This window comes from Zootoca vivipara, chromosome 8 (assembly GCF_965207765.1).
Source record: "Zootoca vivipara chromosome 8, rZooViv2.hap1.1, whole genome shotgun sequence".
NCBI lineage: Eukaryota > Metazoa > Chordata > Lepidosauria > Squamata > Lacertidae > Zootoca > Zootoca vivipara.
The window spans coordinates 29,389,658-29,461,746 of NC_142591.1; the positions used below are offsets into that span (position 1 = coordinate 29,389,658).

Below are 72,089 nucleotides of genomic sequence, written 5' to 3' on the forward strand. Positions count from 1 at the left end.
CGTGCTCCATAGATTCACCCAGCACCGTTATACTGGCAGTTTTATTTTCAATCCCTTTCCTAAAGATCCCTAACATGGAATTTCCACTTTTCACAGCTGCTGCACTGGGTTGACATTTTCAGCAACCTGGTTGAAGTGCGCCAGTTCCTGGGTTACCATAACTTGCCTGGGGTCGGTAGTATCCTTATGAAAAACCTTCAAGGTTGGAGTTGGTAAGTAAGAGAGCAAGAGTGGTATTCTGTACACCAGAGACAGGGAACAGGGTTCAACCAGTGTGGGTCAGATCTTCAGCTCCATCCACCCTCACCCCATGGGGCATTTCGGGAGGGGAGCGGGGCCACCCATCAGTCACCTGAAGTCACCATGACAACAGATGACCCTCCTCCAGAAGATCCTTTGCATTGCCAGCCTGAGTTTAATGCACTGCCCATTCTTGCTTTGCATCTTTTTGATGCAAAGGAAGAATTGGGAGTACAGGTGAGTGTATGTTCCCTGTTCTTCTTCATGTTACTTGTGGCCTGAAGTTTCCTGATGTCAGGGGCAAGAAATGTTGGTGTGGCTTGCCCCAAACAGCCTGAAGGTCCAGCCTCCTAGGCCTACTGGGCCTCATCAGGATTTGGGGCTGGAGGTTCCCCACTGCTGCCATGCAGGGATGGTGGTGGCAGAGTGGGAAAGCTATGCAGTCCTCAATGAGTTAAAAGGTTGGGGGGTGAATTTCAGGCAGACACATTTACGGCTCCAAACTACCAAAAAAAATACAGGTGGGATGTTAAATCCCAACCTTGGGTGCAGCTATGTTACACAGCATTAGAGGCCTTTTGTGGAAATGGAGAAGCATTACCTATTTAGGGAAGTTTTTTAATGTTTGATGTTTTATCATGTTTTTAATACTCTGTTGGGAGCCATTCAGAGTGGCTGGGGAAACCCAGCCAGATAGGTGGGGTATAAATTATTATTTGTTGTTGTTGCGGCTGTTGTTGTTGTTGCTGTTGTTGTTGTTGTTGCTGCTGCTGTTGTTCCCATACACTGCTGATCTGGGGCCTGAAATACAATCTGCAGTTAAATGTTCCTCTCGAGAGTTCCAGCCAGCCATACACTCTACCAGGATATAAAATCATATTGTCTCTTATAGTCTTGTTTTCCCACCAACTCAAGAAACATTCTTAAGGCTCTTTTCCTCCCCCCCTTTTTTTGCATTTCTGTAAGTCACGGGTTTCCCCTCCTTATTTCTCAGTGGTCTGGTTTCAGCTACAATCCTGCTGGCATTCACCACCTAAGCACATTATTAGAGGAAATTATTTAGGAGTTGACAAGCATGGCAATAGCTGATAGCCAGTGGAATGTGGCAGTGACTTACTTTGCATGCTAAGAAAGAACTTACAAATGTTACCTTTCTTATGGGCGTTTTATATTTAAGATTGGGCCAGTGCATGTAAAGCACATACCCTCCAATATTTCTCTGATGAAAATAGGGACATCCTAATCCATAATAAAAGGGACACGGGTGGCACTGTGGGTTAAACCACAGAGACTAGGGCTTGCTGATCAGAAGGTCGGCGGTTCAAATCGCTGCGATGGGGTGAGCTCCCATTGCTCAGTCCCAGCTCCTACCAACCTAGCAGTTCAAAAGCACGTCAAAGTGCAAGTAGATAAATAGCTACAGCGGGAAGGTAAACGGCGTTTCCGTGTGCTGCTCTGGTTTGCCAGAAGCGGCTTGGTCATGCTGGCCACATGACCTGGAAGCTGTACGCTGGCTCTCTCAAACAATAACACGAGATGAGCACCGCAACCCCAGACTAGTCGGTCACGACTGGACCTAATGGTCAGGGGTCCCTTTACCTTTACCTTTAATCCATAATAATAATAGCAGTAATGATGATGATGATGATTTTACTATTTATACCCAACCCACCTGATTTGGTTGCCCCAGCCGCTCTGGGCAGCTTCCAACATATGTAAAACATAATTAAACTTTTAAAACTTCCCTATACTGGGTGCCTTCAGATGGATCGAGGATCAAATAACTCCATACCTTCCAACATTTCTCCAATGAAAACAGGGACGTCCCAAGGAAAGGCGGGACGTCACGTCCCAGGATCAAATCAGAAACCAGGACAGCTTCTGTAAATCCAGAACTGTCCCTTGAAAATAGGGACACTTGAGGCTCTGAAAACATAGCATGGATAATAGCCTTCAGAAGTTGCTGCATCTTTTCTCTAGCACAAGTTATAGTACATAGATTTGTCCTTCCCAAGTCAAAGGCTGCACTAGGGTAAAAATAGACAATGTATTTAGCAACATACTGAATTAATTTGTTCAATTCAGCTTCATCAGCTCTGATGAATTTGAGGAAATATCAATGCCCTGTTTCCCCTTATTCTGCACTGTGGGTGGAGCAGAAGAAAGAGAGGGCAACACTTTCTTCTGCCTTGCGGGGAGAAAGAGGGACTTCTTGTTCTGAACTGCAGCCTATTCCACTGAGTCCCGAGTTCTCCAATCACCCATATCAAACACAAACCTAGAAATCACACGCATCTGGAAGCTCCCAAAAATGACAGCAAACCTCGAAGGTTATTTTGAGTATACAATAGAGCTGTTGTCCGTCACTCATTGAACTAACTGAATGTGAATCATATGCTAGCACTGACTGCCAAGCACAACACGCCATTGTGAAAAAGATGGTCTGAAAGTTTGAAAAGGCCTTTGAGAGGAAATAAAAGTAGCTTCAGAAGGCTGGGAAGGAAGCGCTAGCAGGACTATGTGTACTGTAAGGATCCTGAAACATCTTTTGCATGGATGTTAGGGAGACATTCAAGCCTGCTTGGATGGGACTCCCTTTTAGCTTGAATGCTTTCAATTGGACCAAGTGACATTGGCCTTAATTCTTTTATCAACGGCAGGAGTGGATTTCAAAGTAATTCCACTACTGCCAATTTGGCTACTGAACATGGGTGCCAAGCCAGTGCAAGAGAAGAATCACAGCTATTGTCTTCTGTACTTCAACTAATGAGTCATCTCCTGTTTGAATGATATAATGAAACAGCAAAAGGAAGGAAGAGATACATAAAAGAAACACCATAACGAAATAGCTAAGGGCTTCTGTGCATGGAATGTGTGAGCTGCTCAACGGCAGAACTGATCACCAACTATCATGCTATTCTTTCTGGGATAAGCTGCATTTCCTATCAACATGTCATAATATGGCAGAGGAGAGGATCAAGTGTGACAGTCCTATCGTTACAAGTATTACCCTGGAAACGACAGCCTGACATGTCTACAGACCCAAAGAAATGAGATGTAGGGGAGTATATATTCAGGTCTCCTAATGCTTCTATTTTTCATTAAAAGCAGGTACTGTGAGTAGGAGGAACAGCTCAGTCTGAAGAGCGTGAGACTCTTAAGTCTCAGGGTCATGAGTTTGAACCCCACACTGGGCAAAAGATTCCTGAATCACAGAGGGTTGGACTAGATGACCTTTGCGGTCCCTTCCAACTCTACCATTTTACGGTTCTAAGTTTCAGGGAGATCAGGGCAGAGGCACTGGGTGGAAGTGTTAATCTCTTTCCCCACACTGTTTCTCCAAATGAAATCCCCAGTGCCAGATTTACGTACAAGTTATAGCTTAGGGCCCCAACCAAAAAAATTTAAAGGAAAAACAAACAAACCTGGATGTACATTTCCAAAACATAAGATAAAAAACAAATAAAATAAAACCTACATACAGCAACAGTGTTTTGTATTGTGTAGGCTCCTATTTTGTTATGTGCAAATGGCTTTAGATACCTATTAGGTCCAGAAATTACCATATAGCATATATTCAACACAAAAAACAGTGACAATTCGTTGTTGACAAAGGACAGCTGGACATATAAAGGGCCCCATTGCCTTCAGTAGCTTAGGGCTTCATCAAAGCTAAATCTGGCCTTGGAAATCCCTCCATACAAACTTTCATTTGCCTCACTGGGGGGAAATAAGCAGTGCAGAAGAAATGCCACTTCCCGAATGCTGCTAACCTGAACCCATTCCAGACCCTCCTGCCCCACAGCTGCTTTTAACTAAACAGAGGAATATTGGAAGACTCTGTTATTAATGCTCTGCGTCTCTCTGCAGTTTTTGACCCTAAGGATTCATTCAGTTGATAAAAAGAGGTGGGTCCACTGTGCATCCAATCACTGCTCAGCACACATGTCTCATCTTATAGTCCTCCTCTGCCTGTCTTCCTTAGTCCACAACCCAAGGGGGAGTAACTGTCAACCATTTCACATGTGGATAAGTAAAACTCAAAGGATATACATGCACATGAGTCCATGGCAGAGGCAGCAGCTCTCTGTTATAGGTCACTTCCACACACCACAGTTAAAGCCCTCTTCTGCCCCTTTAACAGCCAGGGCTTCTCCCAAAGAATCCTGAGAACTATAGTTTAAGGATGCTGGGAGTTGCTAGGAGACCTCACACAGAACTTAAATTCCCAGCCCTCTTAACAAGCTACAGTGCCCAGAATTCTTCAGGGGAAGCCACGACTGTTAAAGTGGTATCAGAGTGTGGTATGGATGTGACCACAAAATAGGCGTTTCAGTAGAAACCTGAGGGAACGGGAGGAACTCAGTAGAACTGCAAGGCAAAATTTATTTCTCTCTCTGAGGTGAAATATTCCTGAGCAATGATTTGAGAGAAACAGAAACCCTGGGTTCGCCACAGCAAAATGAAGGAAAAGTGGAACTAAACCAGGGCATAGGGGAACTAGTAAATGTTTTTGATTATGCAGGAACTCTAAAGGAGCTTAGCATTTTTCACAGGGTTTTCTTATTTGCAGGAAGAAAAAGACTGATCCATTTCTGCAGTGAAGTATCAACTACACCACCGAGTGCTTTCTGCTTCACCGATTCTACAATTAGAACAGCACTCTCCCCTCCAGAGGTTTCTTTTCTTTTCTTTTCTTTTTTAATGCTTATTTCATGGAGGAAAAATGGATGTGTCACAATACACTGTTTCAAAGATGGTATTTCGCAATTAAACTTAAATTATTTATTCATGGAGAAAATTAGCTTTGTCACATTCAAAGATCCTTTCCCCTTTCTTTTATGGTCTTAGATGCAACAAATTATGCATACCAGAAACTTGACAGTACTGGGGAAATCCCCGCAATGAAATGTAAAACTGCATGTTAGTGGCACATTGAGCATACCATGTCAAATGATGGAAAGCGTATTTAAAAAAAAACAAAAAAAAAACCCCTGACATATGACAGACCAATGCAAATTAAGAGCGTACCAAAAATAAAATAAAATATATCACAATTCTGCTAGTGGTCAGGCTGTATGGATTTCTGCCCACCCTACTGGGGCACTTGCTATGTGAGCAACATTATGACATTTTTGCCTTTTTTTACTTCATTGCAGAATTGTTCTAGTTTTATAAGGAGCATCATTGCCATGATTATCACATATAGTTTAGTTTTCTTTACTGCAAGTCTATCCTCTGCTGGATCATGCAGTAGGGTACAAATTTAGGAAAGAATTTATCCGTGTACAAGAGCAAATCTATGTATCATGTGTGGATTGTAGGCCCACCAATTACAGACGCCTACCAAGAAGCTACCTTTAATGCTCATTTACTCTGGCGATTCCCACTGGATAGTATGCATGGCAGCCTTGATAAACTGTTGTGTTGCTCACAAGGAATATTGTGGAAAATTCAAAACAAGGGATTGGGAAGCATAAGACATCCAAGTCGGTAGACAAGACCAAAAAGTGTCTTTGAAACAGATTTCAACTGCTGTGACGCTTCAGGGGAGGAAATACCACCTTAGCCATCTTCACAAAAGTAAGTTCTCATACATATTTCACACCACCCTAGAACTGTTAGGTAGGATGGCCCCTAAGAATCATCTAGGGCAAAACTTAGAGGCTCTTTAACAGGCAAGAACTTGTAAATATTATGTGCCACAAATACAGATCAAGAGGTGCTTACATAGGAAAGAAGCCAGAGCTGCTCTCATGCAAACCTTAAAGTTCTGGCAGACTGATTCAACAGTATCTACGCTGCTGGGCAACATTACATGCTGCAAGACACACCAGGAAGCTCTCAAGCCAAGGACTCCGGCATCCAGCTAACACCACCTTTCCTCCTGCATTGCCAGCATCCTGGGCTTTCAAGCAGCTGTCAGCTGACTCCACAACCTGACATGTTCAGTTGACCACCCAAACTAACATAGAGGCACCAGACCTTATAAAACCCTCCCACTTCTGGGCTACTGCAGCTTGACCAACTTACTGCACTGGATAACAGTGCAGCCTGCCTTGCCCTACCAAACCAGTAGCTGAGGTCTCCAGCCCAACTATGGCTACATCTCCTGCCTTGGTCCTTCCTTGGTGCTGTCCAGAGCCTCCTCCCTCCATAAGCATAGCCAGGGGCCTGAAACTGGCTATCAATCTTATGAGTGCAGTCTGTGAGCCAATCAAGTGGAAGCAGAAGACACCCCACATCTAGGTAGTGTAAGAATTAACCCTAGTTGACGCCCAAAGAGATTCTGATTGAGACGTTATTTTATTCGAGAGCTGGCCAAACTACGCAAGAGGCAAAGCAGTCTCATGCAATTGTAAATTGTCCTGCTCTTGGTCTTATGCAGTTAGTAAGCAAGCTACATTGCACAGGTTATCTATCTATCTATCTATCTATCATCTATCTATCTATCTATCTATCTATCTATCTATCTATCTATCTATCTATCTATCTACAGTGGTACCTCTACTTACAAATTTAATGCGTTCCAAACACACATTTGTAAGTCAAAAATAACTGTAAGTCAAATCCCATAGGAATGCATTGGGAGAAAAAAATCGTAAGTCGAAGCAACCCTATCTAAAAATTTGTAAGTAGAAAAAATCCTATCTGAACCGCATCCAAGATGGCGGACAGAGAGCCATTCGTAAGTAGAAACATTCGTAAGTAGAGTTATTCGTAAGTAGAGGTACCACTGTATTATGTATCTATCTGAAAGGAAGAGGGCTGGCAGAAAGTGAGAAGGCTGGTTTGTCCTTCATTGGGATTGGAGAACTCAGCAGCAGTTATAATGAGGATTAATGGCAAGCTTCAGTTAATGGGCCTCTGCCAATACCTCAGGCCATTAACTCCTCCCTAGCTGTTATTAATCCTAAAGCAATACCTCGGACCTCTACCTTTATTGCTCACTCATAAAGCTGCCATCAAATCAACAAGTCCAAAGAATGTCGGCCTATTACTACCGTCTTTCCCCTTTTTTAAGACACCGTCTTATAACTTTTTTCCCTCAAAAAAACACAGGGTGGCTTACTTTCGGTGGGATGTCTTATTTTTTTTATTACCGGTACAGTTTTTACAGCTCAGGGCGCTGGCTCAGGGCGCTGCTTGGTTCTCTTGAGTGCTCGGCGCTGCAGCAGCCACTGGTTCCGGGTGGCGGGGCAGCAGGCATCCTAGGCCGGGCCAGGCAGAGGCCGCTGGCTCAGGCGCTCCGCCTGCCGCTGCAGGGCGCTCCAAGCTCCTTGGCCAGGCCAGGCAAGGAAGAAGCAGTGAGCCCAGCGGTGGCGACAAGCACAGAAGCGGCAGGGCGGCGATGGACGAGAAGGCGGAGCGCGGGGATGCAGCCAGCAAGGCGGGAGCGCGATCAGCTGTTAAGCGGAGCTCTTGGAGCGCCACTTCAGAGCTGATCGCGCTCCTGCAGTGCCAGCTGCATGGAGTGACTCTGTGAGTGGAGGTGCCTGTGGGGGTTGGTTTCCGCGGAGCGGAAGTATGGCTTATTTTGGGGGTATGTCTTATATTTCTCAAATGCTTAAAAACCCTGCCATGGCTTACTTTCTGACTACGTATTTAAAAAGGGGAAACAGGGTAGCCATCCTTCCTTCCTTTCTTCCTCCCTATTCTTTCTTATAAAACAGATTGTGCTGTAAAACCAGTTTAATTGCTATCTCTTGTATAAGAGTAGCAGTCCTCGCTTTTGGAATATGGCAAGCATTTTCCTCATTCGTTTTAGAGCACGTTGCTACCAATTATTATAGCCAGAAGAGCAAGTTTGACATGTAAATACTCTTCCTCGCTCTCACTCACAACCACCTTTAAAGGTAGGTAGTTCAATGCAGTTCCCAAGTGAACTGGAAACAGCACAGCAATTAATTAAATATTGCTTTTACAAAAAAAAAGAGGGTCAACCAGCCCCTGTCAATCCCTGAGCCTGTCTAACTTCAAAAACCTGTCTCCCTCTTTCTTTGGGACAAGGAAATGTGCTGAGTTGAACATGGGTGTGTAGACAAGGGTGGCAACAAGGCTAATTATCACACAAAATCCAGAATTTATTGAGCAGGGAGGGGAGGAAACAAGCCCATAATCCTTGGAAGAGAAAACACATTTGAATGAGGAGCATGCGAAGTTCAGCACCAGGAAGCCAAAAGGACAAATTGGAAGGAAATATCATGAGGAGGAACACAAGCCTGGGCCCACTCTTATACACATGTAGGATTGAAGCAATGAAGAACTCCATACCCAGACAGAGATTGCCTCAATTATACAGCCCCTTATACGCTAACGTTTGTCTAGCTCTGTGTTTTCTTCTTCTTCAATAAGGGGTAATTACAATTACAAATGGTTGCATTTATTTATAACATTACAAAGGGGAAAATCTGTAATCTGCGTGCTGTTCTTAACAATCGTTCTTGTATTTTTACCAACACCAATTTGTCTTGTCTTGCTTGCTCATGGGGAGAAGGAAGAAATCTAATCAAATTCTTCTGAGCATTTTTCTCTGCTGTAATTTAGCGGTAAAGCTGGCATGGTGCCTAACCATGTAAAAAAGAGAGAGGGAGAGAGGAGAGAGAAACATTTGAAATGCTGCAACTATAAAATAACAAGGAAGCTTTTAGCCACATTCAGGCAGAGGAGACTACGAAAATGTTTACTTGTAATGTGGTTAGCATATGAAAAGATTAATCCAGCAGGATAATACCTTTCAAAATTGTGAAATTGTCTGCCTTGATATATAAATATTTTATGTAAATAGAACATGATATGAGGTTCATAACATTTAGATTTTTTAAAAATCAAATCCAATGGCCCCATAGCTGACTACACATAATACTTCTTAGACTTGCTCTCTTCTTGCACTGGTAAGGAAACGACATGAATTCTGCTATTTGTTTACTCCGACAGTGGCGCCAGTGGTTCTGTCTGCGAAAGCCACTGAAACACCATCACCCTAAAATGGAAGACTGTGTCCACTGACAGCCAGCAGTTGTGTTTCTCGGTGGCTTCAGGCAGACCAGCCAAAATTGCTCCTAGCGATGTTCCTCCAGCCAAAGGTAGCAGGGTCATTGCTGCCTGCCAGTAGATGAGCCAGCTACTCCAAAGACAAGATTCCATTGACAGTTTGCTCCTTACTAAAACAGCTGGGAATTACTGCCTTATGCAACATCAAATCCCTTTTAAGTTCTTACTTGAATCTATGAAAGACCCAACTCCTTTCACATTTGTGGCTGATACAAAACCTAAGAACTCTGATCCATGCTAAGTACCCTTGAAAATCACAAGTGTTTTGTTTGTTTGTTTGTTTTAAAAAATTATTACGTTAATATCTCACCTTTCCTACTGTCTTGGAAGCCCAACACATGTGGTTTCCAGGTGATTTGTCATCTAGCACACTGGCTATACCCAGACCTACATAGCTTCAGCAAGGTGATAATAATAAAAACAACAGCAACAATTTATTATTTATTATTTATACCCTGCCCATCTGGCTGGGTTTCCCCAGCCACTCTGGACAGCTCCCCACAGGATATTAAAACCACAATAAAAGATCAAACATTAAAACCTTTCCTAAATAGGGCTGCCATCAGAGGTCTTCTAAAAGTCAGAGTTGTTTATTTCCTTGATATCTGATGGGAAGGCGTTCCACAGGGCGGGTGCCACTACCAAGAAGGCCCTCTGCCTGATTCCTGATAGCCCCACATTCCTTCAGACCATGCCCTGGGACCATTATGCGTCTACTCCTCATTCCTCCTGTTAAACTCTAATCCTCCATTTTTGCAATCTTTAAGGCTGCCTTTACAACAACACAGAAGTGAATTTGTGTTCCCACCTCTCCATGACTCTAGGACAGGCATGTCAAACCTGCGGCCCTCCAGATGTTTTGGACTACAATTCCCATCTTCCCCAACCACTGGTCCTGCTAGCTAGGGATCATGGGAGTTGTAGGCCAAAACATCTGGAGGGCCGCAGGTTTGACATGCCTGCTCTAGGAGATGTCAAGTTTCTCGGAAAAGAAACTATAAAGAAAGCAAGAAACAAGGCTTTTCCAAATGTCAGCATTAGAGACATGAACAACTGTGGGGCAGTGGTTTGAGTGTTGGACTATGACCTGAGAGACCAGCCTTCAATTTCCCCACTCGGCCAGGAAACTCACTGCAGGACCTGTTTAGTGCCTTAGCCTTGCATGCCTCTTCTTCCCCTCCCTCCAGCCCTCTAAATGTTCTGGAGTTTCCGTCAACCCTCTGAAACAGATTTAGGGAGGGTGCAGGTCAGGAAGTGGGGATGAGATAGAGGACGTCCCATTGCATTAGTGGACATGCCTGTGCTGAAGAAGTTGGATATAAATGTTTGATTCCCCCCCTTTGCAATGTACTCTTTTTGGGGGAGCAGTTGGGTTTTCCCCCTCAAACCTGCTGTTACCTCCTTGTTTGAGATTGTTGCTGTTTTGGCTGCTTACACAATGACACTCACAGCCTGAACATTGGCAATAGAATGATGTACAGCAGCTCACAATTTTTCTTTTTCAGCAAGTCCAAAAATATTTTTATTTTTCAAGTATACAGCACTTTTTTAAAAAAATCACTATTTTGAGATGTGGTGTAACAGCCCCCCAAAACTAATTTCTAAGATAAGAGTTCTAACATGTAAAAATATAATTCCATTGTCAGTATTCAGTTATTATCACCTCCACTGCAATGACAGTTCTAATTGGACAGATTACCTTCAAAAATTAAGGAAAAGGAGAAAATGATGCCATGTTCAGATGCATACCAAATTAAGAATCCTTTATTGTGCATTAAAACTTGATATAAACTGCAGCAAAATAGATTCTTTCAGATAACAAATGCTTTGCTGTAGCAACCATCTCTTTCTATGTTTTTATTATTTTTGGTAGCGAATCGGCACCATTGCTTCCAAAATGCAGCATTCTCAAAAACATAACCATTAGGGTAGTTGTTACATATTTAATTTCATGCTTCATTCAGCATAAAGCAGTCGTGGGATTGCTGGGCAGAGCAAATTAAGTAATCGGTTAGATAATTTCCTGCTTAATTGAAAGCAGGTAGTGGGGTTTTTTTTCCCCTTCCAAAAAGTAATAATTGATTTTGCTTCTAATGAAATGTGTGCCATTTTCTCCCTCATTCCTGTTACTCCCATTATCTTCACACAGCCAAGAAAAGGGAAATGAGAAAAGGGGGGAAAGCTCAGTAGTGTTGAAAAAACACTGCTGGTTAAAAGGACCCAGCCAGGGACACTGTATTAAACCAAGTGCTCAGGGGACGTGAAGAGCACCAGGCTAGTGGAAGATGTTGCTCCATTCCTCACTCTTGCCATTGCTTGCTTGGCTGAAGAGGACAGGCGAACTGGCAGTGGCAGCAGGCAGGAAGAGCAGGAGCAGGGCCAGGAGCCTCCAGAGAATGGTGCTTGGCCCCTTCCAGGGGTGCGGGCCTTGGCAGGTACCCTACAATGCCTATTCCCGGTGCAGCTCCTGTTCAGGATCCCATACTTCTGTGGTTCCTGCAACAATATGCTCTCTGTTCCACATACATTCACACAACCCCTCAGATAAGTGCATTGTGGATACTGCCACTAATGTAGGGTTGCCATACGTCCGGAAGCAGTGTCCGGGCAGGAATCTCAAAAATGTCAGGGGAAATCCAGACGTATAGTAACCCATGTAGGCAATGTCGTTTTGGGTGATTTTCCTTTAAAATAGCTCAAAAACATATTTTTTTAAAAAAAATGGGAATTTGCCTCTACCCCTAACTAGTACTAACATTCAATCAGCGTTTGGAACCAGAATTTGAAGCTGATCTACCTTCCCTGATTATTTTTAACCATAGTCTGTATTAGGGCAGATGATACACTATGCATTGCCAATGGTAACAAGGGAAGGGGATTTATACAGGATTCAGCCCACCACCACCAGATTTTGATTTCTGAACCATGGTGATATGTCTCATTTGAGCCTAATAACCAGCTCATTGCTACAATGACTCTCCCCCCCCCCAAAAAAAAACTTATTAGGTTCACTTAAAAAATGTATATAATAAAATAAAGGACTGAGAATCCTTCTAATATTATTTCTAAAAAAATATGGCTAAATCTGAAAGAAACCAAGTTGACTCACATCCATCTCTTTTTCACTCATTCAAAACCTGTCAAAGAAAAAATCAAATTTTACAAGTTTTATAATGTCCTTGTGCATGTATGACATTATCAACTCGGTCTTTTGATAACTCTGTGTGTGTGTGAACCTGACACTTATAAAAAGTTTTGTTTGAAAAGTTATTACCTGTAGCATGTTTCCCACAGATATGGGAATAGCTAAAGATTAAAAATGCAATTCTATATTTAGCTCTTGAAACCATTGACAGGACACAAGAATTGATATTCAAAACATGTTCATAATTACCAGGAAAAGGTTGGTGGATTAAAAAATGGCATTGATGAACAAAATGAGATGACACTTTGAATTAAAGACAATACCAGTTAGTTGAAATCTAGGGAAGGAAGGGAATTATAGATAAGTTGTGTGTGTTTTTTTTAAATCAGTCATCTTTCAGTAAAGATCCTGCAGCATTGTCTGGGAATTTGGGCTTCCAATTTCATGAGTAAATTGAAGTTCATATAGCTTCCCCTTATTTAGGGGTCTACAGCACAGCCTCTCAGAAGAGAAAACAGCTTTGCTATGGTGAATATAAAGAGCTATCCACAGAGAAGGGATCATGTCATGCTTGATTTTTAAAATCAAAGTTGTTTGAAGAGATCTTCCTAGACAGGAGGACACAAACAAGATCAGCAGAAAGAAACTAATTAAAAATCTTAGCAAATGGGGCGGAGAGACAATCAGATTATACACTGGAGGTGAATTCTAGAAAAACACTTGAGGACCCTTGACAGGGGCAGATTCTAATCAAAGATCTATGAATTCATGGATCGTGAAAAACAGGAGGACAGATTTCCCACTACTCATATAGGTTCATGTTTAAGGCGTAATGACAAGAGGATACTAAACTCATTCCTGTTAGTGATTGAAAGCAAATTATTTAGCTTCACTGAACTGTTCCTTATTTATCTGATTTGTAACCCACCCAACCCTCAGAGCTCAGAATGGATAACAGATGCCTACAAACTTGAGGTAATTTTAATCTGCTTTATCATTTTAACTTTGTATCTTTTAAAGTAGGGTTGTAAATTTTTCTTGATTTTACTGTTTTCTCTTTTGTAAACTGCTTTGAGGTTGTTTTTTTAAACCAAGCGTTATACAGTGGTACCTCGGTTTACGAATTTAATCCGTTCTGGAAGTCCGTTCTTAAACCGAAACCGTTCTTAAACCGAGGTGCACTTTCCCTAGTGAGGCCTCCCGCTGCCGGTGCCCTTCCACCGTTCAGCTTCTATTCTTAGACCGAGGTAAAGTTCGCAAACTGGGACACTACTTCCAGTTTGCGGAGTTCGTAAACCGAATAGTTCATAAACAGGGCTGTTCTCAAACCGAGGTACCACTGTATGTTAAAAAAAAATAAGCCCACAATTAAGTCATACTTATCTCACTCTCTCTTTGTCCACCAAGTTACAGGTAGGTAGCCGTGTTGGTCTGAGTCAAAACAAAATAAAAAAATTCCTTCAGTAGCACCTTAAAGACCAACTAAGTTTTTACAGTATTTTGGTATGAGCTTTCGTGTGCATGCACAAGCACGAAAGCTCATACCAAAATAAAAACTTAGTTGGTCTTTAAGGTGCTACTGAAGGATTTTTTTTTTATTTTGTCCACCAAGTTAACATGGTGAGAAAACCTTTGCATCCAGAAACACTTGGGTCTGATCCTTCAGAAGAAAAGTTATTACACATTTGAATATAACATTAGCTTTCGACCTCTGAAATATTCCCACCTAATGCTGGCTTTGATTATCCAGAAATAAAAGTAAATAGAAATTCCATATCCTCCTGAGCCACAGCATCAGAGGCATACATGTTGCTATCCCCAAACCTAGAGGTCTCACTTCTGCCTGTCAAGGCTATTAAAAACACAGGAGGTACAATGTTCCCTATGGCCATTCCCCAGTTGATGTGGCTTTTTGGACAACAAGAAGAAACTGAGCCTGTCATGTCATTGGCTCAATCCTGTGGAATACTCTGCCGATAGAGATTCGGCAGGCGCCTTCTGTGCCAACTTTTAAACATCTGCCAAAAAGCTTTTCTATTCTGCCAGGCCTATTCAGGCGATTAAGAGTACATCCTCCACAATGGGTTACTAATATTTGTTGTCAACTTTTTTGTTCTTAACTTGTTTTTAACATTAATGTTATATATAAATATTTTTTTACAAATAAACAAATTTTCCATGCCTTCAGAACTGGAAATCTGGAGTACTGTCACACTAACATGCACACATGGGGCAGTCTGAAAGCTTTTGCTCCTGGTACAGAAACTGCTGCAGAGCTTCTGAGGGTGGCAGGTCCTCACAAAAGCACTTCACATTTACAGCCAGCATCTGCACTGGCTCCATATATGGCAATGCTAGTTGTACTATTAGGCAGCAGCTGGCTTCTCTCCTGCAGCACATTTTGGGGTACTATTGTTTTGATAGTTATCTAACTCGCTGTTATATATTTACAACCACATGGGCGCTATTTGGATTTTATGTCTCACTCCCTAAAAAGCTCCTCTCTGCTTCTGAATGTGGGGACATGCCACCTTCAGAACATGTTATCTTTTATGCATGAAAGGCACACATGCGCCTGCTCTTTTCACAGGATGCACAAGAGCACTGGAGAATATGTGGAATCAATCCTCGAACTCATGCTCCCTACCTTGCACATCATGTACACTGATGTTGACATAGGATCATAGAATTGTAGAGTTGGAAGGGACCCTGAGGAATATGCAGCTGACCCATACGGGGATCGAACCTGCAACCTTGGCATTATCGCTAACCAGCTGAGCTATTCATGCACTAATGATGTTCTACATGTAGTTGAAGCTGGCACCTCACCACATCTAGAGCCTACGTATCCGATCACATTGTGAAAACTACCCCTAGAAAGTACACTTTTGCTCTGTTTCATGTATTCAGATATTGACATGGTGTCTATAGTTTTGATTGGGATATGGATTGGACCACCTTGGCCGCTGGAATCCAAGCACTGGGAACCTCAACAGTGGATTACTGCACTACACTCTGTGTGGGGCTGTTCTTGGGCCTCGGTTGAAAGCTCCAGCCAATGAGGAATGCAATGACCTGCTGATGGGGCAGGCAACCAACAGCATATGACACCTCTGCTAAAACATCTGTCCTGGCTGCTCATGTGTTACCTGCATAGGTCCTAGATTATCGTCATAGCTCCATCACAGAGGTCATTCAGGAGAATGTTGTTAGCTGTTCCCCATGGTTTTTACTATCTGTTGACCATCCTCACTTCTAAATTCCAGGTATCTCTTGAGGACTTTTATATACAGTACTGACAGGCCTATTCAGTTTACATTTTCTTAAAATGAGCCAATCATTTTAATGATTCCTTTGTACAGTTTCTATGGTACTTTTACCTTTTATGTGCATAAATTGTTGTACACCACCTTGATATTTCACACAAAAAAATACAATTTCAAAACTCAACATATTCTCCAGGAACTCACATCATCATCAATCGTTCTTTTGTTACACAAGCTTCTCCTGTCAAGGAAGAAACCTTGGGCTAGAAACACCTAAGAATGTTGGATGTTCCAGACTCCCCATCAGCCCCCAAAAGTGTTTTAAGGCACCATAAAGACAGGCAGATTTATTGGCTGCCTGGGACCAGAGTCCACTTGTAGACTTGTAGGTTGAGAGCCTATGCGGCATAGTGGTTAGTATGTAAGACTGGGAGGCTGGCTGGGGTTCAAACCCCCACTTGGCCATGAAGCTCACTGGGTGGCCTAAGGTACCTCACAGGGTTGTGGGCATTAAATGAAGAAACATGTAGGTCACCTTGAACTCGTTGGAGAAAAAGAGTGATATAAATGCAATAAAATAAAATAAAAATCAGATGAATGATGACCTCAGATGCGCAAGTGGCAGGGCTGGCAACCAAATCACTATCCTTTGCCGGTAAGATTTTTCAAAATATTCTTGCCACCCACAACCGATTACACTCTGCATTTACATTTGCAAACGAAAAAAATAAAAAATAAATAAAAAGGCGCTTCATGAAGCGCACCTTCCCTTTGGTTTAAATTATGCCTCTCTGACTTCGATGTCACCAAAACACAAGCTTGCCTTGAGAGGAACGCAGCTTCTACCGTCCCCATCCACAGCACAAGAGGGAATCCCTCGGCAACCCCTCCTTGCGCTCCCAAAGAAGCTGCTCTCGTTCCCTCTGCCCAGCCGGCGCACGCGCAGTCGGAGCCGCCCGCCTGCCCCTTGTTCTACAGCTGGAAATCGTTGCGTGAAGCTTGGCGTCCCCGTTGCCAAGGCGACCGCCCGGGCGGCGCCAGCTGGGCCGAAGTGTGAATGGGTGATGTCACGAGCCAGGCGCCGGCCCGTCTAGAGCAGCGAGAGCCAATGAATCAGCTGAGCCGGGGGCCGGAAGCCCGGCCGAATAGGCGCGCGCTGGGCGCGAGCCTGGCTAACCAGCAGGCGAGGAAGCGCGCGGTTTTCGCCGTTTTCTGCAGCCCCACGTTCGGTGAGGGAAGGAGGAGCAGGTTTCTGTTGCAGGAGGAGTCCTAGAAGAAATTTCTCTCCCCACCCAGCTGCAGAAACTCGCAAGATTATAAACATGATGGAATCTGTGTCACCACGCAGTACCAAATGGTCCTAGTATTATGCAAAGCATCAAAACTTCAGAATTATTATTTTAAAAATAAAATGGTAGGTTATTTTCCTTTGTCTGCCAGAGCTCCTCTGCCTGAAGTTCACATCTGCCTTGAGGTGAGATCCCACCTTTCCTGCACAGGTAGACCAAGGAATATGCAGTGGTGAAGCCAGGAAGGCTTGTAGCTCCCTCCGTTACCTACCATACTTGGGCTAATGTGGCTTTTTGGCTACTGTTGTGACAGGCAGTCTATGCAGAGGTGCTGCTGCTTTTAGGGTGAAAAAGCAGTGTTGAGGGAAACAGATGTTTGAATTTAAGCCTCTCATGCTGACGTTGGCTGAAGGGGCCCTTCTGGAGAACAACCATCATAGGAGCCAACTCCCAGGGGCCAAAGGGTCTTCCCCCACCCTAAAATATTTGGGGGGCACTCCACCCCACCCAAGTTGATGGGCATTGTCATTCAAATAGTGTGCAAGCGCCACATCATGTGGTCAATTATGTGGGGTGGGGCTTGCTCCTCCCCGCCCCCAATATTTTATTGAAGTTGATACCCCTGGCATCCATTGTGATTTCTTTGAACAAAGTTGTCAGGAGGCTAGACAACTCCTGTTGATTATGCAGTCATTCTGAATTGCTTGTGAGGAGGCAATCCAACTGTGTGTCAAGCAGTAGTTCTCCCACAGTTTCCTGTTCAGTTTCCTGTCACTTTCCTTATTGCAAAAAGTTGTGGGGGGGGGCAGAGTGGGGCTAGACTGTGTTTGTTGTGCAAGAGGGCCAAGCCATCTTTAACAGCAACTTTAATTTGATGGTGTGTGACTGAATTCCACTCAAATGTAGAGAAAGTCTGGCAGCTCCCTTTTGTGCATGCATTTAGCCTAATTGACACGGACAGCTGATTGTTGCTCTCTTCCTCAATGATATCTGAAAAAGCAATAGGGGAAGTGAAATTTAACAGGATCTATGGCCCTGGGTTGCCAGCGGTGAAACAACCATGCCTTCTCTACTCCCCACCTATAATATAGGATGACAAGCTCTCCCACTCCAAATGCAACTTGTACTGTACGAGACAGCAAACTAGCCCTGTGTTAGTTACTATAATAATGTCAAATTATGCCATGTTTTCATTCCAGATACAGTACAGCATATTCAGTAACTGAATAGTTCTGGTGTAGCTGCTGAAATGACTAGTTTGGGCCCAGAACTGTGCCTTGCCACAATAATGATTCAGGAGAGATTCTGTAATAAAACATTTTGGTGGAACCTAGACAGAACAGACTCGCTTTCGAAAATTTGTCTGTCTCTGATCACTCAGAATAAGCCCTGGTTGCATGCTTTGGTCATCTGCTGCTTGATTACTGCTGCCTTCTTCCTGTCATATGCCAGCTCTCCTACATCTATTGAAAACTCTGCTACCAAAATAAGTGGCCTCACATCGCTCAGACGATGCAACACCCATCCTCAAATCCCTTTACTGGACCCTCATCCTCTTCTGTACCAAGCAGAAATATTTTGCTCTTACTGTACTTTGTCCCACTTTATCTTTCAAACCTTGTTTCCTGTTTTACCTCTGACCTTTGGAGTCCTTCAACCAACACTTCCAGGTGTTCTTTAACACAACTCTGCCCATCACGAACCCCCATGGATGTGTAGGGCACATATCCCCAGTGCCAGACCAAGACATTTTGCTGCCTGAAACAAACTCCCTGCTCTAAGGCCAACACTTTGAGAAGTCTTGCTGCCACATTCACACACACACACACACACACCCCTGAAGCAGGTTGTTTGACCCTGCCACAAAGCCTCTTCTTTAACACATACATTGTACTACTGCCTCCCTCTTTCCTTAAAAAAAAACCACAGAAGTGTGGTGGCAAAAAGTACAGGGTCCCTTCGTGACAGTCTCAGCCACAGACTAAGATCATACAATAATCTTACAATTATATAATAATTAGGAATGCATTGCAATTATTAATGCAGATCTTCATGTGTTGCTTTTCAGCTAGCTCTATCTGTGCACATACATGGGCAGATGAATTGGAGTGCTCCAGCATTTTCTTCTACTGTGACTTAAGTTGTGTTTTCGATAAGTCCCATTGTACATCAAAGAACCTGCACACCATTCTCTTGAAACTGAAGCGCCTTGTACTTCCAGTGTTCCTGAATGCTTAGCTTTGGAGCATGTGGTGGCTGAAAAGCTTCCCTTTCATGCTGACTCTAGGGTGCTGGAGACAGGGACTCTGCAGCGCCTCGTCCCTCTGTGATACTGGACCACTGACAGGAACACACCTTTAGGTTAAGAAATCCCACCATCTTTGCACATTGATCATATTCTTGTACAATTTTGCTCGTGCAAAACAAACACCGCTCAGTAGTTAATAAAATTACCAGTCTGTGTAAATAAATGAATGAATGGATGCCTGTTTAAATTTTACCTGTAAGAATTATAATGGGTACAGTTTTGCTGGCCTGCAGCAACCATGGAAGACCTCACTTGCTACAAGTTACATGTACTGGACCCAGATCACTAGTACATTCCAACACACTATTCCAACAGCAGCATTTTGTCCCTTTGATAACATTATTCTTCCCACTATTTCCCCAGCCAATGCAGCGGTTGACACTGTGTACTATGTGCATGGAACAGTCCCCATGCCACAGCTTTCCTGCTGTTGATCAACGTACACACTAAGCTTGCTGTTAGGAAGGGAGGTCGTGCTGTAAAAATAATGAGATGCATGGCTGGGAGGTGTATGTGCTCAGTTTCTACAGCATTGCTGCAGAGGAAAGAGGTAGCCATGGTGCCTGTGGTATTTTGTGAATAATTTAAAGTTTAGGTTGATTTACTATTTATTATTTATACTTCTTTAGATGCTGTACCACTCAAGCAAAGAAACGTCCATAAAGCTCTCTAAACAATAAGGAAAAGGTGGTAGTAGTCACTGTGGCTATTGCTTTCCTCTGCTGCAATGCTGTAAGCAGCATTTCTCCAAACACACATCTCCAATTATTTTCAAGCGGTGACCTGCCTTCCGTAGTAAACTTATTCCATGCATTAAATGAACAGAATATAGTGTATAGATTGGGACTAGCAGTACCATTGTTTACAGTTATTAAAGTACTCAAACTGAATTACATTGGACTTAATCCAACCAATTTAGGCACTTTATTCCATTGATGGGAGAAATTTAAGCACGAGTTTAATTCTTCCACCGCAGTCAATGGGACTTAAAAGTGCTTAATTTGGCCAGATTGCACTTTTTTCTTTCTTTCATCATCTGGGAGGGCTTTTAAGCAATTTAACTGTTTGACTGTGGGGGATTATTAAGCCCAAAAGAGGGGTTGTATTAAATATATTCCTTTGCAATTTTTTGGAGTAAAATATAGACGTTTCAAGTTTAATTTCAGGGGCGGCGGACCACAGGGATTAATATTTTTTCACTGAATATTGACACTTTCAAGAGTTAAAACTTTTTATTCAAAATTTAGCTCCCAAACGATTGGGGTGGTAATGGTGGTTAAGAATCAAACTGCTGTGAGAAGAGGGGAAAGCAGGGTGATTAATTTTATTTTTTAGATTTCCTTTTCCTTAAATGTTAAGCATGGATTAGGTATTTAAAGATTCTGATTCAGACCTATCATAGAATCATCAAGGGAGAGAAATATAAATCATATATGTGTGTGTCTATGCATTGTTTTAAATAGATCTAAATTTAATTGCCAGCATCAAGGTACTATACTATTTAAATTAACTGCATTAAAACAGGGAATATCACTTCTGGGGCTGGAAACATTAATAGAACCTATTAGTAAATCAATCAATCAATCAATCAATCAGTTCTTTACTCAGATTTTAGCCCAAGCTGCACACAGTAAATAAAGGGTAGCGGAAGGGGGGTGGGTGTTGAATGCTGACAGCATTGTTGTAAATGTTCCTTGTTCCTTGAGTCTTGCAGTATGCTTAAGATGATCCTCCAAATTATTTATCACTGTGTCCTTTGTTCAGTAGGTAAGAGGACATGTTAAATGCCTTTAAATTGTGGCTTGATTTATCACGAAATGTATTTATTGGGACATTCCCAATATTAAGTGCTGCTATAAGAACTGTAAACACCAGACTGCTGCTCCTCCAGATTCCTGTTTACTGAGGATTGTACTGAATAAGATCTTGAAGCAACTCCCTGCACCATTCAATTTCTGTTCATGTTTTCTCAGCATTAAAGGACAACAAGTAAGCAATTTATGTAGGTTTTAGCATGCAGATTAATTTCTCAAGCAGGGTGAAACTGAAGTTTATGATGATTTGCGATTTCACAGAGTCCTTCTTTTGCTTCTCTTTAAAAAAATTTAAAAAAAGTTCTGTGACATTTTAACATCGTTTCTCCATAACCTGAATTAAGAAAAATTAGCAGCACTTACACCTCTCCCATGTATAGCTTTAATGTAGCTGGCAGAGATCTAATATGATGATACTCTGTTGCCGCAGAGTAGAAATGCCCTGAGAACCTTTCCTCTCTTTCTCTCTCTCTCCATTGATCATCACCTGCAGTGGACTTCTTACAATGGTTTAATCCTATTCCCCCCATCAAAGATTTCTAGTCCCAGCAAGCTCCTGACTGCTAGGGAACAAAGATTGGTATGTGGTTCTCGCAAAGGTCAATCATTAACCTGCCCCGACAACAGTTTTTAGTCAGATCAAGGCAATGAAGGAAAACTAAGGGGAAAGCACTTTCGCTTAGGAATGAATTGTTTCAAATGCCTCTTGTACATTCAGTGCCATTCCCCTTTCAGCTCAGCACTTTTGAGTTCCTGCGTGCATTCATTTCTCGTCAGGCATAATAGCATGATTTGCTCTCCCAGAGATCTGACCTTAAGTTTATTCCAGACACAACACTATAGACCGTTCCATTAATTATGAATGCACTTGTGTGTATATAAAGGCACCAATAGGCCAGTCTGGTAATTTTACCTTGTTCTGCTGGCTTACCTTAATAAATAAATTAGGGACAGATCTTTGTGAAATGCCTTTAGGAGGAGGAAAGGGGGAGAAGGAAAAAAAACCCGAGTCTTTAAAGCCTCAATATTCAAAGATAAGAGGATTTGTAACATCAAACACTTTTCTTCATTCTCTCTCTGGTTTGCATTATATATGACCTGGTATATTTTTATATATGTGTGCATGGGTGTGAGAAAGAGAGACAAAGCATTGGATATACAGTGGGCTATCAATAAGACATTTATTTCCATGAGTTATTGATAACCTCGTAGCTCATAAGTGACAAGGTAAAGTAGACCCACGAGCAAAGTATGAAAGGCCATCAATAACAATTGGAAATAAATGATGTCTCGAGAGCTTAACCATTGTGTGCTGTGTTTCTATAGCGTCAGGTTAAGTTTCAGTTGGTGCTGATGTTGTAGCAACCTGAGGCTTTAGCTGAAGCAAACGTCTTTTCTGTCAGTGCAAGGTGGGGTGGGGGTTGGGAATCTTAGGGACCATATTCGTTACCATGCTGGGAGACAGGTGAAACTGTAGATTATAAGGATGAAAGGAGAGATGACTTCTCTTTGTAAAACATTAAACATGAAAGGGAGTGCGGCCAATGCAGCTGGATGGCCATCCTTGTGAAAGAAGACACCTAGGTCATGATCCTTAAAAGATGCAGGTTGACATAGGGCCTGTTCCTTTGACATCATTCCTGCCAGGTAGACATATCTCATGGGCTTCCAGACCCTCCAAGTGTAGGGTTGCCATATTTCAAAAAGTTAAAAACTAGGAAACCCCAAAAGTTCTTGAAGTGTTTTTTTTTTTTAACAGGAACACAAATTTTCAATTGACTTCAAGGACAAAGCGGGAATTTCAGAGCGTCCCTGTTTTCCAGGGACAGTCCTGGATTTACAGAAGCCATCCCAGTTTCTGATTTGATCCCAGAAAGTCCCACTTTTCTTTAGGATGTCCCTCTTTTAATTGAAGAATTGTTGGAGGGTATGGAGTTATTGCGACCCCCTGAGCCAAGGAGGGAAGTAACTATATAACCTTTAGAAGACATCTGAAGGCAGCCCTGTATAGGGAAGCTGTTTAATGTTTTGTTCTGGTTGTTTTTATGTTGGAAGCTGCCCAGAATGGCTGAGGCAACCCAGTCAGATGGATGGGGTACAAGTAATAAAAAATATAATAACAATTATTAATACAGTAATTATTATAATAATAAGGAAAGCTTAGCAGCCATGTAAATCCTCTTATAGATAGGAAACAAGCACAAAAGCAGGAGACAGAAGAAAAGTTGACCATTCAAGTTAAAAGAGATATACAAGGGAGGGTGTTTTTTAAAAAACCTGCAAGGAATCAGACATGCTATTTAACTCCAGAATGGTGGAGATATTGCGTGACTGAATACCCCATCACATCAAAAGTTCCTTAGATAAAAGGAGAAAAATAGTATGTATTGATGCTAAAATCTTTGTCAAGTCCATGGGGATGAGGGGTTTTTTTATGTGCAGGAGCACGGCTGGTCAAATAAACTTTGCTGCTTAAGGCAAAACAGCAAATGACATCCTTTACCTCAAAACCAAGGTGCATAAAACCAAAGGGGGGACCAATGTATATAGATGTTGTTGTTTAGTCGTTTAGTCGTGTCCGACTCTTCGTGATACCTAAGAGAAAATCCTCACAAGGTCTTCCTTTTGGGTTAACAAATTGCTACCCTTCCATAACACACAAAATCAATCACCTGAAGCAGCAGTCTTGCTCTGTCTAATGATAGGGTCAGCCCTTCAGATATGATGGGAAGGGCAAAAACCTGATAGTAGAACATCTGAGGCATCTCCAAGCTGTGGGAGATTGCAGTCAAACATATCTGCACAACTGCTAGTTAGCGAATGAAGGGGTTAGAGACCATAGAGTTGTATTGCTAGGTAGACCGAGTTAGTTCTCACCCCTTTCTCTGGAGAGGAAGTTAAGCTTATTTCCTCTTCCTTTTCTTTCTCTCTTTCTGCTCCCAAACTTACATCTGTTTTTGGAACCGTATTATGTACTTTGTACCAAAGAGTATTTTGCCTGTGTTTCTCCTTGAAGCTGCTCTGAACAGCGCATGTTCCAGACCTTTCAATCTGTAAGTAAATCATATTAAACTTACTTAGCAGTGTGTGGTCTGTTCCATTGCAAGAAGAGTAGAAATAGCTCAGCTGCTGTGTGCAGCTGAATAGGATAGAAAGGTTTAGCAACCTATATTCCTAACGCTATACTGATGCTTAACTTTTGTGAGTTTAATCTCTGCTACTGAGACTCTCTCCCCGCAGGAGAGTGTGGAAAGCCCCACGTTTTGATTCCGGATACCCAGCCATTTTCTTTTGTTGTTCATCCACACACGGGGGTCCACAGGGATTCATATATTCAATTCCCCACACAAGCAAGGGTGAGGAAAGCAACTGTCTGAAACCATGGAGAACCACTGCCAGCCAGGATAGACTCAGTTTAAGGCAGCTTCCTATGTCCCTATCTCACATCTGCATTCTCAAGAGCTGTCATTCCCAGGAGGGCTATATCATAGGATTCTTCTAATATATGGCTTAGCTCTTAAGCATAAAGGAAAGGAAATGGATGTAAAGATTAAAAGTATGACCATGTATGCTGATTTCACATTTCAAGGTAGTTAAAAAACACTGAAGTGCTGCAGAGAAATCTTTCTATACTGGGTAGTTGCAGAAAAGCAATATATATTCAATGAACTAAATTGTCTGTAGTTACTCAGAAAGAGATCTTGGAGTCACAGCACAAAGGTCACTTAGCGTACTGCCATAGTTTAAAAGACAACGTGAAATATCAAGAATTAATATAAAATGAATTTAAAAGAAAATGTGTTTAAATGGCATTACAGCATAATGTATCTACAGTAAATTTAGATACACAGATTGTGTTGCAGGAACTGGGGTGGGGTGAATAGGCAAGCAATCCTCCCCAATCTACCTCTTATACCAGCATTACCCAGTCTGATTTTTCGGACTACAAATCCCATCAGTTTCAACCAACATGGCTATAGTCGGGATTGATGAGAGTTATAGTCCAAGAGTTATAGTCCACAGCACTACAGTGGAATACTATTTCCTTAAACATTCATGTATGGGAGATGTAACACCAGTTTCTCCCCCATATAACTGCCCCAACAACTTCATCCTCAATGTGAGCTTTATAGCTGTGTAAGAACATGAGCAATAGTCTCACATGTTGTTATCTACATCACAGTGGTTCTCCAAATATTGAACTTTTTTTGGGAGGGGATGTGCCATCAGTGGATTAAAATACAAAAAGGGCAATTAAAATGATGAGAGATAGGAGATGTTTAAATGGTCAGGGCATTTATAAACTCATTACCTAAAGGGGGGAAATAATTAAAGAAGAATTAGTTCCACTCTTTCAAAATCAAGGCGCAGGCTCTCAAAATACAAGGACCAGTGGTGAACAGCAAGTTTAATTAGGAAAAATAAAAAGGAAAGACTTCATTACAGAGCATTTTGAAAACTTACAAATGCCACGTTTTGAGAGGGGCTCTTGGTTAAGTACATTTTTTAAAGGATTAGATAACACTCATTATATATGTAAGATGTAGGCAGTGCTATTTTTCTAGAAATAGAGGTGCTGGAACTCACCTGAAGTATTCTGTTCAGTGCACCTGTGAACCCCGCAGTCATGTCTCTGGAAATGGCTCAGATGCTCTGCTCTTGTATAAAACTGTAGCTGTTCCTTGACAAGATATGAGGTCCCAAGGAGACATGGACCTAGTTGCAGTGTCAATGAAAAAATTGTCTAGAGTAGTGCTTCCCAATTAGGGGTCCCCAATTAGGGACCCCTAGGTGTCCACTGCCTCATCCCTTGCCTCCCCCCAACTAAATGTCATTTTTGCATGGAAATATCACAAATATTATGGTCTGTTTTTTAGCATACTTAAAATCCTTTGCTTATTAGGGGCTACCCCACATTTTGTTCGAAACATTGCTTTGCAGAGGTAACTACCATAGTTATCAAAAATTTCAAAAGTAGGGCATCCGTGGCTTCGCTTTTGAAAAATAGGGAGTAATTACCAGTAGCTAATTGGGAACCACTGGTCTAGAGTGAATCATACACCACAGATTCATAGATAGAAAAATTCAGCTTGTCATACGTCCAGGAGAAACTTTATCAGTTGGAATTCACTAATTAAAGAGAGGTGCCTGTTCACAATGATAGCTTAACATTCTTCTTCTCAACCTCCCTTCAAAATAATTTTTTTTAAAAAATAAAAAAATAGATTCTGATTATGAACTCTTCTAGCGGAACTGTGGCTGCAAAATGCATATGGTAAATGGAAGTTAGTACTGTCTGCACAGATGGCTTGATACTTATTTGTATATTGCTAGAACCAGAAACATAAATATTATTTGCTGCAAAATAAAAAAATTCCTTCAGTAGCACCTTAAAGACCAACTAAGTTTTTATTTTGGTATGAGCTTTCGTGTGCATGCACACTTCTTCATTATTTGCTGCATTTGTTTCCCAGCCTTCCTCCAAGAAATTCAGAATAAAGCATTTTAACCACACATACCCCCCAGAATGTCAGGGTTGGAAAACAGGATCCTGCTCATGGTCACACAATTTTTTTGGGGGGGGGGGTATTTAAGATTCATAGTGAAGATTTCTTGCAATCATGCCTGCTTATTAGCAACTGCACAGTAGCGGTTTTCTTTCATTCGTCTTCTGTGTGGTTTGTACACTATATTTATTTGAGAGTGAAACTGCTGAAAGGGAGAAGGGGGGGAATATGAGCTCACAAAAGATGAAGATGTTAAAAGATGCATAGATTGCACTTCGTATAATAAAATGTCCAGAGGAGGGCAACCAAAATGGTCAAAGGCCTGGAAACGATGCCTTATGAGGAACGGCTTAGGGAGCTGGGCATGTTTAGCCTGGCGAAGAGAAGGTTAAGGGGTGATATGATAGCCATGTTCAAATATATTAAAGGATGTCATATACAGGAGGGAGAAAGGTGGTTTTCTGCTGCTCCAGAGAAGCGGACATGGAGCAATGGATTCAAACTACAATAAGATTCCACCCAAACATTAGGAAGAACTTCCTGACAGTAAGAGCTGTTCGATAGTGGAATTTGCTGCCAAGGAATGTGGTGGAGTCTTCTTCTTTGGAGGACTTTAAGCAGAGGCTTGACAGCCATCTGTCAGGAATGCTTTGATGGTGTTTCCTGCTTGGCAGGGGGTTGGACTGGATGGCCCTTGTGGTCTCTTCCAACTCTATGATTCTATGAAATGATAACGCTATGCTATTATCTGACAGATTTGAAAAATCTGGGGATAGTGATGCGAGCATAAACAAGATAGTCTGTTGCCACTGGAGCAGAGGCGGTTTTAGAACAGCACGGGTGGTTTGGAAGCTGCACTGCAGGAGGCGCTACAGCAATGCTGTAAAACAGTGCGTGAGAGGTGGGAGCGAATTTTAGTGTTGCACGGGGCACCGTTGAAATTTGAGAGCCCAAAGTCCGCAACTGGCTGGAGCATTTTATTCAAGGATACAAGTCAGCCCTGGAACAAAATGTTGCAGTGTGAAGTTCTTCTGTTCAGTTTTTGCCAGCTAGTGATGCTGTGCTTAAGGATATTCCATCCCATTCCACCTCGCACAGTTTTCTGCCCCACACCCCAATACTTATATCTATGCCTGCTATCGTTTACCTGAACCAGTTATACATACACACACAATGCAAACACTGCTGGTGCAAAATTTGGTATTTCAATATGTTCATTTTTCATTTTAATAGCCCAACAAGCCTGAAACTCACCCCCCAAAAAACAGATTCTGGAAACAGAATTACCAGGTCTGAAGGCGTATGAGGCCAGCCCCCTTGCAGAAACTAATCTGGTCTGGGTCTTGTTGGTTTCTGGATGAGAAGAGATTGCCAAGGACCCTCATGTATGTTGCCTTAAGTTGCATGATGGAGGAAAGGGGGGATACAGATGTACGTAATAATAATAATAATAATAATAATAATAATAATAATAATAATAATAATGGTAATAATAATACTGGTAATAATAATAATAATAATAATAATACTTATCTACCTCTTGTGTTTTTCTTTTTGCCAAGGCATTTAACTCCATTCACACTTTAAATGCGGACCATCCTCCTCAGTCCCCTTCCTCTGCAAAGAGGAAAAGGTGCTGAAAGCCTAAATATCAGCAGGAAATGATAGTGACAAGGTTTCAGATCACTCTCTGCCTGACCAGTTGAGAAAACCAGTTCCAGTGTGAAGCCTGCCATATGCATTGGGCTGGTGACATGTTGAGACAGCCCCATGGCCGTCATGACAGCCATGAAGTCCTGAGACAAGACAGAGCCAGTTGTCCCAGCATGGATGCTGAAGTCCCTCTGAACCAGCAGTCTGGGAGTCTTCAAAACTGCCTATGTGACCCAACTCTGTCAGCTGAGGCAAGCAGATTGTTGGGCAGCAAGCTGGGTGGTAAACCAGCAGAATCCCTCATCTGTCCCAATTGCCCAATGCCAGGAACACTTGATGTTATCTGGAAAACTGACTTCGATTCCAGCCATTGTTTCTTAGACTCTCACTTAATTCATTAGCAAAGGAGGGGGAAAGCCAATAACACAGGAAATCTCGGAAGCCAGTGCACTCAAAACAAACCATTCAACTTAAACATATGCATACAAATTATTCTAACCTGCATGGTGTATTTTGAACACAGAATTCTAGACTATCTGACTGTGGGGGCACTATATAATTGAGAAGAGTCAGTCAGTTCACATAAGCTCAGACTCCTTTCTCCTGCAAGCTTGCTGATGAAGACTCAAGAATGGTTCAGGAATGTTTATCTGCTCATCTGTTCAGACTAGATTGGCGCCAGAAGAATGGGATCCATACTGGGATTTCCCACCAGTTTCCTAAAATGAAATCAGATTAGCTCTAAGAACCAAATCTGTACAACCAAAACAATTAACTACAGTAGTGTATCTAGTTTCACACAGATTTTAATTAAGATGGAACAGTGAGATTTCACGGCACCTACTAAATCTAGAGATCCCGTTAAGTTTGGTGGGAGGGGGAAACAGCCTTCACATCAGGATTCTGTGCAAGAGAAAAATTATCACTGCAAGAAAATTCATGAGAATCTTACCTAGTTCTAGAAGTGGCAAATATCCAGAAATAAATGATGCTTCCAGTGAGGTGTCAGTGAGTAAAAACTATACTCTAATATCCACCTCTCACATGGTGATTCAAGGGCGTACCCACCATGCGGCAAGTTAGGGCAGCTGCCCTACTCTAGAAGCAGGGCTGGTGGGCAGAGGCGGAGCACAGCCCGGCGGAGCGCGAGTTCGCCATTCCCGCCGCACCGCGCCGCACCCTCCCTCCAGCTCCCCGTCGCGCCCTCTGGCAAGGCCAAGCGCGGCGGGGAACCAGAGAGCGCGGCGCGGCGGGCAGGAACGCTGAACTCGCGCTCCGCTGGGCTGGGCTCCGCCTCCGCCCACCAGCCCTGCTGCTAGGGAGGGGCACAGCCCGGCGGAGCGCGAGTTCGCTGTTCCCGCCCACTTTGTGGCCCCTCCCCTTCCGTGCCTTGGCCCCTCCCCTTGCCCCCCCCTAGTTTTGATCCTGGGTACGCCCATGTGGTGATTTGCTCAGTTCCAGTTCTATTTTCTTTAGGCATGTTCTTCTGAAGTTGAGACTTATTTCCAAGTAGAGTTCTGGATGGACAAGTGTATTTTGGATCAGAATGGTAAACTGATCAGCACCCAGATCCTAAATGTGTTTCCTTGGAGTACAAGCAGGCAGCCTTATCCAATGTATGTTGACTTTGGAGGCAGTTCCGCTGAGTTTAATGGACAAACTCTTTGAGTAAGTGATTGTAGCCATAATCCCAGTGACAAAAAAATCTAAAAGTATTGCGGTTTAACTGGTTTCTGACTATCTATTTTTCACTTACATTCCACATGCAGACGCAACTGGGGCTTTTTGGTGTGTGTAAAAATAACAATTGTTCCTCTAAACGTTTTAAAAACTTGCTTAAGGAATAACTGCTGTCAAATATATTTTAAAATGTCATGTAAGAGAAGTAAAAGATACTTTTTGTGTTGTATAGAAATGTGTTTGTTTGCATGTGGTTGTGTGTTCCATGGTCTCTGCGCACTCAGGACTTTAGAATTGTGTGTCCCAATTCATATTCCAGCATTCTGGCTGTTCCAGAATCAAGAAGTATAATAAAATGGACATATACAATCACAGTTTAAAATAAAATTGTATTCTCGCTGCATTTCTTTCACAGCCAGCCTGTGAACAAGGACCATGTATCTTTGAACCCACCGGCTGCAGAGTGGCTCATTGGACATCAGAATCAGTGGAAGTAGATTCAGTACATTTATTCATGCAGTACACTAATCCTATAGAACTGTATGATTTTATGACTACAAAATCATTGCATGGTGGTTCAGAAATATAGGACAGTGGTTTTTTCCTAAGAGGTAACATTTTAGCACATTATTCAGTGGTTTAATGGTTTTAATTTGGAATAGTTTAAGAAGGCTTCGTAGAAGGTTGGTGCAAGGCATTATGGAATTAAAAGGCTGCAGTCCAGTCCAAGCGAGGTATGTGCATGTTAATTTTAATGTCCTGTCTCGAAGAACAGAAATCCGGGCACTTCCAGCATCATATTTAAAACATGGTACATTGAACTAATACGTGATCTGGGGCACTAATGAGGCAAATTAAGTTACAGGTATGAATTTTACATTAAATGGATTAATATTATATGGCATGGAGGAATTTTAAATACCCTATCGCCATGAATTTTTAATAGTTATGTGCTCTAATTTAATGTTGCAAGGCAATTGCTTTTCTTAAGAGAAGCCCTCCTCCAGCCCCCCCTCCTCCACACACTTCTCCGCATTCAAGTTTGGATCTGATTATTATCTGCTAAATACCCTGGGTGTCAAGAAATATGACGGGTGGGGGTGGGTGAAAGAATCCTAGAGATATGAAAATGCTCTGAATGGAACTGGAAGCTGCTGTCTTCTTCAGGGACTAGCTGGTGAAGTGATAATTAAGCAGCCCGAAGAATAAATGTTGCGCGGAGGGAGGGGGGGGGCGAGAGATAACAATCGGCCATTGCTTCTTCTCGGCCTCGGGGCGAGATCACGAGTAGAGCAGCGCCTGTCACTATGCAAGGCTGTGGCAAAGGCTCCGCGAGCCGCTGGGGAAAGCGAGATCCCGGCAGGCGAGGAGCGAGAGCGAATTCCATTCGCATTCCCGCAGTTCTTCGGAAGGAACTTCTTCTCCCCTCCCTCCCTCCTTCCCTCTCTCTCTCTCTCTCTCTCTCTCTCTCTCTCAATCTCTCCTCCCTCGGGTTCAACAGCCTCCCTTTTCGCCGAGACCCTACACAGCGTTTGACAGAATGGAGCCGCTCGCCATTGGCTGGCGCGGCGTTCCGTAGAGAAAACTGCCGCTGCCGATTGGCTAAAGCGCGGCGCTCAATACTCGTGCCTCACTTCTTCTATTTTTTACATACACATCGCCCCTCCCTTACTCTTCTGTGTCTCTCCCACCCCCTCGCTCTTTTCTCTCTCTCGCTCTTTTCTCTCCTTTTCCTTGGGCACAGGCAGCGCGCGCCCCGCCCAGCCTTTACCCCGCGCTAGATATATATACGGCGGCGTTGCAAACTGGGCTGAGCAGAGCCGGGTTGGGACTGGAGACGGAGTGGCGGCAGAAGGGAAGGAGGGGAAGTAAGCAGCCCGCTAGATATACAGTCTAGATATATATTGCTTGGGTAGGTGGCGGCTGGAATTTATTCATTTTTATTTTTGCACGGTTCTTCATTTTCTCCCGCTGCTTCCTGTTTTTCTCCCTCCCCCTCGTCGCGCACCCCGTTTGCAAAACCCGGACTCTCCGTTGTTTTGATTTGCCCAGCGCTGCATCGCCTCTTGTCTCGCTTGCACTGCGGGTGGGAACTGCTTGGCTCGGGCGCCCGAGGGCTCTGCCCGCCCGCCTGCGTTTCTTTTGCACCATGAAAGCGGTGAGTCCCGTGCGACACCCCAGCAGGAAGGCGCTGGCGGGTTGCTGTTGCGGAGGAGGAGGTGGTGGAGGCGGCGGCGGCGAAGGCGACGGAGGTGGCGGCGACCTGGCTCTGCGTTGCCTGGCCGAGCACGGCTGCTACAAGGGGAGCCCGTCTCCGGGCGAGGAGCCGGCGGCGCTGTGCCTCCAGTGCGATATGAATGACTGTTACAGCCGCCTCCGGAAGCTGGTGCCCACCATCCCGCCCAACAAGCGGGTCAGCAAAGTGGAGATCTTGCAGCATGTCATCGACTACATCCTCGACCTGCAGCTGGCCCTCGAGACGCACCCGGCGCTGCTCCGGCAACAGCAGCAGCCCCCGCTGCCGCCGCCCCCGCTGCACCCGGCCAGCTACCAGGCAGGGCCTCCCAGGACCCCGCTCACGGCGCTCAACAGCGACCCGGTAAGAGCCGCGGCGGCCGCGGGCGGAGAAGCTGGGCGCTGCTCGCAGCTCTGACGGGCCGGGGAGGGGAGAGAGAGGCGCGCCGGGTTGGGCAGCGGCAGGAGCGCACACGCGCCGCTCAACTCCGCCGGGGCGCTCGGAGGCGGGATACCGTTCGCCCCCAGAGCGGGAGGAATGAATGGATGGATGGATAAACGGGTGGCTGTGGCCCTCTGTCCTGCTTATGGAGCGAGAAGCTGCCCCTCTCTCCCCCCCCTCCCGTAGCGAAAAAAACCAGAGCAGGTCATTGGGGGGAAAGTTGAGCCCCGAGGTCGCGATCCACCGACCCTCGAAACCTCGGGAGTGCTTTCATGTGAAGGGTCCGTTTCGGGGCCGCGTTAAGCGATTGGGTGCAAGATCGGGTCCCGACACTGCGATCCACAAGACAATGAAGTCGGGGTGTGGGGATCTTGGAGGGGCCCCCATCCTCAAAGCTTTCCCCTTCCCTCCTTTGGTGATGTCTGATTTAGGTAGTGTGTGCGCCTGCCGGACAGGGACAATTGTTCTTCCTGTATTTTGTACAGCATCTAGCATACGGTGGCAGCCAACTGCCTGCAGAATGCTAGCATCGGATCGGGTGCCGACCTCTGCAGGAGGGAAGCTCCTTAAATCCCGACAATATGGGTTAATTGGCTTGTGGGTTGCAAATTGCACGTGAAATTGGGTTGCCTGTGTCTTTGTGCAAGTGCCAATATAGACACATAACTGCACACTCTTAACAGAGTGCAATTTGCAATTTGCACATGTATACCTATGTGTACACATACAGACTGTATTGTCATTCGGTAGCTATACATATGCACTACATAGCCTTTCTGTTACAGCTGGTGTGCAGCAAAGTGGATCTAGCCTTTGCATGTTTCCAGGCACAGAATTCACTTGGCGTGCCACTTGTATATGCCCCATATGCAACCTACTTCTATTTCTTGGAATGGGTTTTATTTCCCCATCTCGTGGGAGGTCTTCTTATGGAGCCAGTGTTGATACAAATGCATATCGGCACACATCTGCCTCACAGTGCTGAGCTGGGTCCCACAGAACGGGCTGGACACAGCTTTGGAAGAGAACTGAGATACCTACTGCATCTACTAGTTGTGGTGTTTATGACTAGAGGTGGCTTGGGGTTAGTGCGTTTAGGACTAGACCATTAAAAATACAAGCACTCCAGATGGGTAGGAATATTAATTGTTTCAATGAATAACCCTAGGCTATGTGAGACTAGACTACCATCATCTTTCCCTATGATCTACCACCCCCTGCAGTGAAGATCTACTCAAAGAATCGTGCTCCAGTTGTTCAGTTAGCAAACTCACACCTCTTGTTGAATCTCTGGGTTTTGCGATGGGTGATGCCCTTCCTTGGGTTGCACAGGGGAAGCACATGACCCTCGGCTGCAATTGGGCTCCCTGTGGGTCTGCAAAGCAAGAGGCTGACGTTTGGCAGCATGCAACCTGTCACTAGTTGCTAGCCAAGGAGGGGATCTATAGAGAGCTTGCAGTTTCCTCTGCCCCTTTGTGAGGTTGTCCTGCTTCCCTTTATTGTGGGGATTCTCAGTCTTCTAGAGAGCCACGCGAGGAAGGTTGCCGATTGCTAAGCTTGTTGTTTGTGCTAACTCCTGTTCTCTCGTTACTGTGCAGGCTGGGGCTGTTAATAAGCCAGGGGACAGTATTCTGTGCCGCTGAACTGCACTTGCAAGGTGAGTATCCTTTCTTAAGATTTGGTGTGTCAGTAGAGCTGGGGTCATGCGTGTTGGTTTCCATCTAAGGCTGAAACACTAGGTACACTTACCTGGAACCAAGTCTAGTGGAATTCCCTAGGCCTTCAAAGTAAATATAGTTAGGATCAGGTTGTAATTCTTGCTCAGCAATTAGGCATTCCAGTCTTAGGCGCACTTACTGGAAACTGAGTACAACTGGAATCGTAGGAGAGGAGTACCTGTTAGTTGTATTTACACTTTGTATGCTAGGCTCCAATTCACCAGCTAATTCAGGCAGATTTAAGATTTAAACCAATGTAAGCCAGTCAGTTCAATTGTTCAGTTGTTCTGGCTTAATGATTTTGTGACTCAGGTTCAAACGTACACTTATTTTCTGTTTAATTCTACACGTTTAACCTTACAGGGGCAGTTCAATGTGTATACACTTATTTATTTACTATACATATATATATAGGATTGTGGCAGGTTAAGTAAAATAAACCTTTTCAATAAATTCCAGAGAGTGTACATTAGATAAAACAGCGGGGAGAAACAATGCACTTTTTCATATTCCTTTAAGGAAAAAGAGTGTTGCATTTTTGTCGTAAATCTTCAGGCTTTTAACTGGTTCACACATCAGGCCGTCTTCTTGGCATGTTCCTTAGGAGTTCTGTCCCTTCCCCTAAAAGCAATGAATAATACATTTATGGAAATGTTGGTTGTCTTAAAGGAATTCTTTGACAGTCAGGCTGTGATCTGCACACCCACTTGCTGGGAAGCAAGTCCCATTTAACACCATGCGACTTGCTGCCAAGTAAACATGCCTAGGACGGGGCGCAGTGTTTTCTTGCCCCTCTGCCCGATCTGCAGCAACAAGAGATGAGAGGAACGACTAGGAGGAGGAAAACTCCTTTCTTTCTCTCTTCCACTCTCCTCTGGAGAGCCTTCTAGCTTGGACCTGCAGCTGTGTGTTCCTCTGCTTGGCCTAGCCTGGGAGCTGCGGTTGTTGTTTGACCTGGTTTGTTTTGGGTTGTTGATCAAGCATGTCTTCTGTTTTGTTGGTGGCGCCAGTCAGTCTGGAGCAGAATGGTTCACACCCCCACTCTATTCATTCCTCTTCCACAGGTGTGCAGCAGGCAGATCCTGAGCCAGAGAAGCAGAAAGAAAGACACATTAGAGAGGGAGGGGAAAAAAGAAAGAAAGAAATGTCAGCCACTGGGCAGAAGGAAAAATAATAATAAATCAACTACTCCAGAATTCTTTCCATACTTCCTTTAGAAAAAAAGAGAAAGAGAGAGAAAAAAATTTCACAACTTTGCATGTTCATAGCATTCTACACACATGTCTCTTAACTCTTTTGTTTTAGATCAGATGTGAATTGTACACTTGTCTGGGAGGGAGGGGATTTAAATCTTCAGCATACGTAAGTGTGGCCCTTCTGTTGATAGAAGATCAAGGGCAAATCAGAGTTTAGAAGTATAACTTTAATGCGCTGAGCAGCTGAAAACTGAAGCTTTACTAATCTACCAGAGGCGTTGTAGATAACCTTTGTTTTGACATCTATTGTTTAAAATAGATGATTTTATTGTTTCCTCAGGGACTTTCTTCTCCCTGCTGGAGTGTTACATATTGTATAGATTAAAAAAAAATGAGTGACATTTCATACTATGTATATAGAGAGAGGTTCTATAAGTGTGAGAAAAGTATATGCTTTAATAGACCTACTGTAATTATAAAATATTTTTAATTAAATATTTTTTTGTAAATATTATAAAGCTGTGTATGTTTTTTTTTAAAATCTGTGGGAAGATTTCTTTAGGAAAACTGTTTCTGGCTTAAGTGCAGAACTGCTGATGATGAAAATATGTTGGATGTCAAGGGGGGTGTCTCTGTTCCCTTCCTCCTCCCCCCCCTTTAGATTCAGAAAACCACAGCTGTAGGTAGAGTTGGTCCTGCATGAATGCATGAGATGTCTAACCACAAATAAACTTGTTGAGTCCATACAGATGTGTTTTTCTTTAATTTGAATTTAAAAAGATGTTTGTATCATACGGTTTCGAAGCTACATTTTTGTCTGTTAGGCACGGGGGGGGTATATTTACAGTATATGCGAAACAGCGTTGAGATGTAAGGATTTTGTTTGTTACGAACTGAGATGACTACTTTTTTTCAATATGGGTACAGTGCTGAGGAATAATAATGAGCATTTATAAAATTCTTTTGTTGCCTGAACAGAAATGGGAATCACAAAACACGGAACACTTTTTTTAACACCAAGAGGGATTCTACCCCAGAATTTCAGCCCTGTGGCATATTGCTTTGGAAAAACAGTGAAAAACGTTTTCTGCTTATAACCAAAGGGCAAACTATCAACAAATGTACAGTTGCTGTTTCTTTCGTCCAAAGACTATTGATACTGAAACTTGGGGGGGGGGTATAGGGGTGGGACAACAGGGGACATTTCAGTCTGATTACTGGTGTAAATCAATTTCAAAGAACTTAGACCAAAAAATCAAAATCAAATGACTGTATCAAGATTATTTTTCTAATATACAGCAGCATTCATTTCATTACAGCTCTGTTACATCTGAAAATCCTGTTTAGTCTCTTGTTATGTGTAACTTCTACATGTAAACATTAAACTAGATTGACGTGCCCTTGTGCTGTGCTTGGTTTCTTTCTTCCGTACTTGCAGAACTCCCTATTACCTGCTCCACTTTCCTTAAAACGTGGTGCTTAATGGTTAATCTTATAGCAACAGTTTGTATAGTCCAAGTTCCACCTTCTGTCCAGCCTCTGAGAAAGGTACACATTTTGTGGGATCATCCGTATTCCACACACCAGGGAGATAGGATTTTCACAGAGTGGGTGAATTAAGTAGGATTTAATTGGGTGCTTTGTAAATAGTTAGCCAACTGTGTCGCGTGGTCTGCTTGATTTATTTATTTTTAAAAAAGTGGGCGGATTTGTTTCAGATTTTTAAGTGTCAAAGTACTTTGGCCTGAGGATCTTTTTTATTCTGTAAAATACTTATGTGCATACTAAAATGATTTATCTACTGACAAATGTGGTAAAAGGTCACTGTTTTATTAATCAAAATGCCTAGTATTTGCAATGAACCTAGCCAAAACACTAGCTTGCAGTTGCAGATATGCTGCACCTGACACTCTATATTTTTCTTACTGTAAATCCATTAAATGAATGGCCTTCACATTCATTTAAGAGCCTAGACACGTGAGTTGTTGCCCCAGCATGAATTTGTTTGAAAGGAGTTTTAATGAACAACAATAGCACCTGCTTTATAAAGCGACCGTTCATAGAAATGAAGAAATTCAAACGGACGGGGATTTCTTCATGGAGCATACTGAAAGGCTACTTAGAAGGATTGATAATTCACTCTTGCATTGTGACATCTCAGAAGGAAAATATTTCAAGCAGGTAGGTCAGCTCTCTGCTGGGGATTACCAAAATTGTTCTCAGGCTTCAGTTTAGTGAAGGTTAAAGAACAACACTTGCATCCACATCATGTGTTCTGGAAAAGGTACTATTTTTGTGCAGAACCAGAGGGAAATAATCAAAGGCGTACTTTAGTTGCTATTTGCAGCCATTACTGTGTCTCATTCTAAGGGCAAGAGAAAAAGAGGCAGTTTGGAGGTTTAAAGGATGGGCTTGCAGTTGCCCTTGCATGCCATTTGCATGCTCCAATACCTGCTTCATCACTTGAGCCGTTTTCAGAAGTGACACTAAGAACGCCTTTGAGTCTAGAACATGTCCAGTGTGGATGTTAATGCAGTGCAGTGAGCAAAATAAAGTTAATTAAAAGAAAAGCACATCCATGCCACTTAGATCCTCAATCAATTCGCATAGTGGGTGTGAGAGGTGCAAAAGCCAATCCAAATGTGTCTTCAACGCGACCTTGCTCCAGCCAAACCTCAAAACTATTTTCATCCTCATTAGCTTGAATAATAATGATAAAAGGCTCCTCCCAAAGCGGTCCATCGCTGTCGTGTACTGAAGGCCACCTTCTGTGCTGCTGACGGCTCAGTTTGATGGTTATCATTCCTTGCATAGTGACATTGAGAAGCAAGTACATCCTTGTAAGTGGAATAAATGTTTGGTTTATGCTGTTAAAGCAGTGCTAAAGCCAGTTAAATCCAGAGTTTCAGTTGCACTGTCAACAAGCAGTTAAACTTGCGCAGGCGGCTGGAACTTGCAGAAATGAGCCAACCTTGAAATGAGAATAGGACTGACAATAGGATTCACCGGAATAGTTTCAAAGCGCCGTTCCAGTTTCTTACAAGCTACTTTCGCTGTTCTGCAGAATAACCCAATTCTTCAGTAAACTTCCAAATAATTTACTGGATGCGCATTGTCCACGTGTACAAAACTAAATAACCCGATCATTTCTGGGAATATTAAACTAGCAGGCCGTTTAGTACCCAAAGTTCATAATAATGATTGACAAAAGACATCATGCAAGGTTAAATAGGAACGATCCGTTACATACAGTGGTTGCAATCTATGGCTTCATTTCCAGGCTTCTCTTACCAGTTTAATGACGGCACCAACGCTCGCTTACGACTGGAGAAACTGTAGGTTGAGCTGCTGTGATGTTTTTATAACACTTAAGTGCTTTTCCTCTACACAGACACCCCTGTGTCTAGGCATGTGGCAGTATGTTCCACAGCTGTAAATGCAACTTACACAATGAGAGCCTTTCCCCAATAGGGGGAGTATTGTGCAACATCTCTTACCAACTTGCCTCCTGCGTATTCTACGCTCCTATGGATGCCAAGGAGAGTGGTTGCTATTGCCTAATGTAGGAGAAGCCAAGCAAATAAGTGCAATAAGATAAACATAGTACTGCATCCTGCCCTTTCATGGCTGCCACCATGTCAGTAGGATTGCTGACTGGAGGAGGCTGGGAAAGAGCGTGGATCATCACTGTTTATTACTCTGTGTGCACCGATTCCTAAATATCTGTGCAGCATCTGTGCAGCCACGTGGGATCTAGGTGCAAATGTTAGGCCAATGCTGTTTACGCGAGTCTCGCTTTGGGCAGGTCATTGGATCAATACCTGCACCATACCTGCAATATGTTGATGCTTCTTATCTTTGTGTTATATGAGTTGACAAAGATGTCTCTGGATTCCACAGTGGGAAGAAAGCATGCGAGATGTGAAAGAAAAATGCTACGCATCTTTACCCAGAAGTAAAAACCACCAAGTTCAGTGAAACCCCCTGCAAGGTGGGCATAAGATTGCAGCCTTGGCTTAATAACTAGGTAGCAGTTTGCAGAGGGTTGCTAAAGCAGAACCCCACTACTGTATACTTTTTATTTCTTGGGGGGGGGGGGAATTCCTGCAGAACCATAGACAAGGAGAGCAGATCTGTCTTTTTGTATTTTTAGCTGATCTTTTGTTCACCGAATGCCAATGATTAATGGACTAATACTGACTGTGTGTAATGAAAAGTAACAGCAAGGTTGTGGGTTTTGCAGTCTCTACATGATGATAAAGGCAACGGAATTGGTGTCAAAATGTAGGAACTGCTACTAATGTTTTCCTTGTCAGAAGTTATTCAGGTATGAGATGTTTTGTGGGTAAACCCATTTTAGTAACGGAGAAGCAACTGGATATACCCCCTGGTTACCACAGGGGTTATTGTACACCAATACTCCATAAATTAACATATACTGTATAGTATTTCTGAGGAGAGAGAAAATACTCTGCAAATATAGCATTTTTATGCTTCTGATGCTGAACTGTATTTGTACCAGCAAAAGAATTTACACACTGATTTTAGTTGCAATGCCATGTCACAAGCTGTACTGTATGTCCCATTATTTAAACTATTTCTAAATCGCTTCTCTGGTTCTCAAGCTTTTATTACAGTTATGTGCAATCTGTAAAATTTAATTAATAGTACAGTACAAGATATACTCTAAACTGCAACGAAACAACATGAGGTATTGGTATGTTCACTTTTTGTGACTTCTTTTTACCCCTCATAGAGCATTCTAGAGCTTTAGCCACAGAGCATGTGTTTACTCCTGCCTCCAACAAAAAGGGCACCTCTAGTCCACAAAAGAAACATTTCAACCAACCAACATAATACACACTAGAAACACCTTCAGTGCAATCCTAGGTGTGTTTGCTCAGAAGTAAGGCCCACTGTTAGGATTTAGTAACAGCAGAATCTCATAGGTCTCAGAAATCAGTCCCAATGAGTTGAATGTGTAAACATAGCTGCCAAGTTTTCCCTTTTCTCGCGAGGAAGCCTATTCAGCATAAGGGAAAATCCCTTTAAAAAAGGGATAACTTGGCAGCTATGTGTGTAAAGGACCTCAGCATTGCTCTTGATGTCATCATTGTCTTCTAAAATACATAATTTGGGTGAAATCCATTCAATGAAGAAGGGCTTTTTCCAGAGATCTAATGAACTGTATATCCTTACACTTGTGTGAGACCAGAAGACTATGGGCCATGGTGGTAACAAGTTAAGAAGTTATAAGGATAAGAGTCCTTCAACATTAATCTCCCTGATATACTATAATAATAATAATAATAATAATAATAATAATAATAATAATAATAATAATATTTATTTATTTATTTACTTATACCCTCCCCATCTGGCTGGGTTTCCCCAGCCACTCTCCCAATGGAATTAAAAGCACAATAAAACATCAAACATTAAAAACTTCCCTAAACAGTGGCTGCCTTCAGATGTCTTCTAAAAGTCAGTTAGTTGTTTATTTCCTTGACATCTGATGGGAGGGTGTTGTTCCACAGGGCAGGCACCACTACCAAGAAGGGCCTCTGCCTGGTTCCCTGTAACCTCAGTTTTCACAGAGAGGGAACCACCAGAAGGCCCTCAGAGCTGAACCTCAGTGTCCGGGCAGAATGATGGGGGTGGAGACGCTCCTTCAGGTATACAGGGCTGAGGCTGTTTAGGGCTTTAAAGATCAGCACCCACACTTTGAATTGTTCTCAGAAACGTACTGAATATGTTTCTATCCAAGGTTGCGTACAGATTTCCTTTTGGTTCCTCTGCAACCAAAGTGCTCCCACCACTGGTTTGTGAAGCTATGTGGACACAACATTAGCCACAATCCACATGTATCCTGTAGTTTCTTGAGAAATGCTGCATTTTGATGGATCTTCACTGAAAGCAGCTTCGATGCAATTTGAAATCGTAGGCCAGATGAGGACAAACGTGCCCTCTCTCCAACCACTGGTAGCAGACTACACAGAAACATATCCAGTCACACTGATGTGTACAACGATGTGCAAACGCAATATGAATCAGAATTGGGGAATCACGCTTGTTGGTGTGTTTTAAACCAGTAATGTAACCCAGCACAAATCAATTTCCACTCTTGGTTTAACTATCTCACAGCCTAGCAAGTTTCTGCCTTTTGCATTGCCCTTTCTTTGCATTATAGGAGAGCAGAGTCCGTGTTCCCAATCACCTGCTTCAAGTACTCTTCATTCTGACTCACAGCCTCTTTTGTCTTTTCATTTTTTAAGGTGTATATCTTCCTTTTCTGATATGGGCTTGGCAGAGTTCCACTTTCTCCTGGGGAGAATTATGAGAAAAGGGTGTCTGTATCTTTACTGGTGCTGTGTGGTGAAGGAGAAGATTGACTGACTGGAATGTTGATGCCTGAAAGTGCATGTTTCAGGAAGAGAAAATAAGCTAAGCCTAGGAGACTTAACTGGTTTGAGTGACTTTAGGTGTGATGAAGTTGAAGGAAGCATTAGTGGCTTCTACTTCCTGTTCTTGCATATTTTTTTTTCAAGGATGGAGATGGCTCATAGGTGACTAGAGAAGATATTCCCCATATAGAATGTTCAAATGCTGTCATCGCCAATTAAATGATCTTAAGTATCAAGAATGAGACTTTGGCTTGTGACCTTGTAGATCTACCAGTTGAAGCAAACAGTACTGGGCTTGAGAGACCAAGACTCTGACCCAGAGAGATATTTCTATCTCCTTTTCACCCAAAACAGAATTTTCACATCTCTCAGGCATTAGGGGGGGGGGGGGGAATGAATGATAGAAATGCAGGAGGAGCAGGAAGCATGAGGTACTTCCATTTCTTGTTCCCTCTACAACACAGGCATCTCTGAAGCTGAGCTTCTAGTGGCATGAACACCATCCAATATTATGGCATGTATTCAATACAGTGGACCCTCGGGTTACGTTACCTTTGGGTAATGTGACTTTCAGGTTGTGAACGTGGCAAACCTGAAAGTGATAATTCTGGGTTTTGCCGTGCATGCATGCGCAGAAGCAGCGCCTCATGTTGCAGACTTTTCAGGGTATGTACGGACCCCCGGAACAAATTAAGTTCATATCTGGAGGGTCCACTGTACTCTCATTGGGCTAGGACCGACCGTGCAACAATAACCCTGCTAAATTTCAGGGTTGCCACTACTTCCTTCTCCTTTTCCTTTTCCTTTTCCTTTTCCTTCTCCTTCTCCTCCTCCTCCTCCTCCTCCTCCTCCTCCTCCTCCTCCTCACCATTTGCTGCTACATTTTTATAATCCCCACGTAATACACTGACTCCACAGCAATGTGGAACTTCAGGGTAGAGCAATGAACAACATAACCATATGACAACTATCTACTACCCCTCACTTATGCTGGTCCCTAGGGCTGGCCTAACATGTAGCAGCCGCCTCAGGTGATGGATACTGAGGGGGCATGGCTATGTGTGCCAAATGACCTGCCCTGCATCTTCCTAGCTCACCCCTTAGCCCCACTCATGATGAAGAAGAGCTGCTTAGAAAATGAGCTCCACCTCAAGCAACACACCAAAGACTAATGAGAGGTTTCAGAACTGCGTAGGGAGACAACAACTACTTACGGCGTTTGCAATAAGAAATTGTGAGAAGTGATTGAGCAGGCTAGAGAAGACCATAGCTGCCAAGTTTTCCCTTTTCTCGCGAGGAAGCCTATTCAGCATAAGGGAAAATCCCTTAAAATAAGTGATAACTTGGCTGCTATGGAGAAGACACTCGCCAAACAAAAGGCTGCTTGGTCTCGTGGTCTGATTACATGGTTTACAGCAGTCAATAAGGATTTCATGGAGAATACCTGGTTGACCTTAAAGCAGCTAAAGGTAAAGGTACCCCTGACCGTTAGGTCCAGTCGCAGATGACTCTGGGGTTCGCGCTCATCTCACTCTATAGGCCGAGGGAGCCGGCATTTATCCGCAGACAGCTTCTTTGTGCAATTGGTTGGCTAAATGCTGAGGGAACATGCTCAGAATCACTAACATTCAATCTGAAAAACTTCTGGAGGAAACAATGCTCAATTACATTATAAGCATTATGACCTAGACAAACTTGCATACTGTGAACTCAGTAATCATGAATTTTGATACACCATTATTCAGAAAGAAATTTAATTTGGATGTCTTTCCACTTTCAAAAACTGATGGAACCCTGACAATTTTGGGCCCATGAGCTTTTTAACGGTAGACAGAAGCTGTCAGCATCAACTCTCCACATTCCTTTTTATTTTCCATGGCTCTTACCATAAACTGGGTCTTAGCTGTCTTTCACTAGATATGAGTGTAATCCTGCATGCAAATAACATTTATTGATAACCACAATGTGACCCAAAGTGAAAGATATTTGTTTGGATGGGTGGAATGGCTGCCTAATTGACAATGGACTTGAGTTTCTAAATCCTAATTTGGGGCCCATGTTATTGCTCATTTGCAAATTAACATCTTTTTGACTGGTTTAGCTTGTTTTGCAGAGAACATGATTCGCTAGCAGTTGATAAAAGCAATGCTTAGACAATTTTTACAATGCCTCCCATTTACTTGAAGAGCGTAATGGCTCCTTCTGAGCCGTATGTCATGTAAATAAGTATTTCAAACATTTTTTAACATGCATATTATGCACTCCATAGATCAATGGCTCCTTTGAAGCGCTTGCACTTTATCTTGTAAGTTGCATTTAGACTTTTTAAAAGATGTATTATTTATTCAATAGGCTATCACTTCTTTCAGAGATTCTTCATTCTATCATCTAAATATGTATTTAGTCCATTTAAAGATAAATATCTCTTCATGTCGTCAACAGATTGGAAGAGCTCCTCTGGAAATATTAATCAGGGAAAATGTGCTCAAATGTACCCGAAGCAGCCTGTAGCATAAACCAACATGCCTTGCTATGGAATGTTTTTTCATGCTTGTTACTTTTACTCACCACCCACAGATTTGGTGGTTGAGAACCTATTTGGCCTGGCAGTAATGTTGTGGTGCTAAATTTGAAACCTCACATCAAAATATGCAGGTGTCATAAATGAATAACATTATGGATGGGTTGCCTTAGCAGGCTCAGGGCTTACATCGGGGGGGGGGGGGAATCCCAGTTTCAATAGCACAGAAGCGTAATGGTATGAGCACAAGGTGGCTTTCTTCACCCTTTCTGGCATTATATTAAAATCTTTCCATAAACCACATGGAATGGGGAAGACACATGTTAGGAATGGAAGTAGTTGCAGGCATCAAGTAGATGAACCAAAATGTTCTTTGATAATATTCCATTTTCTTTACTATCTATAATCCTATTAAGTGTGAAAAGATACAGTGGTCCCTTTTGGGAATCATCCATGCCAGGGAGTAGCATCAGCAAAACACATTGTTGGTCTGTCTGGAACATGATGCTGTAGGTCTCTCTCCAGTGAGATTGGTTAACAACACAATTTGCCCATGTCATTCCCTGGCAGCGGTGTGTAAGTTCCAGTGTGGTTGTTGGCAGGTGCTGTAAACTATCAGGAGTCTCAGACTGGGAGCTGGGAGCAAACCTAATAACTTGCCACACCAGTGTATCCATTTATTGAAAGGGGGAGATCTCTCTCTCCTATGTTTCAGCACCACCACCATGGCTAGTGGCTAAGGAATAATGTTAAACTACAAGCTCAGCAAGGATCGGGTGACACAAGGAACCAATAAGGTTTCACCTGGCTCTTTAAAGCTTCTGGTTCTGGCTGAGCACTGAGACTGCTAGGGGCACCTACACCCAACCAAGGACTTCTCCTGCCACCTGCGTGGGGCAATGCAGTCTCCCCAATTCCCTTACACCCCTTTCTCTCACCTGCTGTACACCCACTTCTAAGTGAGTGGCAGCAACAGGGGAAAAAGGAGAGAAAGGTGTTGAGAATATACACCCATGGAATCATAGCAATTCATGCTCACACAGAGCAGGCCAGGCTGCTGATGGTCATATGAAATCACAGCCAACCCCATTATATTTCCTGGCGTTATCAAACTCTACTCCAGTTCCACCAAGTCTACCCTGTATATCCTTTTGTGGATTTGGGAGAGGGAAGTTAAAGCTTCCTTCCCCTTTAAGCATGGGATTTCATGATGAATGTTGAACCTATGGATCACTGCAAGGAGAAAAGGGTTGGTTTATGTGGTTTATTTGTTTACTTGGCCCATTATCTTTTCCCTTGCACTATCCATACTTGTCATGGTTCTTTAATATATATGCATATTTAAAAAGCTTCAAAAGTTAGAGGTAGATGGTAGCCCATCAGCTCCTCCATCTGGATACCAATGGGAGCTTATACTGTACTCATTTATTTACAGAATCTGCATACCACTTTAAGCAGTTTACAGCATAAAATCATAATAATCAACACACACTAGCCATAGAATAAGCCCAATAAAATCTTCAGTGAGTGCCAAATGCTCATAAGAACAGCAGGACTAGATAAACTCTGTCCTAACCCTCAGACCTCCTACTTCACAACTGAGGGCATGGTTCTCAGAAGCCATGGGGAATAAGATACCTCTGGGAAAAGATGGGACTAAGAAAGCTTCATGAGTGTCTGGAGGCAGTTGGAGGTTGGATAGCGGCTAACAGATTGAGGTTGAATCCTGACAAGACAGAAGTACTGTTTGTGGGGGACAGGAGGCGGGCAGGTGTGGAGGACTCCCTGGTCCTGAATGGGGTAATTGTGCCCCTGAAGGACCAGGTGCGCAGCCTGGGAGTCATTCTGGACTCACAGCTGTCCATGGAGGCACAGGTTAATTCCGTATCCAGGGCAGCTGTTTATCAGCTCCATCTGGTACGCAAGCGGAGACCCTACCTGCCCGTGGATTGTCTCGCCAGAGTGGGGCATGCTCTAGTTATCTCTCGCTTGGACTACTGCAATGCACTCTATGTGGGGCTACCTTTGAAGGTGACCCGGGAACTACAATTAATCCAGAATGCGGCAGCTAGACTGGTGACTGGGAGAAGCCGTCGAGACCACATAACACCAGTCTTGAAAGACCTACATTGGCTCCCAGTATGTTTCCGAGCACAATTCAAAGTGTTGGTGCTGACCTTTAAAGCCCTAAACGGCCTCGGCCCAGTATTCCTGAAGGAGCGTCTCCACCTCCATGATTCTGCCTGGACACTGAGGTCCAGTGTCGAGGGCCTTCTGGTGGTTCCCTCGCGGCGAGAAGCCAAGTTACAGGGAACCTGGCAGAGGGCCTTCTTGGTAGTGGCACCCACCCTGTGGAACGCCCTCCCACCAGATGTCAAAGAGAAAAACAACTACCAGACTTTTAGAAGACATCTGAAGGCAGCCCTGTTTAGGGAAGCTTTTAATGTTTAACAAATTATTGGATTTTAATATTTCTGTTGGAAGCCGCCCAGAGTGGCGGGGTATAAATAATAAATTATTATTATTATTATAACAGCTGAAAAGGATCTGCTCTCAGGGGATGTTAAACTTGCACCTACAAATTATTGCAGCCCAGGAAAGTCCTCCTTAGGCCGCTCTTAAAATTCAAGAGCAGGAAAATCAAATGGGAGAAGCTCCCATCTTGCATCTTCCATCTTCATAAAACTATTGTGTCTCTAATGGGGAAACGGAGCTGAGGGCTAACTCACAGGAAAACCTCAGTATCACTGCTTAAAAGGACAAGTTTGCTTTGCAGGAGCAATCCACATAGACCACTACAGGATCTCATATAAGATGAAATAATCAAAGCTTTCACTGAAACAGAAAATGTGCAGCTCTAATAAGGAGGAAGCTAAAATTACTTTCAAGCTAGCTTGCCTGTAGAACAAATGTCATTTGCAAAATCTAATGTGAGTGCTGTTTGTACACTCTTCTTAAATTCCCATTCTATGTTTATTTTATTAGCATTAACATCCAACAGAGACCTCATCATTTGCTATGGAAACACAATAAAAATAAGGAAGGGTGAATTTCAAGAAGCACACGTTTAAAAAAATGGTTGCAAACTAAAAGTTTCTTAGCACTTGCTCGTCATAGCTGCCAAGTTATCCCTTTTTTAAAGGGAAATTCCATTATGCTGAATAGGCTTCCTCGCGAGAAAAGGGAAAACTTGGCAGCTATGTTGCTCGTACGTTTTGGAATGATGGCTTTGCCGATACACCTCTCAGGGGAAAATATTTTGTGACTCTGTCTCTAATATTTATCTTGCCACTCATTAATACCAGCTATGTCATTCACTTTGGACCTGCCATCAATATTGCATGGGTTGAATTCAGACTGAATTAGTTGAATTTAACTCCCATTGAAATCAGTAAAAACAAAGTTAAGTTAAGACTAACTTGTCCAATTGATTTCAATGGGACCTAACATTGTCTTCCTTAGTCTGACTCCAAACCTCATGTATTCTGCACTTCCCAAGTTCTAGTTTTGCATCAACTCTGAACTCATCCTGGAATTAGAAAATTCAGGATATGTGAGGGTGAAAGGGCACATAACACCAGGAGCAATTTACACCCCTAGCATTTTGCAAGTCTTGATTCAGCCTCTGCCTGTTTTTTTGAAGGCCACTTCACACATGACAGTTTTCCTGTGTGGCTGTACCAAGTATGTATGTATTAACAATATATTTCAGCATGGCATACAAAATAACATTCTGTATAAAATTACAAAATAACATACATACATACAAAATAAGACCATGAAGCAACAATACAGTAAAATTAAGAGGTATTAAGTTAAAGTTTTAGCTTCAATAAGCCAAGTATATCCTCATCTAAAAGTTTTTAACATAGTATTGAGAATAATATAGTAACTATGCCAGGTGTAAAGGTAAAAAGTAAAGGCTTCCGGTCCCACCTGCCGTAATGGAGGCAGCCCCCACAAAAGTGGGGATCATTGGCAAATGTTTAGCTGGAAGGAAAAGAATCTGGGGGCTGTGATAAGAATGCTACAGAGATTCTGGGAGTTGGAAAGGAGTATTAAATCTTCAGCGTGTTCGAAAACACCCACTTTTCCTAGGCTGAGGGGAAAATGGCAAAGATTTGAGACATGTTTTACTACGAAGACAGAGTGGGGGACAGAGAAACTTCGACACGATGGGAGAAAACAACAGCTGGGAAGTGAAAGAGATAAGGCCATATATGGACAGAAGGAATCTCCATGGGTATAACAGTTCAAATGCAGGGCGAAATAAAGATAATAGTTTGAGTTCCTCACTTGAAGCTTTATAAATTTATGTATTATAACATCCCAAATGGAAATAATTAATTATTTTTCTGTTGATTAAGGGAATATTATAATAACTGAAATGTAACTGATATTAATTAAGATTATGGAATGCAGGGATAAAAGATCAGAAATTCACCCAATCCACCATGTGGGGAGCCACTTTAACTAAAATCTATTAATTGGAAGTTGATTGGCACTTTGATAATTGTATAATTTGGGAATTAATTATTATTGTTATAATTTGGCTATTATTTGGGGGTATATTGGAAAACTAATTTAAAAAATTCAAAAAAAAGGTAAAATGTAAAGGTAAACGACCCCTGGATGGTTAAGTCCAGTCAAAGGCGACTATGGGATGTGGCACTCATCTCGCTTTCAGGCCGAGGTAGCCAGTGTTTGTCCACAGACAGCTTTCCAGTTATGTGGCCAGCATGACTAAACTGCTACTGGCGCATGGAAGACCATGACAAGTGCCAGAGCGCACGGAAATGCTGTTTACCTTCCCACCACAGCAGTACCTATTTATCTACTTGCACTGGTTTGCTTTTCGAACTGCTAGGTTAGCAGAAGCTGGGACAGAGCAACGGGAGCTCACCCCGTCATGTGGATTCGAACTACTGACCTTCTGATCAGCAAGCCCAAGAGGCGCATCGGTTTAGACATCCCTGCCAGGTGTAACGACCCTAGGAGGACATTCCGGAATCATGGAGCCACCACACAGAAGTCACTATTTTCCTGTACGTATATAATGCCCTTCTCCTCAGGATATAAAAGAGCCTCCTCTTATAATCTTGCGCAGAGGGAGAATTTGTGGTGGCATTATCAATTGTAACTTCTGATAATGGCAAATCTATTAAATGAAGTAATCCCTCAGACAGGCTGGGTTTAAAAAGTGGGGGTACCTGATGCACAGGATAACCAGGTGTCCAGGTCACAGGAAAAAAGTGAGTGAAAACTGGGGTCATAGCAGTAGGAGGAGGAAAACAAATATCCGAAGAAAAATGAGAGGGTTGAAGAACTTTGTTCTGAGGGCAGAGTGGGAGGAACAACACCTTGGGAATATAACAGAAAAACTATAATGCCACTGATGCAATTGAAGAATCACTGTGAGCCATTGGTTCCAGACTCCTAATACAGTGGTACCACGGTTTACAAACTTAATCCGTTCCTGAAGTCCGTTCTTAAACCAAACCCGTTCTGAAACTGAGGCGCACTTTCCCTAATGAGGCCTCCCACCGGTGGTGCCCTTCCACCGTTCGGATTCCGTTCTTAGACCAAGGTAAAGTTCGCAAACCGGAACACTACTTCCAGTTTTGCGGAGTTTGTATACTGAATAGTTCATAAACAGGGCTGTTCTTAAACCGAGGTACCACTGTACATAGCAAATGCACACATATTTCGGTTAATCGCTGTGCAAAAGGAATAGCTCAGTTCCTGCATCTGTATCGTGTTCTCACACGCCTAAACTTCTATGTTCAAGGGACATAGCAACGTAGCTTGCAAACTAATGTTTTTAGATAAACTTTTCTGTGCTGCTGTTGAAATCAACAGGAACTTTGCCATTGTCTTCTATTGGAAGAGGATTAAGCTTTTATTGAGATTGTTTGGATTTAATTTTTCACTCTGTTAAGCCTGAGTGCTAAATATGAACCATCCTATCCTGCTTTGTTTAATCAGATTCACCGAAACCTTAAAACAAACACACAATTCCAGGTAAATCTGAGGTTACAAACAATCCCTACTCTGTTCTCTGTCAAACAGGTGTGAGAGAGCACCTGTGCAACTCTGTGCAGAGTCACCCATTTTCGGGGCGGGGCAGCATCGATGGGGGGCAAATCCTGCTCTGCAAGGATGTCAAGCTAATCTTTGTTTAACTCTTGCTGGAAGTATCTGTGGCAACAAACTGGATACAGGCAAACAAACAGCTCTATCCGCCACTCCCCCCTCCGCCCGCCCCCTCCCCCCAGTTCCCCGCCGGCTGTCATTTTGCAGCTTACTACAGGAGCTTATTATATGAAGCAAAAGCAGGGACTCAGTGTCAACAGAAGGTAATGGGCACGACAATTATTTGAACAGGTGTGTGAGGTGTTACTACACTGAGAGTATTCAAGAGTTGCTGGAGTGAGCGGTTAGGACAGAGCTGCGCATGCAATAACCGGAGCTCGCCGGAGTTTATTGTCATAACAATCGCATACAGTTTTAAGGTTTCACAATGAGCTGCTGTGATTTGGCCAGTGTGTTTAACCGGTTTTCAGGTAATTGCCCTCTCCTTACTCCAGGCAAAGTCAGCATTAGCACTGAGAAATGTAGCCTTCCTTCAGCAATCATTACACACACAGGAAAGCAACTAGGGCAGTGATGGGGAACTTCTCTAGCATTAGGCCTCATCAGGCTCACCATGGATCCTATTCTGGCCCGTGATGCTGTTTGCCCCCAAACATGTTAACATGCTCCACACCTGATGTGGAGTGCGGAGAACAGAAAGACACCGCTTCGGAGGAACAATTGTCAACCTTAAGATACACTCTCAAATGGTCTTCTGCAAGCAGGACTCGTTGCCTTTTAAATTTGGTGCCAAATGTGCTCCCAATTGAAGCCAAAGCCTTCTGAAAGCAGGGCTTGCAGTCAGCGCCAAAATTAAATTCAGCACAGAGTGCAGCACCCACTGGAATAGGCCCCTGGAGCTCGGAATGAGTGGACCCTATCCCTCCCCCAATCCAAGTGCAAACTCCCCTTTCGGCAGGGATCTTTGCAGCTTGAATTCAAGCCGGGGACACAAAGGAAAGAAGCAGAGCCCACCTCAGCTGTGCTGCGCTGAATTTAAAGCTGACATTGGGTAACTGACAGACGGGCATCCCCGCAGCGCTGTGGGAAGTGGCTTGTGGCAGGCGGCCAGTTCTGGATCTGGCCCATTGGTTTAGCAGCTCGATAACCATATGGTCACATCTGCACCGTGCATTTAAAACATAACTTCCTTCAAAGAATTCTGGGAACTCTAGTTTTTTTTCCCCAGGTTGATGGGCATTGTTGCTCTAGGAGAGGCAAACGATAGTTCCCAGGATTCTATGAGGGAAGCCATGTGCATTAAACATATTTTATGTGGCTGTACACAGCAGAGGGGAAGCCTTACTTCTCAAAATGGGTGGTGTAACTTGGGAATATTGCATATAGCAGGGTGGGGGACATTTTTCAGCCTGAGGGCCACAATTCCTTTTAGGCAACCTTCCAGGGGCCACATGCCATTGGTTGGTGGGGACAGAGCCAAAGTGGGTGGGGCAATAAAGATTTTACCTTTGTGCCTTAGGCTAGATTTTAGACACAAACACCTATCTATCCTTCATCCGAATAAACAAGGAGCATTATCACAGTTTAAGGAGAGATCCCAGCCAAGATGTGAAGCTGAGGTGTGGCTAGGGATGTGGGTGTTGTCTGTGGAGACTCCTGAGCACTAGATACAGAGGCCCAGATTCGTTCCTCTGGCCTGAGATTTCCCCACACTCACTTTTAAAACAAGGTGCTTTCCGCCTCGCTTCATGTGTGTATTGGTGCTTTTCCTTTCTCATATTAGAAACAATTTGAAAAAACCCCATTCTAAACCTCTCTAGGCAAAGGATAAAGAGAGGGAAAGATGACATTATGTCTCATGGAGATTCTCCAATTGGCGAGCCTCCACAGCAGTAAAAGCGAGCTGCGTGAACGCAGCTTTGTTGCAGCAGTCTAGGACTAACTTTGCAGTTTGGGGGCTAACTTTGATTTGCCCGTGGTACAACTCCAAGTGCTACCAAATCCGCAAAACCACTCTGCCCACTGACCATTGTGGGGCTCAAAAAGAATGAGTGTATTGAGGGCAAGAGCAGCTGTACAATAGTGCAAGTCTTTGAGAGCTATTTCTGTACACACAGCTGAGAGAAAGAGAGGGAGAGGGAGAAAGACAGAGTGTTAAACACCTGGGTATTAACATCAGAAGAGGGCTCAGGGGATAAATATGGCTTTGTTCAAACTTGGTCCTATATATGTATGTGTGAAATAATGAGAGAAACATGCAAATCAGGTCCTTTGTTTTCCCTTTTCAAAAATAAGGCTAGCATCTGTTAGAGGTTATACTTCCAAAAAAAAATGTTGCTGGCGCCCTCCATGTCTGACTGCATAGATATATATCTGCTCGTGATTCTCAAAATGTGATTCAGGACTCCCTGAGGAGGCAGAGGCAGAGCTAGAGGGGGTGTCATCTTGCTCCTGGTCATTTGAACCCTGTATTTGGAGTGTTGGCCATGACTGGGGTATGATTAGCTGTCCAAGCCTTGTGACTAGAACCCAGGACACCGGGGTCCGGTTTCCCCTCTGCAAATGGGCTCAGCAGCTCTGGTCTACTTCTCACTGAGGTGGTAGACCTATGTCTAATGTTTACCACTTCAAGGTGAAAGCGGGGTGTAAGTTGACTGAACGGTTAATAATGATGATAATAATGACGACGACAACAACAACAACAACAACGCAAATAAAAAATGCCCCTCACACCATTCTTAGCTGGTACAGAAAACAGTTCTATCCAAGTATTCTCTCTGACCTGCTAGTTTTCTATGTAATTCAGTCATGGGATTTCCAATTCGCTGTCTTTAGATGTACACTTGCAGGATATTACTTACCAGCACTCTTTTGGAACTGTTTACGATGGGGGTCATTTGTAGGAGAAAAATTATAGGCAGGGAAAAGTGACAGCCCTCCCTCTCCTGTTACATCTCCACTCTAAAGTTCTCCTCCAGAGGCAGCTTTTCATTTTAAAATACACTGAAGCTTAGCTGCATACCCCTGCAGTTAGCACTTTAGGTGTAACACTTTAAAATACAATACAAAACATGAACTGGCTGTATGAGCAGCACATGAATGCAAAAGGCCTCTACAAAAGCCCTTCCAGACTGGAACGTAACTGCATCTCTTTATCTGGAGAGGCATGTTGGCTAAGAGCGGTGTCATCACTTAACCTCTTTCACCTCTTAAGCACCATGCAAGGGAGCATGGGATAGACACACTTAGCCTCCCCACATGAAACACAAATGAGACCCAGACATGAAAATGTTTTTCCGCTGCTCAGAGCAGTGATGCAGCAAGGAACAAACTGAATCGAAACAAGTGGAGGGCAAAGCGATGGAGGGGCTGTGGGGCTCCTCCCATTCTCCCACATGCTGGGGAAATGGAGCAGGGGGCAATTTTATCCATATTGGCTTTCTACTCATTTGGAAACCCTGGAAGATCAGAGTTCTAAATTGTCCATGGGGGCTACACAGATGGAAAAGACCCGCTGCTTCAAAAGTTATCCCTCAGCACATGAGGGGCTGTGAGGGGCCAAAGAGATCTCAAGAGTGGGGCTTAATGTGCAACCCAGCCCCCATAGTCTTCATGTTTCCCTTTGCAATGGCAGCATGTTTCAGCCATAAAGAAAAGGTTAGCTAGAAAGTGAAATCCGGGAAACTAAATCAATAAAGCATAGACTATTACAGGGCATAGAGAGTTGGACTCGATGATCCATAGGATATCTTCCAACCCTGCAATCCTAGGATTTTCAGAAGGGTCTGTTTAATAAATGTTGTGTGTTTTGGGATGTTCTTTCAGCAAGAATGCAGCGCTTTCTTTTTGTGAATTGTTTGTACATCTTTAATGAGAAAAAGGAGGGAGGGGATAATTCTTCATAGGCATCCTCTTTGTACATGGATTTTCTTAACAATTCACTCAGGAAGAGCAGCTACATAAGATTACACAATGGTGGTATCTCCACAAATTGCTTAAAAGATGCTACAGACAACTTGACAGTGCTTTTATTCATTCGTCAAATTGTTTACAGCTCAGCTTTCAAGGGTTTTATACATCAAGCAAATGATGTTTCACTCACGCTTGATCGAGGCATCGGCTACAAATGTTTTTAATGAGCAACTTTTTATTAAGCCGAACAAGAATAAAGTGATGATTGTGTAATTGTCCCTGTTGTCTTTTCCCCACCTTAAAGTTACACTGTGAAGCCGGCTGCGGGAAATATTTGTTTTAAAAAGTAAAGGTTGCAAAATGTTCCAGTGCAAACCACTCACAAACAGACACACACACCCTTCCCTGGAGAACAGGAGTGGGGGGACATTTCTCAGTCTGGGGACCACATCATACTCTGGGCAACCACCTGTGGGTCACATACCATTGGTGGGCAGGGCCAGAGCCAAACGTAAGCAGAGCAATGAATGTGACTTTTTACCTTTTTACAGTAGGCTGGGACCCCTCCCTATCTTCCCATCCAGGGAAGGAAGAGGCATTATCATAGTTCAAGCATACATGCCATTGGGGAACCAACACACTGTGAAGCTGAACCAGTGTGGACTGGGAAGAGTTCAGAGGGCCGGATGGAGAGGGCATTCAGCTGCTGGGCCTGACGTTCCCTATCCCTGCTGCAGATGGAAAGAAAAGATCTGAAAGAGCAAAACACTTAGTCCTTTCCCCCTCTACCACAGAAGTCAGGGCATTGGAGGGAAGAATCTCTCCGCAGAGGCAGATTTAGGGCAGCTTGCCCAGTTCCCCCATATAGGCTACAGGGGCCAAGGCTTTGGGAAGAAGGTGTGAGGGCTCTGACAGGGTCCTAGGATCCTCATGCCTCCTTCCCAAAGCCCAGAGCTTCACTTCCCTGGCTTTGGAAAGGCGGCACAAGGGCTGGGAGGGTGGCATCAAATGAGGCCTCGCACAGGGCACTATATTATCAAGGTCTGCCCCTGCTATCCTGCTGAATGGATGGCAGAATAAGAGCTCAGCTCCCCTCCCCTCCCCCACACACACTACTAGGGTTCCCAGCTGGGGAGCTTCAAAATAAGAAGCATATTGTATACACTTGAACACTCATTGTATCATACTCACAACAGTGGTGCCTTCAGAACGGGACTTTGGGGGAGAAGCCCGGGGGCCCACTCAGCAAGTGCCCCCCCCCCCCAGATTCAGAGAGGTTGGCTTACCACATCTTGAAGGAATACATATTTCTGTCTAAAGAGGGTGGGCCAGGTGAAACAGGCACTTTTAATTGTTGTGTTGAAAGGGGGGATTTCAGCAAGCACAACTTGCCACACTCCAACCCACTCATGCACAATGGCTGGATATCCGTCTGAGAGATTCGTAGTTGAGAACAGTTATGAGTACGTGTGACCCTCATCTGCTTGACCTTCGTATCTCAGAGGCTGCTGCTGCTGCAGGTTAGTTTGAAACAAGGTTTAGTAAATATTTGCTAAATATGCATAGTCTCCCCTTTTCTCCCCCTGCCCTTTAGTCCCATTAGTAAGACTGAGGAGGAAAAGTGGGTGGAAGGTTTCTGAGGGAGAAAGACAAGCCACAGAGCTGTTTTGAAATGTACACACTCTGGTCACTTCCACACAATACATTTAAATCATTTGTATGCTACTTTAATAGCCATGACTTCCCCCCAAGGTATCCTTGGAACTGTCATTTGTTTAACGGTGCTGAGTGTTGTTAGGAGACCCCTAAAAGAACTACAGAGAGAATTTCATGGGAGCTTCAACCACCTTTCATTATTTCTCACAGACAACCGTAGGAAAAACCCGAGCCACAGAAGAACTGAGCCATCATTATGTGTGCATATAACTTTTGCAATGCCCTAAACACCTCCTCCTCCTCACTTCCAGTTAGGGATGGGTGAATTTGGGTTCACATATTGTTTCAGGAAGTGCAAATGAGGTAGGCTGAGATTAAAGTTCAAACCAAACTCAAGTTCTTCCCTGCTTCCTTTTGACTCCTTCCTCAGCAGGTGCCTCAGTCTACCAGCAGCGACAAACAATTCTTTGCAGCAATAAGGACCCGGAAATACTTTACAACAGGTGCATCTCAGTTTGGCATGAAAGCAGCTACTGTTTTGTTGCAAAAACAGCCTGTCACCACATAGTGCAAACTGCTACTGATATTCACCGTAAACATTCGCACCAAGCTTCCAAAAAGAGCACAGGGATTCCAGAGACATTTTGTGGCGAATTATCACCATATAAAAGCCTGCTCAATTGAACCTGAATATTAGGAAGCAACATATTTCAGCAGACAAGTACCACCTCTTGTTCCCTAAGAAAAGTAAGAAAAGCAGCAGATTTTCCCCTCACCATCCTCAATGGCTGAACTGTGTGACTTTCACTATTACTATATAAACAGCGTTTGCTTGAAAAACCCAAGAAACTTATGCTGGCTCACATTCTGCTGTCACAGGGCCACTTCACATGCCGAGAAATTAGTGGCACATCTTGTAACATGTGAAACAGAAACTTAACCTTGCCATCGAAACCCAGGCTTGTAGCTGCTGTCTCCTCTGGAGACTCCTCAGAGTGTAGTGGTTAGAGTTTGGAACCAAGATCGGGGAGATCTGGGTTCAAATCCCCATTCAGCCATGAAGTTAACTGGGCGTGGGTGACTTTGGTTCGGACACTGTCTCTCGCCCACAGGGTTGTAGTGAGGGGAAAATGGGAGGGGGGGAATAACCACCCTGAGCTCCTTGGAGGAATGGTAGGATAAAAATGTCATGAACAAATAAATGAAGAGCAGGAAGAGGATGGGCTGACTGCACAAACAATCTTGGAATGCAATCCAGTACTAAAGAAATTGCCTATCCCTCTGTGCTATAAAGACAAAGAGTTATGTTCAACAAAGCCATCCTGCTTGCGCAAGGACTTCTGATTGCACGATGGAACTTCCATGCCCTCTTGTCCCTGGCGCAACCTAAAATCTGGGTTTCTCTCCAACCCTCTGGAGAAAATGTGGGGAGGGAGCATGAGGGGAAAGGGGGAGGAAGGGAAGTTTTACAGCACAACTGGAAGCCCTTGCACAAGCAAGACAACTTCATTGGATACAACCCAAGGAACAACTGAAGGGAGAGAACTGGCTTCAGCCCTTGCTTGTTTTGACAACTGGCCTGAAAGCAAAAATACTGGTTGTTTGGCAACCCAAAGCCAAATATTGGAAGTACAATCATTGCCCTTTTCGTGGCATGAACACTACCATTTTCAACTCCCTCCCCATAATGAAAGAAATGGTTGCTTGTCTTCTGCTATATTATCAAAGAACAGCAAGCACATCTTGAGTGGTGGGTAATTTTTTTAAGGGTGACTATTACAAGATGAAAAGGATTGTCAGTCACTCTCCCTATAAAGCAGCACAATAAAATTAGACACAGCTTCCATTGGCTTTCCTACTGATGCTGTAGCATGCTTACCATAATGGTTAACCCAGACAAGAACCTTGCAGTCACTGAAGAAACATGGATTTATTTTGCACCTTTGCTCGCAAAGCTGTGCATGTACCGCAGCATTTCAGCTCAATATGTTGCATCAGGGCCCTGTTCATTTGGAGGAACAGTCGTCTTGATGCACGTATTTTATAATGACAGTCACGGATGTGCAACAAGGAGTCATTATTTTTAAGAAAGCCAAATGAATTTGCTAATAACTGCGACCAATTAAAAGCATTTCTATGTAAATATACAGTCTCAAGAACATAAATTCATTGTACATTAAAATTAATCTCTCAGAACATGATGTGTGCTTTTCATAACTACCAGTTTTCGCTTAAGAAATTCTTTCCCTGACTTGGATTCCTTTGCCTTCCTAGCAGCCTAAGTAAAACGCTGCCCTCTTTTGAATTTAAAGAGGAAGTGCGCTTTATACAAGCAAGAGTTGCCTGAATGAGAGAAGGAAAACCTACTGGAATGACTATTGCAGGGTTTTAGCTGTCACCCATGACCTGTGAAATACGTTACTGTCTCCTATTGTTGTTTGGAATTAAGATAATACTGTATAATATAGTTGTATGAAGTGGAGCACTCTTCACATGTTCAAATCAATGCACAACACTTGAGGATGGGGCCCTGCTGCCACGATCCTGCTTCTCAAGCCTGCCCATTTGAATGTGTGAAGCCCTTGCCAAGGGCTTTCTCTGCATCACTGGGTACCTTGCTTTTCCAGGGTTCTTGGTCATATGAAGAAAGCCCTGAGAACATGCATACTGGCTTTCTTCATGAATTAAAATGAATGGGAATAACCTGAGAGTGCAGCCTGACAAAACCTCGATCCCCTCATGGCCATCTGCATTTGTTTGAAGATCTACAATGGGCTACAGGAGGGCCTTCTTGGTAGTGGCACCCACCCTGTGGAACGCCCTCCCATCAGATGTCAAGATTTTTAGAAGACATCTGAGGGCAGCCCTGTATAGGCAAGTTTATAATGTGATGTTTTACTGTCCTTGATGTGGGCAACACAGTCAGATGGGTGGCACTATATTATTATTATTATTATTATTATTATTATTATTATTATTATTATTACAGCCTTACCCAATCTAATGTCTTCCAGATGTTTTAGACTAAAAGTCCCATCAGTGCCAGCCAGCATGGTAAGTGGTCAGGGATGAAATCCAAAAGAACTGGAAGGAACCATCTTGGGGAAGATGGGGCTAGAGTTATGAGTTCAGCATGCTTAAGCCTGTTCTCATATTTTATGTGCCCCCCTCCCAATAAGAAAGGCTCAGCCCACATGTTGAAACAAGATTTAGCCCAGAGATCAACCCAACTAGAGCAAGCAGTAGTGCAATGAGCTATTGAATGTTGAGATCTTCCACTTCCCTATAACTCTGCTTACAAGGTCCTCCACTACTTTAAAGATTTAGTGCTGTGATCATACGATTCATCCCTGCCTCCTGTGTGGAGGAAGTTAAAATTCAATCTGGTGGCCCTTATTTACAAAGAGCTGAAGATGGCACGTTGCGGCTGTCCTTTCCCATCATATGCTTTCTTTTGTTCCTATTTTTAATGTTCCACTATGGCCTCCGTTCAAACAATATTTTATATTGCGCTTTCGAAACTCGCAAAACCCCTTTGTCCAGAGACAACCGCAGGACATAAGAAAGGATGCTGTATACCAGAGACAGCAAACGCTCTAATTTGCAGCCTCAAGTCTCTTTAAAAACAGAAGTCTTTCCCCATTCCGTGTGAAGACCCTCTTTCCCTCCAATCATCTGCTTGGCAAGGAGGAAGGAGGAAGGGAGAGCCACATGGGTGACTCCTCTTGTGGGTCCCCGGAATTGAGGTGACTTATGCAAAAATATGCACAGCGATTCCAGAGAACCAAACAATGCAATTCTGTTACTGTTACAACTGATGGCGAAACAAAAGAGGAGAAAAATACTGTAATATTTTCTTTTCAGAGCTTGCCGTACAGTGTCTGGAAAGACCTGAAAAGCACACAAAGGTCTAATCTTCATTCATTTCCCCCCGAGAATAATAGATCAGTCAGTGCTCTGATGCTGTTTTAATAATGTACAATTTACAATTCATTGGTTACTAAGCGCTCAGAGTATAATTAATTTCCACAGACCCTTCCTGTGAATTCACACACAGCCTAGAGTACAATATGGAAAGAAGGTAGGGGAAACAATCTTCTTTCTTTTTCTCTCCCCCCATTCCCCCCCCCTTTGGTAACAAAACAAACCCTGGATTCCAAGCCATCTGTGTGATTTTGACAGGCAGTTGCTGTGTGCTTCTGAGTGGGAAGTGGGGTTTTGATTTCCCGTCACTCACTACATATATGTTACTGGGAGGCAGCAGAATGTGGCACAGCAGACACTGTTGACAGTGTCATGGGAAGAGATCTGATCAAACCACATTAGTCGAGTTGCCAAATCACACAGCCACATTAGCATCATTCTTTCAAGGCACAGCTGTTCGGCTCCTTCTGGATGCGAGATGTGTGTGGCCCACCCTGTTGGTCCCAGGACGTGTGTGGCAAACACTGGAACACAAGCTGGGGCGAGGGATGCGCAGATTCTAAAGGATAAAAGGCAAGTGGTGAGCATTCAGTTTTCACACTGACCAATGCCTCTCCTTCCTTTCAGGGGCTCTTTCTCTGTTACACAGGCGGCAGCTGTAATTGTGGGAAGCCCTGGATGTGTGGGAAGCGATTCACACCGAGGAAGAAGAGGCAGCAAAGCACAGGCTCAGGCATGCCACAGATTTCTGCAGATGCCGTTCACAAACTGATGATGAAAAGAAGCATCTGTATAGCACTTTCCAGTGCTTGAAGGGCTCTGCTTACACTATCTAGTTGTAAACAGCACAACAACTCTCTCCGGTAGTTTTATTTCTGCCCTCTACCCCATTGCGGATGAAGGAGAGATTGAAGTAAAGCAAGTTTGTGGCAGAAGCATAGGAACCAACTCCTAGAGGCTGAGGTCTCTTCGGCCTCTCCCAATAAAATATCTGAGGCAATTGATGGGCATTGTCATTCAAATGGGATGCTTGTGCTGTGTCTTGTGAGTGATTATGTGGGGCGAGGCTTACCTGGGCCCTGGCAATATTTTATTCAAGTTGGCACCCCTGGGCAGAAGTGGAAGTCAAACTCTGGACTCCAAGCTCAGTCTCTATTTGTAGGCTGAGCCAGTTCTCGGAATGTACTACAGTACTGAAATTCCTTCCTTCCCCAAAAGTATATTAGACTGAAGTTTACTTCAGGCTATGGTGAAGACTTATGGGACTGAATGCTCCTACTACACCAGGGGTGGAGAGCCTGTGGCCCTCCAGATGTTGCTGGACTACAATTCCCATCATCTCTGACCATTGGCATTCGTGCCTGTGGCTGATAGGAGTTGGAGTCCAACCACATCTGAAGAACCTCAGGCTCTCTCCACCCAGGACTGCTTGAAGATGGGACTTCCTCCCTCATGCTCTGAGTCCCTTCACTGCACTACACATGAGCAATGAGAATGAACACAGGCAGCTTTCCCCAACATCAGAAGGAAAGGGGACAGCTTCAACTTAGGTGCGTCTGAGAGACTCGCAGATCTTTGGATTGCACGTACAATAAAGATACGAGACATTTGAAAGTTATTTTTCTATTCATTACAAGAAATAAGTTCAGAGACACACAGAGAGAGAAAGTGCACATATGCTACGTGCTAGAAAAACAAAGTCATTTTGTCTAGCATGAAGATGTGGATGAAGAGAAGCTATAAACAGTAATAGTCTGCAATCTGCATACTAACCAACACTTGTAGGTGCACTTACTGTAAGTGAGAAAGCAGCAATGGGATATTATCTCAGCAGTGTGAACAATCAACTTCTACTAGGCTTGGTGGCTGACACATCATCCCATTATGCAATCTTGGCAATTCTAATATTTCCTGTTCCAAGCTCAATATAAAATGCATTTGAGGGCTAGTTTACCACCATCCAATCCTGCTCTGGGGTGGTGGGGGACCTGGATAAAACTCATGCATAACAAATATTCAAAATGGATTTCTACGCATGCTTTATTTTAATTGTCTCACGACAGTTCTGAAATTATTGTACATGCAATGCTACTTTCAACACATGGTGGTAGCTTTCAATCTCCGGATGAGAGAGAAAAACAGGACAGAACTTTTACAAACAAATCAATAAATCAATGTGTGCCAAAACACAAAGCTGGTGAATTATTATGGCAGCCTTCTACTACAGCATTCTCTGCCAAGCAAAGATAAAAAAAGATATCTCTGATTACACAATATATTAAAAATTCATTTATCCTATCACTTTTCTTCCTTAGATCTATAACTGAGGAGCCTTTATATCTAAGCAAGAAGGTGAGTAATGTGAAATAAAACACCTTCTATCACACAGAGCCCAGAGCACCAATGGTCAATTGCAGCACTATCCAAATAAAACAAAACTTACAGACAGCAGAGTGAATAACAAGTTATTAATATTGTTTAGACCACTCGGGTGGGGGATAGCACAGAGATCTGAGTGAGTCAGTACCTCCAACACCCAAACTTTGGTTCTTTCAGACATGTCTTCCTTGTCATCTTCTCATGTGACACATTCCATACAAAAACAACATATTAAAAAAAAACCTCAAATCTTAATCTTTCCTAACATTTTAAGGAGGGACTTCCTCGAGTTTCCCCCTAACTGCGGTTCATTTCCAATAATCTTTAGCAATTTCTATATCTTAATTTTAACTCATAGCAGTTTATATTAAACTTTCCTCAAGACACCAAATTATCTGACATGATACTCGAAAACCTGCAGTTGCTATACACTTTCAAGTCTATTCATTTTAATCAATTCTACAATATTTTTTAAAATACATTTTAAAATTTCCCCAATTTTCTTCCACCGATTCTTCCCCCTGGTCGCGCAGTCTCCCGGTCAGCTCAGCAAGTTCCATATAATCCATCATTTTCATTTGCCATTCTTCCACTGTTGGTATCTCTTGTGTTTTCCAATTCCTAGCTAACAACACTCGCTGCTGTTGTGGCATAAAGAAAAAAAGTAACATCTTTCTTGGGAATTTCTTTTCCGACTATACCCAACAGAAAGGATTCTGGTTTCTTACTAAATGTGTTTTTCAACACTCTCTTTAACTCATTATAAATCTTTTCCCAGAAATCCTTTACTAATGGGCAAGTCCACCACATGTGGTAAAAGGTTCCTTCTGCTTTCTTACATTTCCAACATTTATTATCTTGTTTATGATAAATCTTAGCTAGTTTTACTGGTGTTAAACACCATCTATACATCATTTTCATCATATTTTCTCTTAAAACATTACACGCAGTAAATTTCATATTCTTCTTCCATAAAGGTAGCCATTCTTGAACAAATAAACTTCAAAGGCGAATGCAGTGTGAAACTGTTGAATTCCATCAAAAGGTTCAATGCTAAAACTTGTGTATTGAATAAGCACAATGGATCTTTGCTGTACTACATAGCTTACCAATGCCAGGATGTCTGTGTTATTAAGTACTGGGTTTGGGGACTTTCCCCCCCGAATGACCACGATTAATAAAGTAATTATTGCTGTATTATCTCATTTCATTTCCTCTTGACCTCACTGTTTGCAGTTTCTCCCACCGCTATCAAGTATATATGTACCTGCAGCTCAGGATAATATCTCATGCAATTTGATTAGGTGGACTGTAGTCCGTGAAAGCTAATGCCATAATAATTGTGTTACTCTGGAAACTAGACACAGGGTGGATCTACACACAGGGGGGGGAAACACCCCGCTATAAATGCAATAAATTAAATCGTTATAACAAAAGAAAAAGAAAACGCTATGTAAAATCACATAGAAACGTTTTGTGCGCCACAGCGCCATCTGGTGTTGCATGTTTATAACACATTCAAAGCACTGAAGAAGTGTGCATGCACACGAAAGCTCATACCAATAACAAACTTAGCTGGTCTCTAAGGTGCTACTGGAAGGAATTTTTTTATTTTGTTTCAACTACAGCAGACCAACACAGCTACCTACCTGTATTCAAAACACTGGTTTTTTTTACTAATGTAGCTGAGTTGTTAATAATGGAGATTTGGGGGGGGGGTCACAAAGCTGAATATCCCCTATGTGAGGCTTCCCTTGAGTCTAGTCACAAATGTGCAGCTGGTGCAAAGTCCTGTGAACAGGTTGCTGAGTGGAGCCCTGGGCACACACATATTACACCTGAGTGCAGAGGGAAGTGTACTGGTTGTGAAACAGCTACAGGGCCAAGCTTAAGGTTTTGTTACTAACAGATGAAGCCCTGAACAACTTGGATATCTGAAGCACTGCCTGCGCCCCCTCCCACCACCACCACAGACTTGTAAAATCACCTGTAAAAAAAGTGGCATTTTCCACCACTGTTCCTTGCATTGTAGAATGCCCTTCTCTCTGCTATATGTGAAGCGCCATCTCTCTTGACCAGGGATAGCTCAGTCAGTAGAGCATGAGACTCTTAATCTCAATGTTGTGGGTTTGAGCCCCACACTGGGTAAAAGATTCCTGCAGCATTGTAAGGGGTTGGACTAGATGACCCTTGGGGTCCCTTCCAACTCTACAATCTATGATTTTCAGTTCCTTCAGATGTCATGTAAGGATATATATTTTCTCTCAGACTTTCGCTGACCCATACGACTGGACCCTTTTATCACTGAATTCCTTTTAGATGTCTTTATCATGCTTAGCTGCATCTGTTTGTTTTTTTATGATACTGTTATGTTGTAATTTTTTAACAATGCCGGGCAGTTTTTAAATATTGAGTTGTTTAGAAATGCTTTTAAAGACAAAGCAAACAAATAAATAAATAAGCAGGAGCCCATGCCTCCCACTTCTGTTTTTTTCTTTTTAAAAAGCTATTCTCCGCCCCAGACAAAGGTGATCCTCTGGCTGCAAAGGCAGCCCGCCCTCCATCCGTAACACGGGGACAGGGACAGCACTGCAGATGGCCTCTCCTCATATAGCAGTAGCCATCTGCAGGGTTATAGCGATGGGAGAAGACCTCCCATCTGGACACAGTCTGCACTTCTTGTGCTGTGTGATGAAATAGATATGATGTGCTATGGAGGAAAAGCACACAGAGGCTGCAATCTCCACTTACCTGGGAGTAAACCCCGTTGAATTCAATAGAATAGGCCCTACTTCTGAGTTAGATGTGGTTAGGATTGCAGCCCTACTTAAGTGTAGTCCATGGTGAAATGGTAGTTGTTTGCAAAGGGGGGGGGGGAGAGAAAGCAGAAATAGAAATTCAGTGAGCCAGTCCAGCAAAATGAATCACAGAAACCTCAATACAGGTAAATCCCCATAAAGGTTGATTGAGGTCTGTATGAATTCACAGCAAGCCGTTGGCTCTTTACTATTTTTATTATTTTTATTAAATTGTCCAAATATCTCTATATTTCAGAATTTGTGATAGCTGCTTTTCATATTTGATAATACCCAGATCCTAATTGTGAATAATAATAAACTGTAGTCTGAAAAATAGGGTGCTGTTGTCCCACATTCCCTAAACTTCACCCTGATCACATGATGTCTAGATCTAGACCACTTTAGTTAATTAAAGCTTTTGCACATGCCTTTATTTTTATTTAACTGTGTCTGCTTTAGGTAATGGGCCCATCAAATAGATGGAGAGATGGCAATAGCAAAAGGAATTGTTTCTGAATTTTGTTTTTGAAGTTTGTATCAATAAGCAAGATGCAACACTGAACTTTAAATTTAAAATGCTGCCACGGCAGGGCATCAAAATCTCACTGAATCACATGTGAGGGAGATTACATGTACCCAATAGCATCATGTGCGGGCATCTTCTTTTTCATGTCTCTGAATTGCATTGTATCCTTATTTGAACTTGGGCTTATTTCCTGCTGACCTAACTAATCTTTACGGAGTGCATACTAAAATCAAGGAAGCAAACACTCATTAAAGCAAATAACCTTAACAAGCTATCAACAATCAGCCGCACAAGGTCAACAGCAGCACTCAAGAGCTTCAGCACAAGAAGTCCCTGAAGAACAAGCAGTGTGCTTAATAAGATCTCCCCAAATGACTCAGACAATGATTCATCAGTATTGGGAGACATGGCAGGTGAGCTTATGGTTCTTCCAACATGAAATACCTGGCAGTTCCAAAGGAACAAACCAACCACAGCTGTAATCTTCCATGATCTGGAGCATATTCACTGATCACAGCTGTGTAATTTCAGGTAACATACTTCTGTTGTTTAGTTTTGTTTAACATTGTTAAATATATAGTCAGACCATCTGCACAGTATTTTTTTAAATTGGAAATTACAGCCATAACTTCCTTTTTATATATCAATAAACTAAACAGCAAAATTTCAAAGGGATCCTTCTCCACCAAACTCTGAGGCAGAATGTTTGTCCCACGCCACACCATTGCCTAATTGCACACTAATTGGACAAACGTGATTAAATATTTCAAGATCTTTCCTAATTGCCTCTATTTTAGCTTTCAAATTTGCTTGCCACCAACAAATTTAATGACACTGGTGTCTAGTCATCAGCAAAAAGCCCAAGAGTTGCTCTTTAAAATGTACATAGTCAGAATATTTACTGATTGTGCATTGTTGTTTCCAATGTAGCTTAATTAGAAATCCAATCAGTTCTCTAAGTCCAATTATACTTGATTTGTAGATTCAGAGTATGATACATAATGAAGCTAAGCAGCTAACGATAAACGTGCTTGAAATGAAACAAAAAGAGAGAAATATTTTAATGTGTCTCTTGTTGTTTTAGAAACTTGAAGTAATATATGATGAAAGTGAAACACATCAGGATATACTGAAATTTATGACTCAACGAGATATTTTTGGCAAAACCTGTTTCCGTTGTTTGATTAATGAACAAAGAAATTATGTGGGCCTGGTGCTGTAAAATCTTTTTACTTGATAAGACATGAAGAACAACAATATATTTCCTGATTTGTTAAGACATTAAATAGGTACATTTTCTGGGATTTCAGATTCACGTGGCACAGAAATCTTCCCCTGACCCTCATTAGAAAGAAAGAACACAATAGATGAGAGAATATGACTGATTTAAAACAGCCACAATGTTCATATAATTCATCCATTCATATAAAAGGAAATAAATAAAAAATACCCCATTTATTTCCATATCTTTGTATGGGATATTTACAAACATTTGAAGAAAATTAGGTGTGTTGTTGACCACAGTCCTGAGGAAGTAAAGGAACAGTGCCGGTGACAAAATTGGGAATGTATCCTGCCTAATAAATTTTGAATAAAAATGCCCTGCTTTGATGGTGATACAGTGGTACCTTGGTTCCCGAACGGTTTAGCTGTCAAACAAATTGGCTTCCGAACGCCACAAAAAGTGTTGCGGTTTGTGAACGTTTTTCGGAAGCCGAACATCCGACGTAGCTTCCGATTGAGTGCAGGAAGCTCCTGCAACCAATCGGAAGCCACACCTGGGTTTTCAAAAGGTTTCAAGAGTCGAACCAACTCCCAGAACAGATTTGAGAACCAAGGTATATCTTATTTTGTTCTAAAGGGACTTGATCTGGCAATTAATTCTGAGCTGAAAACTACATACATGCCCATGCCAGCCTCGCTCACTTCCCTAGATTGCCTTCCCCAGGGAAGCAGGTTGATAATACAAGTATTCATTTGCTAGTGGGAATTGTTTCTCTCCACTGAAATACATGAGAATGCTTCCTGGCTATAGCAGAAGTTCTTCAAGCCTTGTTTTTACCACAACAGGTAATGTCCTGGCCTTGGAACTGGGAAGCCCCAGGTCTGAAATTGGGATATAGCTGACATAGATTGTGTATATGTAGGTCCCAGACCTCTCTGAAGTTGCATGAGGTAAAAGGAATTTACAACAAAGGGATCTATAACTGGCAGGCAATAGGAAGCTTCTGGACCGCTCAGACCTGGTACAAGCACAGTGGTACCTTGGTTTAAGAACAGCTTAGTTAAGAACAACTTGGATTAAGAATGCTGCAAACCCGGAAGTAGGTGTTTTGGTTTGTGAACTTTGCCTTGGAAGCAGAACATGCCCCGCTTCCTGTTGAGTTTGTTCCATTTGTAAATTGAGTCCCCCCGCTGCTATGGGAAAGCACGCCTTGGTTTAAGAACGCTTTGGTTTAAGAACAGACTTCTGGAACAGATTAAGTTTGTAAACCAAGGTACCACTGTAGTCAGAACAGAATAACATTGGGAAGTCACACACCAGATTAAATTTCCCACAGTGCCCTGGGGCAGTGCAACATCAGAAACTGTAGGAAATTTAAAAGGGGTAGCAGATTGCAGCTGCTTGACATAGACTGCGGCATTGCTGCTGCCCATCATATGTCACTGCCAGTTAGCTTCCCAGGGTGGGGCAATGATGTCAAAGGGGACCCACAATGATAGACAGCATCAGATGGCATTTTGCCAGGGGTTTCCTCTTACCTGGAGCTGCTTCTGACTTCAAGTTCTATATCTCAAGATACTGACATCCAGGATGCGAGCTAGAAAGCACATCCTTCATCTTGTAGTCAGACAAATTATTTTAAGCGTTGAAATAAAATACTCAAAATACAGCTCCTCATACCAGACAATATTAAATAGTTCCCTGTGTGCATCCAGCCTTGAACATTTCTTCTACCTTCATTCCTGTGCTTTTTGATCCTCTTTAGATTATATTGTCTGCATAGAAACATCTTGCCCCGCGGAGCAGGGCATTAAAATGCAGCCATCGTGTTTTCATTTCGTTTTGTTTATAGGGCATTCCTTTTATCGATTAATGCTTCCAATGACCAAAATGCTAATCATGTGGGTTTATTTTTAAGCCATGAAATGCAACACAGAGACCTGCGGCACCAGCAAGGAGGGGGAAACCCCTTCGTTTAAACAGGAGGTTCTTTTAAATTTATACTTGAAAGTATTCCTACTCCCAGGGATATATGGCCCCTAAGTACATATTAGTGGCAGGCAGAAGGAACATCTGCATTGTATTGGTTGCACTGGTTGACAGCACATTTCCAGGTCCATGTTGAAGTGTTAGTGATGACCTTTGAAAGTCCTAAATGTTGGGGTTACTTCACTCATCTCTGCCTGCCCTCACTTTTTGATCTGTCACTGAGGCCCTGTTTCTGTGCTTGTCTATAAGAACAACCAGGCTGGCAGGCAGTTGGAACAAAGCCTACACTGTAGTGGCCCTTCTTCTGTGGAACTCAATTCTAAACGAGACCAGACAACACCCATTCCTACAAGTTCTCAAGCAGGCCTGAGATACACTTGTTCTCTGTTGCTTTTATTGAGTTATTTTAATGTCTGTAGTAATGGTGGTACTGGCTTGATTTATTTTGTTTTATCTGCGTGTGTGCTCATTGCACTGGGGTATTTTTATAGGCTGGCTATTTAAAAAGTTATTGTGTGCTTAAAAGTTTTAAATTGTGTTTTACATTGTTATTGCATGTGGTTCAATTTCATGACATTGTATGCTGTTTAATTTTATACTGTGTGTGCTGCTTTGTGAAGATATTCTCCTGAAAAAAACAGGATAAAAATCTATAAAATAAATAACAATTTTTACTTTTACTATTACGAACAAGTAAGTAGTTCCATTTCCTTCTAGGAACCAGATCAATTGGCACAACCAAACTAGCTTATGTAGAATGTGGGTTGAACAGTTACAGAGTTTAGTACACAGTGAAACAGACAAACACAGGCTTCTAAAGTGACCCAAAATTTTCACGATGCCCAAAATGCTAAAAGGTGGATTGGATAGTGAGAAGATTAATGTGAGCTGATTTGCAAACTAGGCATGCAGTTTGGTCTCACACATTCTTTGGCCACATGCTGCGCTCCGAATTTTGTCATGACACCTCATATTTAGAACATCAGTTTGTGTAAATTTACCAAAACATTTACCTGTGTGACACAGAATCAATTTGATGCACCATCAGAAAATCCAGTGTCGTTGTAAAAGACAGTCATGTGAGACTACATTTCTGCAGGTATACCAAAATTGATGCCTGTGAATTTAGTACATTGATGGGCAACCTTTTGAGCTTGGTGTGTCAAAATTCGCCCCAAAACCGAGCATAACTCGGGTGGTGAGTCACTTCGAGAAAAAAACCATAATTTCGCGATATTTATAGTTTACATAACAAAAATGTATAATATATAATATTATACAAAAATGTATAATATAAATGTATAATATATAATATTGTAATATATAACTGTATTTAATAAACCAAAAACTAATTATTTAACCAAACCAAACCAAAAAACCCTTATTTATCACAAAGTGCCCAGAGTTGTTGAGCTTTTTGTGGGGAGCAGCTGACCAAAGTTTTGGAGGTTTTTTGGGGGGGTGCAAAAGTTGCTTTGCTTTTTTGGGGGGGGTGCCCCAAAGCTGCTGCGCTTTTTTGTGGGGGGGGGAGAGAGAACAGAAATAAATGACGAATAATACCTTCGCTGGAACTAACATGCAGCACCGACATAGTCTGCCAAAGCGCCAAAAAACCCAGCACAGAATGGGTTAAAAAACAAACGCTATTACACCCAATCATAGTCTGCCAAAGCGCCAGAAACAGTGGAGACAAGCTGTAGGAGGAGCGGGAGAACAAATGGGGAAAAAACAACAAAAACAGCAGCGCAAATGGGCCGATGGGGCGTGTGCCAGCAGTGAGGGCTCTGTGTGTCACGTCTGACACGCGTCATAGGTTCGCCATCACTGGTTTAGTACATGACAGTGTAATGCATACATCTACCTTGCTGGAGCTGATTCAGGTGCGACTGATTCAGCATGGGTTGAGAATGTTTCCACACACTATTGATGTAATTGGAGGAATACTCGACTAAAACAATAAATTAAAGAAGGTATCAATGAGTGGAATGGAGACTCGTTAAGTCATGCTTAGTGTAGAAAACTGAAAGCAACGGGGCTTATGAATCATAGTGGGGCTACTCTAAGCATGACTAAGTCTAGATCAGGCATCCCCATACTTCAGCCCTCCAGATGTTTTGGACTACAATTCCCATCATCCCTGACCACTGGTCCTGTTAGCTAGGGATCTTGGGAGTTGTAGGCCAAAACATCTGGAGGGCTGCAGTTTGGGGATGCCTGGTCTAGATCCAACCCAGTCTATCCCAAGGAGGGCCAGACAAATGATTCAATGTTTTGTTTCCTTTCTCCTTCCTGCCCACTGTCTGTTGGTCACACAGAGTGCTGTCCATGGCCATTACACCACGTACCTAAGGTGTTGGGATTTGGGAGAGAAGAGAAATGGACGTAAGGAGCACACATGGGCCTTCCCATCTATGCCACGATCAATGTTCTGTGATAAGCAGAGTGCAGTACAGTCATACCTCGGTTTAAGTACGCTTCGGTTTGAGTACTTTCAGTTTAAGTACTCCACGGACCCGCCTAAAACGGATTAATCCACTTTCCATTACTTTCAATGGGAAAGTTCGCTTCAGGTTAAGTACACTTCAGGTTAAGTACAGACTTCCGGAACCAATTATGTACTTAAACCGAGGTACCACTGTATGTCAACCAAGAACATAGGAGCCAACTCATAGGGGCTGAGGTCCCTTCATTCCCCTCCTAAAATATTTGAGGGGGCAAATATTGTATGTGTGCTGCTTGATTATGTGGGGTAGAGCTTACCTGAGCCCCCCCCCCCCAATATTTTAGTAATGTTGGCACCCTTCACCAAGAGCCAGTCAAGGATTGTGTCCAGATGGCACAGCTCTGCCATTTTTATGGGGAAACTAGCTATTAAATCAATAGCTAACAATATATTTTAGTTTAACTTTCTCCCTTTAAGTCCAACACTGGGAGAGACACATTCCTCAGTGATTTCAAGGTCATACAATTATTATAATTTACTATGTTTTTATTTTTTTATTGTTTAATAAAGAACACACTTAAATTTATTACTGCTCTTTATACATACCTATATATTTGGTAGGTTCCTGGCTTTATCCTCTCCCCTTTATAATAAGGTCTGACCCTCTTTAGC

At 42.9% G+C, this 72,089-nt stretch overlaps 1 protein-coding gene and 2 long non-coding RNA genes across 4 annotated transcripts; 1 reads left to right on the forward strand and 2 right to left on the reverse strand.

Moving 5' to 3' along the window:
* Nucleotides 1-7,312: 7,312 nt before the first annotated feature.
* LOC148684789 (uncharacterized) lies at nt 7,313-12,358 on the reverse strand. Its single transcript, XR_015951396.1, has 2 exons — nt 9,605-12,358; nt 7,313-8,807 (listed from the first exon to the last, which is right to left on the reverse strand). It is a non-coding gene; the product is annotated as an uncharacterized LOC148684789 (long non-coding RNA).
* A 13,167-nt stretch (nt 12,359-25,525) lies between these two features.
* Nucleotides 25,526-28,558, reverse strand: LOC148684790 (uncharacterized). The gene is made up of 3 exons (XR_015951697.1): nt 28,161-28,558; nt 27,911-28,017; nt 25,526-25,832 (listed from the first exon to the last, which is right to left on the reverse strand). It is a non-coding gene; the product is annotated as an uncharacterized LOC148684790 (long non-coding RNA).
* A 3,210-nt stretch (nt 28,559-31,768) lies between these two features.
* Nucleotides 31,769-36,946, forward strand: ID4 (inhibitor of DNA binding 4). 2 transcript variants are annotated; one of them, XM_035126070.3, is made up of 3 exons: nt 31,769-32,555; nt 34,232-34,290; nt 35,416-36,946. In XM_035126070.3, the coding sequence occupies exons 1-2, from the start codon at nt 32,106-32,108 to the stop codon at nt 34,274-34,276; spliced, it is 495 nt and encodes a 164-aa protein (XP_034981961.1). In that variant the 5' UTR covers nt 31,769-32,105; the 3' UTR covers nt 34,277-34,290; nt 35,416-36,946. The 2 variants fall into 2 exon arrangements, with proteins under 2 accessions (XP_034981961.1, XP_088531378.1); XM_088675252.1 differs by having other exon boundaries at nt 36,526-36,946.
* Nucleotides 36,947-72,089: the final 35,143 nt, after the last annotated feature.

Coding starts and splice junctions, on each gene's coding strand:
- ID4 (XM_035126070.3), top strand. CDS start 32,106: ATGAAAGCGGTGAGTCCCGTGCGACACCCCAGCAGGAAGGCGCTGGCG. Junction 32,556..34,231: donor CGGCGCTCAACAGCGACCCG/GTAAGAGCCGCG, acceptor GTTACTGTGCAG/GCTGGGGCTGTTAATAAGCC.